Source organism: Chenopodium album, chromosome 4 (genome assembly GCF_948465745.1).
Source record: "Chenopodium album chromosome 4, dcCheAlbu1.1, whole genome shotgun sequence".
Taxonomy (NCBI): domain Eukaryota; kingdom Viridiplantae; phylum Streptophyta; class Magnoliopsida; order Caryophyllales; family Amaranthaceae; genus Chenopodium; species Chenopodium album.
In genome coordinates, this window is record NC_137837.1 from 62,557,214 (window position 1) to 62,629,302 (window position 72,089).

The 72,089-nt window shown below is 34.1% G+C and overlaps 2 protein-coding genes across 2 annotated transcripts; both read right to left on the minus strand.

Moving 5' to 3' along the window:
• Positions 1-26,423: 26,423 nt before the first annotated feature.
• On the minus strand, positions 26,424-37,040 carry LOC145629178 (3-isopropylmalate dehydratase large subunit, chloroplastic-like). The gene is made up of 15 exons (XM_081681716.1): positions 36,881-37,040; positions 36,500-36,655; positions 35,912-36,082; positions 32,132-32,284; positions 31,987-32,055; positions 31,740-31,856; positions 30,411-30,485; positions 30,243-30,320; positions 30,001-30,096; positions 29,549-29,598; positions 29,238-29,292; positions 29,002-29,133; positions 28,282-28,329; positions 28,021-28,179; positions 26,424-26,781 (listed from the first exon to the last, which is right to left on the minus strand). Exons 2-15 carry the CDS (start codon positions 36,644-36,646, stop codon positions 26,644-26,646), a joined length of 1,488 nt encoding a protein of 495 aa, XP_081537842.1. The 5' UTR covers positions 36,647-36,655; positions 36,881-37,040; the 3' UTR covers positions 26,424-26,643.
• A 2,924-nt stretch (positions 37,041-39,964) lies between these two features.
• On the minus strand, positions 39,965-41,321 carry LOC145627998 (uncharacterized). Its single transcript, XM_081680334.1, has 2 exons — positions 40,911-41,321; positions 39,965-40,672 (listed from the first exon to the last, which is right to left on the minus strand). Exons 1-2 carry the CDS (start codon positions 41,319-41,321, stop codon positions 39,965-39,967), a joined length of 1,119 nt encoding a protein of 372 aa, XP_081536460.1.
• Positions 41,322-72,089: the final 30,768 nt, after the last annotated feature.

A 72,089-nucleotide genomic window follows, 5' to 3' on the forward strand; every position in this document is an offset into this window, starting at 1 on the left:
TATTAGCGCCTGACGACAAGCATTAGCGCTGGCGCTAAGGCTTGGCGCCTGGCGATAACCTCTAGCGCCAGGCGCTAACCTTTAGCGCCTGGCGCTAATGTCCAGCGCCTGGCGCTAAAGTTGTTTTATTCTCGTCGAAACTCTGATTTGTTTTTCTATTCGTCCGGCTGATTTCCTCTATAAATAGCCTCCTAAAATCTCCGTTTTCGATCATCAATTATCATAAACTCTCTAGTTTTCTAATTCTCTTCTCTCTCTATGCTAAAGCTTATTCTCTCTCTCTCTCTCTCTATCTATCTATCTCTCTCTCTCTCTTTTCTAAACCAACCCTTTTGCATATAAAATTCTGCATTCACAAGATCTAGACACACCTAGCCAAGTTCGAAGTTGTCTTCGCCCTAAACGTGAAAGGTTTTAATTTCTAAGGGTTTGGTCCCAAATCTCTCCTTCAATTATTTAATTTAATTGTTTGTTTTATTATTTTTCTTTGAAGTTACTAACGTGTGTATTTTGTTATTAGAAAGAGATATGAGGCATCCAAGTAAGTGCATTAATTGTTTGCATTGTTTTTATGATATAGAAATCATGTTTAGGTTGTTATTATGATTCCTAGTATCATGTTAGGGTGCTGATGTTTTGAATGACAACAAAGATTCCTAGTATTATGTTTAGGGAAAAGGTTATAATATCAAATATGCTTATTATGATTCCTGCGATGCTTCCTATTTCTTTCCTAATATTCATGTTAGTATCATGTTAGGGCTAAAGCTTTGATTTTTATTGTTTAGTGACATGCTAGGGTTTGTTATTGATCTTGTTAGTATCATGCCTAGGATCTTACTATTATTATGCTTTAACATGATTATGATAATTGTGATTGTTATTATCGTGATTTTGATTATTATTTTTTATTATGATTCATATAATGTTGCTTAATATTTATTTATTACTTGATCACACCTTTTATGCATGTTTAAAGGGAATTTGTACTTGTAATCACGCTTATATAAGATAATTAATTATCTTGTTTAGGGTTAATATGATTATAATTCAAGTGATCACCAATAATAGTTTTATTTGTACATTAATATTCAACCAACATAGATAAACAGGTTTAAGGTTAATCCTCCTGATTGCATGTTGTAGACATCTACTTTTGGTCTCCTGTCCCGACAAGAAGTGCAATGACGATAAATAAAGCCATCTTCGTGTTGGATCAAAGTGAAGAATACTTATGGATAACTGGTTAAGCCACAAAACACAAAAGACTAGCCTGAATAAAAGAACAAGGCCAATACAAGGTCCAAATAACTAAACCCGATCGTAATTAGGCTTAAGCCCGTACTTAAAACCCAATAATGACGGATTTAGGAGCGCCTAGGTTAAAATTAAAGCTGCCGCTGAAAAAATGTCGCACGCATTTCATTAAGTCGCGCTGGGAAGTCGCGCGCAACTTATTTAGTTGCGCCTGACACTCCGCGCAACTTCTGAGATGCGCTTGCAAAAGATTCAGAATATCAAAAAATCGAAAAATCGAATCTTACCATGAAGCTGCGAGCAAGACAAATAGTTGCGCGCGTAATCTATGCGCGATTTATTCACTTGCGCGCTATGGCCGTGTACAACTCATCCAGTTGCGCGCGACACCTGCTGCGGCAGAATGCTCTTAACCCTAAACCTAATTATTCCCTATAAATAAGACCCTAATCCAAGGCTTAAAGACACAGAAAATAACCAAAAATGCTGGCAGAATACTTGTGAACTTGTGCTTCCTAACCCTCTTGTCCTAAACACTCACCCCTTTGATACTTTGTTACTACGGTGGAGGTTCCCCAACAAGAAGGAATTCATAAGTGTTCTAAACGGAGATCTAGTAAAGAGAAGTGGTAAATTCCCGAGCACTTAGTTAAATCACATTTATATTCTTGTTTAAAAGAACCTTAATTAATTAATTAGTGTTGTTTGATCATCTTTAAAATAATTAATTAATCAATTCCATATAGTACCTTTCGTTAAATAAATATTAGAATTGAATAAAATAATTGTTGGTTGATCACTTAAGCCAAGGCGAATATTGTTTATATTCTTGTTCTGTTCACGAATTTGATTAAATAAGAATAACGACCTTACGATGTAATTCCTACGTAAATTGATGTGTGTAAATAAAATCAATTAACATAGTTTTAGGTATCACGTTGCATATATTGTTTGGTGATGAAATTGTGCAAAGGAAGAGCTAGTAGAGGCCGCACTAGGGTTAGGATCGCGATTCCCCTCTAAAGGGAACGTTATTTTGGTACCCTCGCTCCCGAACTCATTTCTGGTTTATATAGACCAATTTGGGCATGGGTAAACTTATGATTCATGCTAAATATCCCTAGAACTCTACTTGGGAGAAAGGCATGAACGAGGTTTATGGGTTTTCCTAAAACTCATTGGCGACTCCTACTTGTTCCTTACAAAAAAGTGTGTATGATCGAATCATTTCTAATTCAAGGTCCCCCAAACAGTCAAGAATTCAAATCCTAATACACCCTAACAAGTGTAAAGTCCTAGGCTTTTAAAGGGCCAAGGGCATTTAAGGAGAGTACCCCTTACGATGGAATCACCCTCCTTACAATGGCGACTCCACTGGGGACTTAGAGGTTACATAATTAGTTCGTAGTTGTGATGCAAGGTTGCCAACACCAGGTTGCCTATGGGTTGTAATGAGAATTAACTTGGATAATCTCTAGTTAGAGAGCGAGACTTGAACGCATAATATCTTCCTTTGCACAAAAGTAAAGACCAAACAAGCAACATTGCATCATGCATAAGTATAGCACACTTAAACATTGGGGATTGGCTCATAGACTAGGGGTTGCCAACACCAGGCTTCCAGCCCAAAATCAATAACAATCATCCCACCCATATCGCCAACAAAATGTTAGGAGAGCGATGGTCATAAGTCAACTCGTTGAGTGATTTATTTGTGCGTCGTTTCTTAAGATATGGTACCTTGGACACCCAAGCCTTTTTCGACCTTAGAATGGCAATATGTGAATCTCGATTTGTGGCATGCTTATGTGATTATGTGACTACATGAATATGTGATTTGTGTCTAATCTAACTAATTTCAACTTGTTACCTTGAGATATAATTAAAAAAAATTTCACAAAAATTGTGGTTCGGCAAAAAACAAAAAAAAAATTGAAAAAAATTGTCTGCACTTCGATTTTCATAAAAAAAAATGTCGAACCTACCAAGTGGCACGCGCAACTGTCAAAGTTGCGCGCGCCCTCCACGCGCAAGTTTAGAAGTTGCGCGCAACACTGTGTCTTGCGCGCGCCCACTATTCAAAGTTGACTTTGACTTGTTACGAGCAATATCATACGAAGAAAACGATACTACCGCTTCAAGGTTAATCGTTAAGTAGGTGCTAAAAATATCTTTTTGGCTAACAACGTTGTCTAACTTTTACTTTGATTGTCTTTTTTATTTTCGTCCAAAAACATGTTTTTTTTATCGTTCTCCTTGCGTTTACGCAAAAGAAAAAATAAATAAATAAAAATAAAAAAAAACGCATGTGGAAATGCTACTCCAGAAGTTGCACTTTCCACCTTAGCGCAAGACGGAAAATTGTGCGAGATACTATTTTGATTATGATGATTCGTTTACGTACTTTATAATCGAACTAATGACATTACTTCTTATGAGGTTTGTCATTAGAAGTTCGCATCCCTTAATAGGACGTCATCAATATGTTTATTCTTAAACGTGCCTATTTTCGTGTTCATCATTTTTTTTAGTTGTAATTGGTCAACCTTGATTTAAGAGTATTTACCTCTTCTATTATTTAAAAATAAAATCCTACTCGGGATGATTGCCTCACAAAAAAAAAAAAAAAAAAAAAAAAAAAAAAAAAAAAAGAGAGAGAGAGAGAATGATTAAAAAAAATTATTCCCAAAAAAAAAAAAAAAAAAAAATAATGAATGATAAAACCGAGAAAATGATTATTTCTTGGATTTTACATTCGGAGGCCATCATTCTTTTTAAGCAAATAGGAACATATTATCCTTTAAAGATGAGCAATATGAGAATCATAATTTAAAAAAAAAAAAAAATGATATTGATCTCTATAGTAATCTAAATGATCAAGAATACTATAGTATTCGAGGTTCGGTTCGATTCGATATTCCTAAAAATTTGATGAGCATTTTCAATCCAACTTTCTTTTCTTTCTCTTCTACCTTTTTCGAAAACAATTCATTTAAAGTAAAATCCTTAGATGATTACCTTGTTGAAGTCAACACAAATCATGACATTCCATTAATGATTGTTCGTGAATTTTTTGACATTCTTCATCAACAAACTTACTTAAAGTGAATTTGTATTACAAGGATAAAAAAAAAAGTAAAACAATCATTTTGACTCTAGTTCATTGTTTGAATGCTTGGAAGAAAAGGTTTAAGTGAACGCGCTTAATTTCTCGTGACACACATTACTAGGTCATATTCCACATTCGCATACTAGTCCAATCATGGGTGACAAAGCAGCATTGGAGAAACTTAGACAGGAACTCCAAAACCTAAAGGCCCTACGAGAAGAAGAAGCCCAATTAAAGGCTCATAAAAAAGCAGAAAAGGCTAAAATAAAAACAGAGAAAGAAAAAGAAAACATTCTGCAAGAAAAAGCAAGAGCCGAAAAGCTAGAGGCCTTGGAGAAACTTGTCCTTCGAGCTAGCTCAGGGACTAAGTACTTCAATTATGAGCTTGCACCACAACCTAGTGGCAAGACTCTCCCAGAAAAGTTCTTGACTACAGATTTGCCAACCTTTAAGGTTACAGACAATCCTAGGACTCACTTAATGTGATTTATTGGAATTATGGCATTGAAAGGGGTTAAGCAAAGCCTATATGCATGTATGTTTCCTCTTTCATTGGACCCAACTGCTAGATCATGGTTTTATAACCTCGATGCAAAACAAATTTCCACTTGGAGTGACGTTGTAAAAGCGTTTTTAACCCAATATGGAGATAACATTGAGCTCACGACTACCTTGCGCGATCTTGAATTGCTTAAGCAAGGGGAAAAAGAAGGCTTCATTGACTTCTTTTCCAGGTGGCGATCAAAGGTTGCTCTACTTCCAAAAAGACCTCCGGATCATGAACTTGTCCCAAAGTTCATAGACAATATGTCTCCACCATACAAGTGCCATTTACAACACCTTGGTTTAGACAGATTTCAAAAGGTCTATACTGTGGGAACAATAATTGAAAAGGACTTGATAAATGAAACCATGAATCATATAGATGGACTAGATTTTTAGAGAGGATGTCACCTACGTCGGAAAAGAACAAAGCTCAAAGACTCAATCTCAAGAAGTTGTCAACAATTCAAGATCGATATAGCACCCTAGGTCTTGTTTTGTTTCTTTTCTTGTTTTTTATGATAGACTAAGAGATTCATGCTGTCGAATCTACTTATTTTGTACTCTCATTAATTAATGAATAAAAAATATATTTTCAAGTACGTCTATCTTGTGCTCTTTGCAATCTTTTTATTGTTATTGGCTCGAATTAAATACAATACATACATACAAACAGGCAATATCAAAAGGCATACATACTCAACACTTTAAGAATCTTGATAATCTTTGGCTTACTAGATTTATCGAACGAAAAGAGGTCCATCTTTGGACCACAAAGAAAAGATATAATGATTTCACCAACACAGGAGGCAACTTGAAACTCCACAAAGATAATCCCATGTTCTTAACCTTAGAGGAAATCCATCTTCTTGGCAGCCCTTTTGAGCCTCGTCAGTTGAGCCTTAGTTATTCAACCTACATTATTCCATACCTTGGGATGGGAATGGTGCAAAGAGATATAAATGAAAAATTGGGGGGACCAAACATAAGAGGGGGACACAAAGTTAGTTTAAGCCCAAAAGGAATGATCCAATGCAAAAGAAAGAAAAAAAAAATCGTTCTAAACCCAAAATAAAACTTGTCAAAAAAGAGAGAAAAAAAAGAACAGAGAGGACAAGGAAAAGGCACCTAATGTAGGATGTTGCCACACAGAGCAGAAATGTTTCAGTTTAATAAGCACCAAAATTAAGGGATTATGGGAGTATATTTGAGCCTGTCCATTCTTCATAACCCCAAGCCTAACCACATTACACCTTGGAAAGGCCCTCCTTGAGGTAGACCATAACCATGTACCAAAATCGTCATTCCAGGAAATATGGCCAATCCTAGGCCTTTGCACATATGGACCTACTATTGTATAGTCATGCCCATATATAAAATGCATGAAGTGTTGAGTTATGATTAAAAAATCATATAAAAAAAATCAAATGACTTGGATGATTTGATAGTCATTGACTTGATAACACCACTTTAGTAAAACAATCGGATCAAATTAGAATCGATGTTTTCCATATCTTTTGCCAAGAAAAATGAGATGACTATCACTCTAAAAAAAAACAATCATCTTATTTTCTTTTAATAATAGGGCTATTTATTACCAAGGTAATTCAAGTTCTATATACATTGCCTTGAAAGAAAAAGAGCTAATACAATAAATTGATTTGATATATCGACAGCCTCGACGTCAACTCTAGATGTCTTTTACAACGGTTGAGAATTGGTCTTCTCACTTATATGTCCACCTGCGTAGGATATCTCCATCTTCTCTAAGCGAGGAACATTGATTGAACATGATTGCTACATGAAAAAATGATTGTCATCGCTATCACACGTATTAACGTATACCTCACTGCCAAGTCATCACGATGATTCAAATATTAAGTCAATAATCCTTGCTTTTCAAAAAAACATTTCTAATTTTCTTTCTTTATTCTTTTATGGGAAAGTTGGATTCCCCTTCCTTTTTTATACAAATCCGTCTTTTTTGTTCATTTCTTTTTTAGGGGGTAAGTCGGGATGATCCCTCCCATTTGGCAACTAAAATACTTGAAAAATAGTATAATTTTTTCGCTCATTGCCTCAAACTGGGGGCTAAAAAGTCTGGACATCCCCACTTCATTCTATTTACAGATTTGAACACGCTAATTTTGCTGCGAAATCAATGTCATGCAAAGCTTATTATGAACCATCTTAATAACTTTAAAGTGACAAAGGGAAGAATACCACTTCCTATTATTTGACCAAAATAATTAATTATGTTACTTGATCAAACAATTCATGATAAACATATGCAATATTCCACAAATTAAAAATACAAACCTTGGGGCTTCAAATAAACATGAGAAACATCCCTAGCATATGTATACTTGAATTCCAAAAGCCACCTAAAGTCTACGCTTGGGGGCTTCAAATTAAAAATATAGGCCTCACCTCAACTTTCATTTTGAAATGAGACCATATTTTGGAAAGTGATTCGAATGATTTTATAATTATTCTAACACTTCATCAAACCTAAGTTTGGTAAATATTCATTTTCAAACTGCGGCACTTTTTGGAAGAACATCACTTTCAAACATCAAAGTATGACAATGATGACAAACACTAAAAAAGGAAAAGATGACAAAAATTAGATATACAAAAGTTTGCTCACATTCAAGGGCGAAGCCACGCGGGGGGGGGGGGGGAGGGGAGGGGCTGGTGGAGGCCCGGCCCCCGTGGCCCAACTGATGTTTCTTTTTTGTTAAAGGCTGGCCCCCATAATTGATTATATATACAATAATATAGTACTAATATGCAGCCTATAAACATATAGCTTAGTGGTTGTAGACATAGCGGTGTGTACACAGGTCTTGAGTTCGATTCTTGTGAAGGTTACTTGCATATCATTTTTTTTTCTTTTTATTCCTTTTTTTAATTGTATTCACTATATCTTTTTTTTGACGTAAATCACTACTATATCTTATACAAGTATTAGTATTATTTTTCCTTGAAAATCACTACTGTAATAGTGTAGCATTAGTTTGTAAGTTGTTTTGATTTCAAACTTACTTTTATTGTATTTCCTATATTTCTAATCTACTAAATTAGTAAATTACATAACTTACATTTTTTTTTATTATTCTATTATTTAATTTTGTGCAAATGAACCAGAGCAATACAAAATATAAATGGGGAGGACATAGGAGATAATAAAGTCTATACCCTATATTATTGTACACAATCCCTTTGCTTTAATTAATAAGGCAAGATCTCATAAGTTCTAATGTTGATTATTTTGATGAATTATTTTGTATTGCTTAATAAACATAGTCAATCTATTTTATAATTTCACAAATACCGCAAAAGAAAATATTGTGCAATGAGAAAATTATAGGAAATACAATATGCTTAATAAATCGCCCTCCCCACATTTATATTCTTGGCTTCGCCCCTGCTCACATTTTCATATCTTCGTTGAAATAAGTTGCGAATTACAACTTACCTTCATCGATCTTGGACAAAAAGTCACACTCGATTACGAGCTAGACTTTTCTTTCCATTTTGGGTCCAGTTTTGAAAATAATATGACTTTTGCCTACCAGAAAAAGTTGCTTTTCAAAACAAAATTTCATTGGACCCCTTTTCAAATTTTGAATTCTAATTCGAAACAATATGTTTCTAATAAAAATAGTATTCAAAATTTCCTTTTCTGAATTTTTGTTTTCTCAAATAAATAAAATTTCAGATTCTCAATAACCGTTTGGATAATAAATGTATATAAATAAATATTTCCAAAAGGAATGAATCAAGATTTGACTTCTTCTTGACTCGAACTTGTTCTCGCTTAGTTCTCCTGCGAATATTGGCTAAGGGATGGTAAACGAACCACCTACAAGACCAAGATCAAAGATTGATAAGAACAAAGAAAATATTTGATGTTCTAAATCAACTTTGAGAATAAAATCACCACAATGATCTTTACAAACGTTTAGACATTAGGTAAGATTACTAAACCTTAAACACAATTGTTTTTGGTTTGTAAACAATCAAAGAACTAACTTACTTTCTTGAACATGACTTTAACTTAAATGCAAAAGCCATGTCATTGTCCTAAATATCTAAAAAAACAAAAATAGGATACATACATAGGTCCATCCCAATATCATGATTATATGAATGGCCTAAACAATAGCAAGTCATTAGAACTACCCCAAAGTGGGGGCTCCAAGACTTGTGAAATAGCAAGAATGCGCATAACCCGACACATGGGGGCTCCTATATCAACAAAAAAATAAAATGAGATATTCATGTCATTCGAGCTACTTTCGAGAATCGCCTAAACTACAAAGGTTTACGTAGAACTCGAGCCTTACAATTTTTCAAATGCATCACAATGATTTAATAATCATTTTGTTCCTTTGAAAACTAAGTTTACAATTGAACTTGGCCATGAAACAAGTTACATATTCGAGCCATTTTCAAGTTCAACTTCAAGAACTAGTCTTAGTGCATAATTGTTGTTTCAATACCTCAATTTACTCTAGAGATTAGAGAGTATGACTAGTAAAGAGCAAAGAAACAAAATCATGATACATAAAAAAATACTTGCTCATACGAAAGTTTAGTACTCAATCATTCATCATGAAAATTGTATCAAAACACATAATTAACATAAGACAAACAATTTCATGAGTTAGAATGTAAACAAAAGACTCCTAAATTCTAAGTTAAGGAGTCTTCATTCTAAATTATTCTCCATGGGAATTTCGCAAGGAGGATAACATCTACTTTCTCGAGCTTCAAAACAGTGACAAAATTTGAACTCAAAAGAAAGAATTCAAAAGTAGCAAGAATAGACGAAAAATTTGAACAACATTTCATTTTTCCTCTTACTTGTTCTAATGAATGACCAATACTTAGCAAATTACTTTGTTAAAACTATGAATGGTCAAAAAAACGATTTAAACACACCAGTTTATTCGTTTCCAAGATCCTAGTTGTTATCATAATAAGACGAAACACAGGATTTCTAGACCCATTTCAAGCAACATGAAAGGGTCTAATTATTAAAAAAAACAAGTCATCGAAGTCACCAACATTGGGGGCTACAATATTCGATAAAATAAAATGGGGGCTCAAAAGCCCGAAATATAGTCAAACTACTCTAGTCGGGGGCTCAAAAGCTCAAAATATAGCCAAACTACTCTAGTCGATGATGTCTTCAAGAATTTCCTAAACTAACTAGTTTTGTGCAAATCTTGAGATCATAGTTTTATAAGTGAATAATAATAACCGTCGGTTATTTTTATCATTGATAAAACCAATTTTGAAACTTACGCATGAAGAAAAATAAATAAACATGAGTCGCAAGAACAAATTCATGCTATTATAAAAGTTCAAAATTTCATTTATAATTTTAATGCATAATTGTTGTTCTAAACACTTCAATTTACATTAAAATTAATAGGTATAGTCTATGTGAGCAAAACAAAAGAGAAATAAAGTTCAAGCACAAAGTCAAAATTAGAACAAAAAAAAAAAAAAAAAAAAAAAAAAAAAAAAAACACATATATGCTTGACATGCTCATACAAGATCAATACTTTATCACTTCACATGAAATTTGTTGCAATATATTGCTTAAACATGTCACAACGACAAACAAACAAATTCATGGAAATAAGCCGAATCAAAAACCACCGAATTTAAAATTTGGCATTTAATGGTTCAAAAATCGCCCAAAATTCAGCCAAAAGAGAACGAATTTTAGCAAAAACTTACATTGGATTATGGTAAAAATGAATAAAGGACGATATCTACTTCCTTTAGGTTCGAAAAACAAGAAAATCCGAGCTCTTTGGAGAAAGAAAGAAGCGAAAATCGTGAAGGAAGGAGAGAGAGAGCAAAATGAAAAATCGCGCTCCGCGATTTTCTTTTTGCTGAACTAAATGGCGTGCGCAACTGAATCAGTTGCGCGTGACAGACCAGCGCAACTCAGAATGATGCACGCGCCTGGCCAGCGCGACCTACTGAGTTGCGCGCGGATACTGGTCACTAAAATGACCGGTATCCGAATTTTGATCCGTTTGATCATTTTTTCAACGGTTTTTGCTCGTTATTAGACGTAATGGCGCGCAAATTATCAAAATCCTTTTTAATTGCTTTGCATTTGCAGTTTATTTTATTCTTTGATAGTTTTTTGCATCATTTTGCATGCACACCGTGCTCTGTGCCTTCCCCAAGCATACGTTTTAAACGTTTTTCGTAAGCGTGCCTTAAGACGTTCTGTGGTGGTGCTTTACGTAAAAGCACCCATAAACAGGTTTGTCATTTTACTGTACTGACGTTATAAGTGTCCGGGTTTTCTTCTTTTTCACGTCCGAAGCAAAAGGAAGGCGTTTTCATGCAGCGTAAAAATGCAAGTGGCGTAGCGTACAGCGTAAAATATTACGGCGTAGGTGTTGCGTAAAATTTCTCCTCAACCCAAGCTTTGCGAGATCTACCTCTAGGAACTAAAAGGTAGACTATTTACTGTAGGCGTTAGCTCACGAGTCGACAGGCGCGCCGAACCTTCAGGAACAGGCACTTCTTGAATGGAAGCAAATACGGTAGTTAGTGAGCGACGAGACAATGTCGCACCCATGTAGTCACGTGCCCCCAGTCTTGAGACACGTGTACTCATCTTGTGGACAAAACTGCTGAGAGAGTTGCTGACTTTCTTCCCTCTCGCTAGATTTGGATATATGCCTCCAGTCCTGAGACATGTATTTCTATCTTGTGGACATCCGGTTCGAATACTGGACCCGGTTCAAATGCCGGACCCTTTTCGGTTCGAATATCGAAAACCCTTTTTCATTCTTTTTACTTTGTTAAAGTCACGCTAAAGTGTCAATGACATATTGAGGGACTTTAGACCAACGATGACATGATTTAGAGGAAACCCCTTTTATTCTTTTTACAACCGATCTCTTCTCATGACTTGACATCACCCAGAATACATTTACTTGTAAAAGTATTCTACAATTGCAAAGGATCAATCTAGATTCTTTAGCGCGTTAAGACTAGGGAAAACTTTCTCTAGCCTTAATAGCTACTTGTTTCAAACACTTAGCAAACCAAGGACTGTTTCGACATCCTTAAACATTACTGAAAGATTCTCTAACCTTAGAGAACTTCGCAGAATGAGTCTCAGATTTTTCCTTGACTACTTTGATCATCGTCTATCCTAGACTCGATCAAAGTGGGGGCTAACTGTAGACATCTACTTTTGGCCTCCTGTCCTGACATGAAGTGCAACGACGATAAATAAAGCCATCTTCGTGTTAGATCAAAGTGAAGAATACTTATGGATAACTGGTTAAGCCACAAAACACAAAAGACTATCCCGAATAAAAGAACAAGGCCAATAAAAGGTCCAATTAACTAAACCCGATCATAATTAGGCTTAAGCCCGTGCTTAAAACCCAATAATGAGGGATTTAGGAGTGCCTAGGTTAAAATTAAAGCTGTCGCGGAAAATGTCGCGCGCATCTCATAAAGCCGCGTCGGGAAGTCGCGCGGAACTTATGCAGTTGCGCGCGACACTCCGCGTAACTTCAGGAGATGCGCTTGCAAAAGATTCAGAATATAAAAAAATCGGAAAATCGAATCTTACCATAGAGCTTCGCGCAAGACAAATAGTTGTGCGCGTAATCTATGCGCGATTTATTCACTTGCGCGCTATGGTCGCGCGCAACTCATCCAGTTACGCGCGACACCTGCTGCGGCAGAATGCTCTTAACCCTAAACCTAATTATTCACTATAAATAAGACCCTAATCCGAGGCTTAAAGACACAGAAAATAACCAATAATGCTGGCAGAATACTTGTGAACTTGTGCTTCCTAACCCTCTTGTCCTAAACACTCACCCCTTTGATACTTTGTTACTACGGTGGAGGTTCCCCAACAAGAAGGAATTCATAAGTGTTCTAAACGGAGATCTAGCAAAGAGAAGTGGTAAATTCCCGAGCACTTAGTTAAATCACATTCATTTTCTTGTTTATAAGAACCTTAATTAATTAATTAGTGTTGTTTGATCATCTTTAAAATAATTAATTAATCAATTCCATATAGTATCTTTCTTTAAATAAAGATTAGAATTGAATAAAATAATTGTTGGTTGATCACTTAAGCCAAGGCGAATATTGTTTATATTCTTGTTCTTTTCACGAATTTGATTAAATAAGAATAACAACCTTGCGATGTAATTCCTACGTGAATTGATGTGTGTAAATAAAATCAATTAACATAGTTTTAGGTATCACGTTGCATATATTGTTTGGTGATGAAATTGTGCAAAGGAAGAGCTAGTAGAGGCCGCACTAGGGCTAGGATCGCGATTCCCCTTTAAAGGGAACGTTATCTTGGTACCCTCGCTCCCAAACTCATTTCTGGCTTATGTAGACCAATTTGGGCATGGGTAAACTTATGATTCATGCTAAATATCCCTTGAACTCTACTTGGGAGAAAGGCATGAACGAGGTTTATGGGTTTTCGTAAAACTCATTGGCGACTCCTACTTGTTCCTTACAAAAAAGCGTGTATGATAGAATCATTTCTAATTTAAGGTCCCCCAAACAGTCAGGAATTCAAATCCTAATACACCCTAACAAGTGTAAAGTCCTAGGATTTTAAAGGGCCAAGGGCATTTAAGGAGAGTACCCCTTACGATGGGATCACCCTCCTTACACATGTTAGTCAGAAAGCGCACATGAATACGATCAGAATAAAGTAGAGGCCTATTATTAGGGTAGGTTCAATCTCTTTTAGGTTGGATTTGTACCTTCATCCCCAAACTACCAGTCATGGTTCCAGACCTATTGGAGTTGACGATCTCCTGGATCGTTAAGGGGTGTAACCTTCACCCTGTGAACGGTTTACAAGTTCCTAAAACTTGTTGGCGATTTTTTTGCTCTATCTTCTTTCCCTTTGGACGCCACCATGCTTTAGTGTATGATCACAGTGGGGTTCAAGTTTGGGGTAATGCTTGAAATATTCCCTATAGGTACAAATCCAACCTAAAAGAGATTGAACTTGCCCTAAAAATAGGCCTCTACTTTATTCTTCTCGTATTCATGTGCGCTTTCTGACTAACATACAATCAAAAGGTTAACCCTAATTAAACCTGTTTAATCTATGTTGGTTGAATATTAATGCACAAACAAATCTATTATTGGCGATCACTTGAATTATAATCATATTAACCTAAACAAGATTATTAATTATCTTATTAAGCGTGATTACAAGTACAAATTCCCTTTAACCATTCATAAAAGGCGTGATCAAGCAATAACAATAATAACATCAATTCAGCAACATGATAACAATCATCATCAACATCATAATAATCATGTTAACAATAAACCATAATATTAATAGCAAGATCCTAAGCATGATACTAACAAGATTAATAACAAATTCTAGCATGTCACTAAGCATTAAAAATCAAAGCTTTAACTCTAACATGATACTAACATGATATTAGAAAAGAAATAGTTAGCATAATATCATAAATATTAGTTAACCCTAAACATGATACTAGGAAGCAATAAAACATCCTAACATGATACTAGGAATCAAAATTTAATCAAAGCATGCTTTCTATATCAAAAGATTAATAAAGTAATTAAATTACTTACTTCGATGCCTCGTATCTCTTTCTAACAACAAAATACACGCGTTTGTAACTTCAAGGAAAATATTAAATCAAACTATTAAATTAAATAATTGAAATATGGATTTGGGACCAAACCCTCAGAAAGTATCAACCTTTCACGTCTAGGACGAAGGCAACTTCGAACTTTGCTAGGTGTGTCTAGAACTAATGAATGTGGAGTTTTGTGAGAGAGAAGGTTTAGAAAAAGAATAGAGAGAGAGAAAGCAATGATGGGAAATAATGATTGTGAATCAATAAAAACGAGGAGATACGACCCCTATTTATAGAAAAAATAGTCCGGAATCAAATCAAGTCATATTCGGAAAAAAATACTTCCTGTCGTTGAGTTAGCGCCAGGCGGCAGCTGTCAGCGCCAGGCGACAGCCTTGTCGTCTTGCGCTAAGTCAGATTTAAAACGCGCTTTTCACGCGGAATCCTCTTCTGAATAAGATTAAGCAGCTAATTCCGCGTTGATCAGATTAAAATCATGTTTGTGATAAATCACATATTTTATTCAAAATAAAACTATTTAAAATATAATTATTAATCCTAATCCCATTAGAATTGAAAGAACCTTCTAGATAATTCTAGGAGATTAAAATAAATCCTAATAACTTTAGAATTAATAATTAATAGGCCCTCCTCTAGATCATTGGGCCACATATAAAATCATTTTGGGCCAAATTTAATTTAATCCATAACTTCCTCATTATTCATCGGAATTGGGCTTATAATATATCGTTGGAAAGCTCTTTTCGAGCCTAATCCAGCTACAGTATTATTGGACTGTTATCATGGACCAAAATAAATTGGACTAGCTATTTTCATAAATAGAGTGTAAGAAGAAACATTTTCAAAAACAGAATGAGAGATATTTTAATAAAAACGTCCACATTACTAGACTTTTCACATTTTCTCTTCGTTCAACAATCAAATGACGTGAAAGATATTCATCACTAGGTTTGGTTTTGGGGAAACACATTTGGGTGTCTACAAACTCCCACCGGAACCCGTCAAAACCCCTTGACCTCCCACCAGAACCCCTTGACCCCAACAAAACTGCCGACTTCACATAATCACCCTTTCCTCCTTCCCAAAAACCACCCTAGCCACCGCATTATCTCATGTAATGCCCCCATTGTAGCGACTCCAGCACCTAGATGGCGACCCACCGAACTCCGCCTAATCGACGACTCGTAGAATTCCACCTGCGCGACAACCCCCGCCCTGACCCTATACCTAGTATGCGACCCCATTCCATGCTAACGGCAGCTGGGGTGTTTTTCGACGGCTGGGGTGTTTCCATTGAAAGATGGTTAGGTGGATTTTTCGGTGGATGGGGTGTTTTAAGGTCGGCTTCGGTGGATTTTTTTGGCGGCTAGGGGTGTCGATACTGGGGCTGGGTTAGGGTTTTGAGGTTGCCGGCAGCAGTTCATGGTTGCTGGTGGTGGGGCAAGGTTAGGGTTTAGCTTTTTTGTTTTCATTTTTTAAAATTTTTTTTTTTTAAAATTTTTGTTTTTTTAACCAATCAATGAATGACACATGTGCTTGGAGGGCCCCAATAAACAGATTCCATCCAAAAATTATGTTAGATGGTGGTGAAATCCAATTTTTGGGTTTTTTGTGGTGTTATAATAAAAGTTTGAGATTTTATGGTGTTATAATCAAATTTTTATGAAATTTGTGGTGTTATTTTCTAATTATAATTATATTCATATTCATATACGTGTAGTATTTAATTATGGCTCTGTCCAATGTTTAATTTAATTGATATTTGTTGGCTTGTCCATTATCGACCTAATAAAATGTGACCTTGTTTTCCCGAATCGCAATCAACCCGCCCGAGAAATTTAAACATTTCATGTCAAGAAATTCAAAATTTTCAACTTATTGTAACACTTCGTTTCATGCAATGTCAGGCGTTCTCTTCAACTTAGGGCGTGTTCGACGCTAGCGTTTTAGTATCTTTTAGGCAGCTTTTAGTGGTTTGACTTGGTCAAACCACTACTTAACAAAAAATGTGAGTGTTTGGCAAAGTAGTGGTTATGGTAGCTTATAGTGGTGGATGCAGCTGAAAAGTTAGTTTTATTAGTTTTTGAAGTTAAAGTTAGCTTTTGAGGTACCTATTGAAAATTTAATCTACAGATTTAAAAATAAAATATTGATTTTTATATGTAACGGCTAGTCAATCGCTAATTTACCGAACACTCTTTCTATCTTTACGGCTAACAGCATGTTGACAGCTAAAAGCTACCTATAGAACTAACAGCTATCTTCACAACTATATATAATTAGCCGAACACGCTCTTAATCAAGGAGCATTCAAGAAAAAAAACAATTAATTCAATTCAATAACAATAAAATTTAAGTTTAACAAAAGATAATTTCAATACAATAATAATAAAACTTCAATAATAATCTTCTGATCTCAAATGTAAATTTTTGTAGGGGCTTCCACCGGTGTTTTTATAGGTGGTAAGCCAAAAACATTTCAAAAAATGTATCACATCTCTATTATGGCGTTTATCCTATTAGGTTTAATTTCTTTGTTTGTCCGTGTGCCAAAGGTTAAAGATTTAGGGTTTCACAATCGTCAGAAGTATTTGGAAGACCATATGAGTTTTTTCACCCAAACAGATCGAATCTGCGATGTAACTTATTGTAAGATGATTGTAATTGTATTGGAATTTTAGAATTCCTAGGATTTGTTTGTAAGTGTCGTTCAGCTATATTTCAAAATCCTTTATCTTCTTGTAAAAAAAATAACAAAATATAAGTTTACTTTAGTACAAAAAATAAAAAAAATTCAGTAAAAAATCATCAACATTATTCATAAAATATTTATTCAATAGTTTACTCTAAAAATCCATGTGTAGATTATCTCATGAATCAATTAGATTTGTAAATGTTTTTAAAATGGTTTTTATAAAGGCAAATGCTATATGCAGCCCTGGGTTGCATATAAGCATTAATTAGATACAAGATTCCCTTATATTTTCAATAATATAAATACAGTTCTCAATTAACTAATTTTATGATTCCAAGTAAAATATTTAACCACATTAAGTTTTGGCTAAAAAGGGGAAAATTTTGGCGCCATATTCTATTAAAATTTTGCATCCCTTCAGTTTCCATTATATGGTCTCGTCAAACATAAAATTCCATTAATTGATATCAATCAACATTCCATCAAAATTTCTTCTGACAAATAAATCCTCCTATCAAAGTTACTATTAATTAGGGGCAAAAGGCACATCAAGAACCCACTAGTATGTATATATTTTTTTTATCACTTTTGACTAAATTAATTCTTTTTTTTTTTTTTTTGGGTGTACATTCATATGGAAGATACTATATTTTTTTATTTTATTTTTAAACCTGGAAGATACTATTTGTGAGACATTTGTTTAGGATCTAAGATTTTTTTTTTTTTTTTGGCTCTACTTTCGTCATATTTATCACGTAACTTTTGGATGATTAACTTTCATGATTATCAATTTAAGTTTTATATATATATATATATATATATATATATATATATATATATATATAGGAAATTATCAATTTAAGTTGTACAATAAATTTTTTTTTTTTTAATAAATTTTTTAAGGAGAGAAAATTATTAATTTTAGTTAAAGTTGGGTGGACATATTTATTGAAGGGATGGTTGGACAGCTCAATTAAAATCATTCAAACAATATTTAATAGCTTTATTATCAATCTAATACAATGTTTAATTAGATTCCATTGAAATTAGTAAATATGCATTAATTATGGGAGGGAGTAGAGGTACACTATGTGTACAAAAACATATTGTACACTAGTCTCCCATTGGTGAAAAGGGAATCTTCTTTTTGTGTGGGTCATGTTTATTTTCATTTGAATTTCAAAACATATTTTTTAAATTTTAAAGTTTGAATTTCAAATTTAACTCTAAGTCTTCAACTACTATATTTAATTAGTATACAGTCCCAAAAAAATTGTCTCTGATTTTTTCACCTCATTTTTTCATCTCTCTCCAATTTTTTTTTCTCTATCTAATTTTTTTCTATCCCATAGCAATAACATATGAAGAACATTCAAGAAATCTGAAATTTCTTCCTTAAAAAATAAATTTTGGAATTTTTTGTGTTGTCATGAATACCTTATCCCCGGTGCAATTGTCAAGGATTTCTTTCTCAGTGTTTTTTTTTACTTCGTCTTGTATACCGGCCGTTTTTTCCAGTGGGTTAGAATTATTAAGATGAAATTTATTGTAAATAGTTTTGAAGAATAAAATTATTTGAAAACAAATTTGGTTTGAACATTAATGTTGTAAAATTTGTAGTTGAAAATTGATTTAATGTTGCTGCCAGAATTGAAATTGGACACATAATTATGTTGGAATTGTAATGGATATGAAAGTTTTGCCGGAATTTTAATTGTAGACACCAAAGTTTGACCGGAATTGTCATGGACACATGTTACTAAATAAATTTCTTTTCACGTAATCGTGTTGATACTCCTTAGTCTAATAGTTTAGAATATAAGTTTCATGTGTAAATGTCTACAGGTTACCTGAGTTTGAACTCTGTGACAATAAATAACTTTTTTTTTTGTTTGATTACTTTTCAATTTTATGAAATCATATTTTATTTTAAAATATCAAAATAACAAAAACATACTTTTTTAATTTCTTTGAAGGGAACAAAGATATACTTTTAGATGTGTAACTCTTTTATATTTAATAAAGAAGTACCTATAACTAATCTTTAATAAAAGTATTTCCAATGGTCTGATATACAAACCCCTTGAGTGATGATGGATAGTCATCTTGTGTTCGAATCTTGTGGAGGTACAAAAGAAACACGTTTTGCTTTTTTATTTTTTATAAACTTTCATTTTAAGCAACATTTTTGTATTTAAAAAATCATAACTAATTGTTATCAATTTTAAATGAATCATATTTGTATATGTAAAGTCAAAACATACACCATATTTCAAAGTAAATAAATCAAATAAAAAAATAAATCAAATAACACTTTTTATTTTAAATGTTTTGCATGTAAATTATTTGTATAATGTGTCCAATCAATTATTTTTGGACATAAATTTTGTCTAGAAAATAGAATAAAATAATGAGCCAGGAAATTTAGTCTAATGGATAATCTATAAAACTAATTTGTTTTCATCCAATGTATGTGTTGATACCCCTTAGTCAAGTAATAAACAAACCCCTTGAATGACTATGGATAGTCGTCCTATGTTTGAATCTTGTGGAGGTATAAAGAAACACATTTTGATTTTTTTTTTTTTTTTTTTTTATAAATTTTCATTTTAAGTATCATTTTTTGTATTTAAAAAATCAAAAATAATTATTATCAATTTTAAAGGAATCATATTTGTATTTGTAAAGTCAAGAAACTTATTGGAACTTTGTAAGACTTTATCGAACTTATTATACCTTACTGAACTTATCGGTCCTTACTAAACTTATTTGAACTTATTATACCTTATTGGACCATATTAGTATGGGTATCCATCTGTGGGCGTCGTTTGAAGTGCGCCTACGTTAAAGCATGTTGTGAATATGTTTGGCACTCATAGGAAGTGGGAATTGACATTACGATTAGGGACAATGATTAGGGACAAATAAAGTAGGGAGCCGCCAACAAGTTTTTAAGGAACTTGTAAACCGTTCACGGATCATAAAAGGCAACCACGAATAAGGGACAACGAAGGCAACAACGATTAACCCGTGAAGGTTACACCCCATTCATAATCCATGAGATTACTAACTCCATATGGTTCGGAACCACGAAAGGAGGATCGGGGATGATGGTACGAAGTGAGTCATGGAGTCACATTCGCCCGTATTGGCCTCTACTCGATTCTTATAGTGAAAAGTGATTCCTGCGATCTCAAAGGCATACAAACAAAGATTCAATTTGCTCCAATCTATTATTAAGCTAAATTGGTTGAATATTAATGCAACATATTATTCTAAAATATTGGTGATCACTTGATTTAATAACAAGATTAAAAAGGAACCTAAACCGGTTGTCCAAATTATCTTATTAGGCGTGATTTTCAATTACATATTCCCTTTAACATGCAATATGGTGATCATAATAATAAATAAAATAAACATTAACATTGGAAGCAATTTAACAATAATAGCGTTAGTCAAATCAAATATAAAATAACCTAATCATGATACTAGCAATAAGAAAATAAAATAAGAGTAATTAAATTAATTAATAATTACTCACATTTCGCGCGTTCCTTTAAATTGCTACATCATGAATAAACTGTTAGTAACTTCAATAAAAATAATAAAGTTAATGAAAATTAAATTAAATAAAAAGTAGAATTGATTTGGTCCAAACCCTCAGTTATTTGTACCTTTCACGCCTTGGTTTAAGGACGGAACCTCGGGTTAAGTATAGACTCCTTGGAGTGCTTAGGGGAATTATTATGGAAGAATAAGGAGGCTAGAAATTAGGTTAAAGAGGGAGAAGAGAATGGTTTTTGGTGTAAGGTGAGAGAGAATGATTATTGGTACCCCGTACATCAGAAATGAGGGGGTATTTATAGAGAAAATGTGCTGAGGGAGCACACGGAACCCTGAAATGATAAAAACCCCTAAAAGTATCCCGCGACACGGAAACCGTGACACGGGAAGTCCCACCGTCAGACGGCAAACTTTCCCGCGATACGGTACATTTTTAGTGTGACGCGGGAAATTTTCAGAAAACGGGAAAGAAAACGCGTTAAGGGTTTACGCGGAAAAGACACGGAATGTCCCGTGACACGGCACAGGTACCGTGACACGGCTGTATCCACCGTGACACGGTACAGTATACCGTGTCACCGTATGGGAGACGCGGAAATTACACGGAAACAGCTCCGTGTCACGGGGAATCCCACCGTCAGACGATGTAAATTCCCGTGGCACGGTGGAAAATGCCGTGACGCGGGAGTTGTTTAGGTACGAAGAACGCAAATAGGACACGGAATAGCCCCGCGTCACAGCAAGGGCACCGTGTCACAGGGATTCCCACCGTCAGACGGTGCAATTTCCCGTGACACGGTGGAATTGCACTGTGCGCGGTGATTCCAGGTTTTTACCCGTTTTTAAAACCATCATAACTTTTGATCCGTAACTCGGAATGAGGCATATAATATATCATTAGAAAGCTTATCAAGTCTAATTTCCAACCCAATTAGAATCAAGTCAAAATAATATGTATATTTTAAGATATGTCCGTTTTAGTGGAAGGGTGTCGGTTTTAGGCCGAGTTTGGTGTTTTGCTCATATCTTTTTCGTTATTGATCGGAATTGGGCTTATGATATATGGTTGGAAAGCTTATTTAAAGGCCTATCCAACAAAATAATAATTGGATCAAAATTGTATATCCATAAAATCAGTTTCTCTCAGTGGACACGAAAAGTGAAAAATAGGTTATGGTTTAGGGAAATGAGCTAGAAATTGGATTGGTTCATGAAATATATTGGATAGAACATGGATTTAAGCACTCCAAAGATTAAATACTCAACTCGACCAATAATGGCGGTGAAAGGTGTTCATCAACGGGTTTGGTTTTGGGGAGACATTTTTAGGTGTCTACACCATCATTCGGATTAAAATTGAAATTTAATTAAATCAAAACTGAATTATTAATTCGGATTGGATCCGAACTTTAAATCGAGTCGGATTGGATTGAGTTTTTTTGAAAATTCTTACGTTCGAATTGGATGGGATTGACCTTGTTAACACATATTCTTGTTAACACATATTATTAATACAAATTCTTGCTCATACATATTATTAAACCACACAACGACATTCAATATCATTATTCTTACATTTATAGCCCCGTAAACCCTAAACCTTAAACCCTAAATACAATGATAAGAAGCAATAGTTATCATATATACTATATATTAAAAGGCGTCCCTTTTAAAAGAACAGTGCCACGTGACACTCTTCAATATATATGATAACATATCACAATGCCACGTCAGCGAAATGTAAGCTTGCGACTTCATTTAACAAAATTAATAAAATATGATTTTATCTAGATTTGAATCCTCAACCTCAAACAAATAAATGCTACACATTTACCATCTCAACCAACTTTTATTAGTGTTTTAAATTTCACATATTTAACATTATATATATATATATATATATATATATATATATATATATATATATATATATTCCTTTTAAATTAGAGGTTATTTAATTTATTTAGTTATTTTTTATAAGATTAGAAAATAAAAACATATGAATTAAAAAAAAACCGTAACATCTGAGACAACGCTCAAATCACACACTAGCTATACAACAGTTGAACATAATTTTTAAATTAAAGAAGTACAAACAAGCAATCCGGGGCATCGTCCGGGACACACACTAGTTATGTATTACTGAGCGTCATTTTAATATTTAAGGAATCATATTGTCGTTTACATCATCATGGAATTCACTTGACATCAACATCAAATATTCAAATGTAGAAAATAATACAAATTTCGTTCACCAATGTGATTATACGTCCTGATTTAGTTGGTCAATGCTTTCCTATTGTACACAACAGATCTGTGTTCGATACCTAACTATACCCATTTTTCTTATTTTTAAGTAAAATCACATATCACCATAGATTCTCCTTAATAAACAACTGCTCTATATTCATTTTATTTTTATGTATCCAATTTAAATTAGACTTTTAAATACCAATTAACGGGTTTACAAAAAAAAGGTCAAAATAAAATAATTAGCCATAGATTCACCTGAATAAAATAATTTGAGGGTTTAAAAAAAAGGTCAAAATAACAATTTAAGAAATCATTTTTTCTTTACAAGAATCATGGAATTCATTTTACATCACAATAAAATGGTACAAAATACTAAATATTTAAAAATGTACTGCTGATACCCCTGGCTCGGTTGGTCAATGCTTTCCTATTGTACAAAAGTGATCCGTGTTCGAAACCTTATTACTATACCAGAAGAAAAAAAAAATCAACCAAATATAACCCATAAATTTGCCTGAAACGGTGTTATCTGAATATTTCTATAAATATTTATATAAAAACAAAACATAATACTTATATATTCAAATATTAAATGTGCCCAACTTACAATAAATGTATACCCATGTTCATGGATATGATTCCAGAAATAAAAAAACGATTATATGAATTCTCAAATGACTAATATAAATAGTTCATTTTAGTGGATTTTTTTAATATGATGAATTTAATACATGTATGATTTCAAACCAAACTTAAATAAATGAAAACTACCTTAGTAATGGATGACATATAATTTATGTAAGTAATTAATACTTACAATTAACCTCTCTGTAGATACATATCCCCTACCTTATAAAAAGTACAAGATTACTCTTATAAATAGTGTGAAGTGTGATGTCATTTATACCCTTTAAAATGTGTATTTACACATATACCCTAATTAATTTGTACAATCTTTTGTAATAAATATTGTTGGGACAATTATACCATTTAAAATATTTAATGACTTATTTACCCTCATTAATGATAATTCTCTCTCTTCTTTTTTATAACTTTTAAAAATAGTGCGTGGACACTAATTCCCCTAAATACATTTGATTATATGTTTTCTTTCACTAAATCGACCAATAATTTAAATTGTGATGTATGGCCAAAGCGAAAAAGATTTTGGGTATGGATAGCATGACGTGCACATCGTGCGCGTTAACTACCATAATTATTAAAAAACTTACAGCTTAAACTCCGTGGTAATATATATAAAATTAACAGTTTTAAGTTACAAAATGAATAACACACTTTTTTTTTTTTTGAAATATAAACAACAGACTAGTATTAACATATCATATAAAAGAAATAATTACAATCTATAAAAGCAACTGATACATCGGTAAACTAATTCATTTACAAAGTGATGCACATAACAGAACAAGTATAGTACAAAACTTCTTGTTAATACATTTTATTAATACTTATTCTTCTTAACTAACATTATTAAACCAAACAACAACATACAATACCATTATCTTAACATTTATTGCTCAATAAAATTTTAACCCTAGACCATGTAACCTAAACCCTAAACCTAACCCTAACAACATTTATATACAATAGTAATTATCATAATATATTAATAACGTCCTATTAACATTTAAGGAATCATATTGTCTTTAATAGAATTATACAATTCATTTGACATAAATATAAATGGTACAAATTAATAAATAATACAATAACATATGTGTTGGTACCCCCTGGTGTAGTTGGTTAATGCTTTCCTATTGAATATAAGTAATCCGTGTTCAAATCCTAACTACACCGATTTTACTTATTCATATCTAACATAATACTTAGTTATTCAACTCGGAAACATTGGATGGATGTGGGGATCGATTAACATTCGATTGTTGAGAACTATTCTGAGAACTCATGACGATTTGTATGGGAACGCCTCTGCCAAAACTACGTAGGTTCAAAATTGTTCTAGACTGTTGAAATATTTGACCACCGGGTCTTTGATTTAATCCTCTGTATGGGTTGTGCTGGTAAATGCCTCAAGGGTCAACTGATCCATAGTGGACTGGACCAGCGTAAACAGAGTAGAAATTACTAGTATGGTGCTGTGGATTCACTCCATAAAACTAGCTTGCATCACCAAACATACCATTATCAAAAGTATCATCCCCTTCACCTTCATCCTCAGGTTCCTAAACATAGAACAGTAAAAAAAAAAAGGTCTTAATGTTAGAAAGAATTAGACTGCTAAAAACCAGAATAATTGTCGATCAATCTAACAAATTTCACTTTCCATTTCAATGCCACAATGTCAAACACACTACTGTATTTTATATCAGATGCTTAAATAAAATACTATGAAATAATATTTTAATTTATTATTGAAAAAATGATCTTAAATACAACAAACAGATTATATAAAATAATTTATTATTGACAGCAAATAAACCTCGCTTGATTCCGTTTAACAATTGCTTCCATTACCATGGAACCCAGAAACACTCTTACAATTAAATAAAATTTCACAAGAAACAATTATAAAATAAACAAAACAAAAGCCAACATACAAATCAATCTGTTAATCTAAAAAATTTACCCTTTCAAATCAATCTTTATAAAACTTTTAATGTTTACCCAAAATCAATTTCTTCACAATCAAACAATGAAAACCCTAAATTATCAAAATCATCCATTAAGAAATTTAAACAAAATAATTCAACAACAAACCAGCGAATACTTGTAACTAATTAACAAAATTGATATCCACACTTGAATAATTTCTTCGCAATTTGTTCCCTTATTTAAATTGGTTATGTTCTTCGCCAAAGAATTTTAGGGGAAAAGATAAAATTTTGGGGAAGAAGGATAACTTAATTGTGTATCATCCATTAATTGATGCATTAATTGTTTGGCGCCCAATTAAATTTTTGCCGCTCACCTTCCTCACAATGGCGCTCAACTTGAAAATTTTGCCGCTCTTCTTTCCCTCTTATTTTTTGCCATTCCCTCTTCTTTAGAGGGGAAAATAATTTTAAAAGCAAGTACAAAAGATAATGAAAAGTGATGAACAAAATAGCCAAAACGCTTCACAAAACTTGCTATTTTGGGTAGTTGTTAAGTGGATTGATACCATGAATCAACCCTTCATTTAATATTGCAGCTTTGGGAAGGAATATAAAGAGTTTCTTATTACAAAGTATTTACCATTTCTCAATAGAATTATAGAAGCCACCCCTTATTCGTAATTATTATTATGAAAAGGCACCAAAATTTTATCAATTTTCTCCTTCATGGTAGCCCAAATGAAATAAAAGTATATCCCATTGCCTATAAGAGTGCATAGCGGTAACTAACCTCCAAAATTATTTAAGAGTGCAAAATTATAACATAATATTAATGTCATTAGTAATGCATAGCGGTACATGACACTTATTACATTAAGGGTACATCACGATGCATATTATAGATTTTTCGACAAATGAAATCCACAACATACGGTGTAGGAATGATGAAGCAAAAGACACTACAGGAACTCCCTTGGGTCAGTAACAAAACCAGTCAACGCAGATGCAGCTGCAGTGTAAGGAGACGCGAGATAAATCTGCCCTTCTTTGTTTCCCATTCGCCCAGGGAAGTTCCTATTTGTTGTTGACACGCACACCTGCATTCAGTATACTTTTAGTCAAAGGTAGGTCGAATGGGGAAACAACGGTTCTATCTCATAGATATGCATATCATTCACTTAAATTTACTCAAAACTTCCTAAAATATCTTTAACAATACAACAGGATCCCGCGAATTATTGAGAGTTATATGCACATAATGACTTAATAAGATCCCCAAATGTAGGAGAACAGTATGCGGCTACAAGGTGTATGATAGGTTAGCACGTAGGAGAACTGTCTATCATGCAGTAATGAATAAGGATACAGCCATCAAAATCAGACAAGGACAGTGGTATTTGTCAAATAAGCACATGATTAATGACAATTACAGTTGTCATTATCAGCTAAAATTGTAATTTCTGCTAAAAAGCATGTGGTGATAATAATACAACTTGCTTAACTAGTGACCTACCGACTCATTACATTGTATATTAACCACAAGTCCACAACTAAATAAAAACATGTTAATTGATATCATCTTGAACTTTAAATCATTCACACAATATTCCATATCTATGTATGGAATTTTTTCCATAGTAAAACGACCTATGCCTCAAGGTTAATTGAATAATCACCTATACAGTGGAATCCTATGGAAACCCACCCCTATTATGCTGAATAAAAATTAATGAATAATGGTGGTTAACTGGATGTGAATCTAAGAGTTATGGCTGGTTTAAATCAAATATATAGTTACGTTTGGCCTTTAAAGTAATGCTTAGGATTGTTTTGCACTAGCTTTTAGTTTCTGCACTTAAATTCTAATTTCAAAAAGCACTGAAAATTTGAAAAAGGTATGGTTGAGCACAATGGAAAGCTATTTTTAGAAGGCAGAATGTAGATTTAAGAGAAGACTGGTAAGTGGTATCTGAAAAGAGATTGATGATACAAAATGATAGTAGGAGTATAGCTCAATCCTGTAATCCATGTACATAGGCCTGTCTTAGCTTGTTTTTGCATAGATCAAGTTATTTTTGCGAACTTAATTAATTTTTGTAGAAACTTTTTAAAATAAACCGAGAACAGAGCCTTAAGCAAGCAAGATGCAAGTATTTCCCTAGCGTACTTCCCTTGTTCACCCGCATGCCTCTCATTTTCTAGTTCCTTGTCTTACCTCCAATTTCAGCTCATGTTATTTTTAAGATCTTAGACAATAATCTTTTCTTAATGGGCTCTCAACTAGTCAGCCTGAAGTGAACAAGGATACAAGAGTTGGACAGCATTGGGTAAGTTACCTGTGCCTCATTCATTCGTGCGTAAGTGTCCCTAGGGCCACCAAGGCAAGCTCCACAACCTGGACTGCCTGGTGTATCACACCCAGCTTCTTCAAATATCTGAGCACAGGTCTTACCACCGGAACCAGGCACAGGAAGAGTGTATACATCCACCCAGACCTAAAGAGTTATCAAAGAGAATAGATCATTAGTCTATAAAATTTTAAGCTTTAAATGTTCAAATCCCTATGTGCACATAGTAAATAGAGGGCGGAAACAAACCTTCTGGGTGGCAGGTACCAGGAAAGTGGGGACTTTGACCTTCTTACCCTGTAGAAAAATCATAACACAGATAACAAAAAATGAACTTTAGAATATACTTGACTGGAAAAGCAGCCACACATTCCAAATCCAAACATTTACAACCTGATCTTATCACCCCAGGCAACAAAAACGTATACGAACAATTTCATAGCACAGGTAACTCTCTATCTTCAGGTCAAGAGACACAAAGAATAAAAATGAGGGTGCTAGTCCAAGTGGTTAAGTTCTTATGCAACATAAATTCCAAGAGATTAGGCTATGTTCTTCTCAACTTTTTTTAGAAAAATGTTGATTCTTATTAGAATCAGACCACTAAGCCCTGATCGTAAAAACTCAAACCAGAACAAATTAGGTCTTCTGTGTTCTGTTATCTCAATGTGAAATATCTCTAATTCCATATTAACAAAGATTATGAGCATTAGATATTTAAAATCTATACATTAAGATGAATCTAATAAGATAACACACTAAGAAGATGTCAGATCAGACCCAAAAAAAATTCGGACCAGAGATCATAACACTTTATTTCACATAAACAGAACATAGCCCTACACAACATGAGCAACTGAGACAAATATCCATATGAGCTCAGGGAAATGAGATCCCGCAAAATAAGTCATTAAAACGAGAATATAAGAGTTTCAAATAATCAGCAATTCAGAGGCCATGAAGACTTACAGAAGCCATAAAGACTTTGGCTGCAGCTAGAAAATCTTCTGTCTTTCCACCGGTACAAGAACCAATGTATACTCTGTCAATTTTGACATCTTTACACTCTCTCGCTAAAGCACGGTTGTCTGGAGAGTGAGGCTGCAAATAATGTAAAGGATGTCAGTTGTCATTGATTCAATCCTTTAAAAAGATGTGGTCAACAAGACAAAACATCTAAATTAACATTCAATTGTATCATTTACCTTCGCAACAAGAGGTTCTAGCTTTGAGACGTCAAACCGGTACTCAGACATAAATCTAGAATCCAAAGAAATAGAAAACATCATAGAGCTTAACGTAAACATAGGCATAAATCAGTTATACTCATTGATCACATATCAGCTGCATAAAGAAAGCTGCAATAGCATTTCTAAACAATAAGTAAATAAGAAAGAAAAAAATAAACAGAGTTTGGGGTTTCACAGCTTCAATTGGAATTTTATAACAAAATCTGAAGGCATGATCTTATCAATTACAAAGCTAAATTGCTAAAAAGTATAAGCAATAAAAGTACCTTGCTTGATCATCACTATACAGGGGATCGTAAGGAATAGAAGTCTTGCCCTGTACAAAATCCACACACTCATATGTAAGAAAGCAAATCTGTCCAAATAGCTTGATGAATCAACAAACATAAACTAATTCTCTGTAGCTTACTATTGATAGTATTAAATATATCATGATACCAGCACGTCAATTTTAAAGCAAACACATGAATGATCACTCTAGGAAATAACAGCCAAAGATTTAGCATACTACAGGAGATGAATAAAAATGTGTATTATAACCTATATGGCTAATTTAACAGCATGCAGAACAGGTTGCCAGGCAATGGAAGATACTAAAGAGTAAATGAGCTAGTCTTCTCAATATGCACCAAGCCATAGTTAAGGTCCATAAAACTCCTTGAAAACTGGGCGGAAAACTAGGCTTTGGGGAAGACCAAAAACCAAATAATGCACAAACCTCGAGATATTTGCGTGTAGTATCATCAAAAGGAACAACCCCATTCTTTCCGCCTGCTTCAACAACCATATTGCAAAGGGTCATTCTTTCCTCCATCTGGGAGCACACAGATGCAATTGCGATATCAGGAAGTTGTAAAGCATCAAACAAAAAATACATACAAGATTACAAAATTTTTAGTCAACATATTTTTTGAAAATTAACTAATTTTAAACTTTAAAGAGTAACAATAGATAGCGTACACTCAAACTTTCAACAGTGGATCCAACAAATTCCATTGATTTGTAAGTTGCACCCGCCACTGATATTTCACCAATGATCTGCAAAATCAATCAAAAGTGGGAAAGAGGAATCAATATGCGATTACGGGGATGAAATTACAGAGTCAATCAAGAACATGCTACACTTACTTGCAGGATCAAATCCTTTGCAAGCAGATAATCAGGCATTTCTCCATCCATTACAAATCTAAGAGTTGGTGGAACCTGCAACAATTATAAGTAGTCAAGTACAAAAGAAATTTAAACCGTAAAGAGGTGATGTATCAGAATGATAGCTGAACTTGAAGTTTAGAGTTTAATTTAACTTTATACACAGCTTCCAGAAAAAAAAAAAAAAAAAAAAAAAAAAAAAAAAAAAAAAAATATGTTACTTGCATATAGATAAAATATCATAACTCGGAAGAAACAAATGAACAAAGCAAGAATAAGTGTCCTATAGAGCAGACATTTGTGAAAAGAAAATAAAACTTAAAAAAAAAAAAAATTAAAAAAATAAATAAATAAATAAAAAAAACCAATTCTACTGAATTAAAAAATAGACCCAGGAAAGCCACATATGCTCTAACCCAAATCAAACATTAACTATTTCCCTCAAAAAAAAAAAAAAAAAAAAAAAAAAAATCAAACATTAACTAGTAATTCCATCCAAAGCCTGTCAAATAAAAGAACAGCTTCAGGAAGTTGAGTAAACCAAATTCTCAACAAATACAAAACGGCATTTAGCACCACACGGAAGTAATTCTTCACTTGGTCACCCCAAACCCCCACAACGGGCAGTTGCAAAAACATTGCATTAAAAAGAAAAAAAAAATTGTGAATCTCCAGCAAGGAAGACAACTCACCCAAATACATTAAGCAACTAGGCAATGGTAAAGGCATGGGCACAAGCCGCACAACATTCAATAAAGGCATGGAAGACTTCTAGCCTTATGACTGACCTCAAGTATGATTTTAGAGCCTAAGGTATCAAAGTCTGAAGCAAGAAGAAAACGTGGCTAGAAATTCAGGTAACTATAGGATATTGAAATCAGATTCATTCATAGCAATATAAGACCACTGACCAGCTTTATTTATATGGATGTATTAATGATAGTATGACAGAGACTCTACGGTAGCAAAGTGCATAGAAACTAGAAACTCCAAACATAGGAGATAATTGATGCTCCTTCACTGCATTTGTGGTCAAATTATTTATGACAAACTTGATGATGACGAATCAAGCATAAGGTGAGACTGTTTCACAACACAGAAAAATAGAGAGGGAACATCATATAGTCCAGGCTCTAGGATTCCAAGCATGTCAAGCAAAGGTAAACCAAATATAAAGCAATTCAAACAGAGTTCAAGGTAAACCAAATATAAAGCAATTCAAAAATTTACAACCAGATTAAGTTGTGAATTCATCAATAAACAGATATACTTACTTAAGGACCTATAGTAAGGACACGAGTTTCGAACCTTTAATAGTATTTTACCAGTGCCCAAAACAAAACCAGCATCAGTATTGCCTATTCCAGTGGCAAATTGACCAAATGCTCCAGCATTACATGTATGAGAGTCGGTCCCTAACAAGACCTAAAATTAATAAGTATATGAGATGTTGCACCAAAAAACATATATATAAAGAAATTAATTATGTGAGACTTGTGGCCTCAGAGCAATTAATTGGAAAATAGCTAGTAGCAAAGTTGCCAGGACAGTATACCTCTCCAGGTCTGCAATGACCCTCTTGTGCAAGAGCTACATGGCATACACCTTTGTAGTCAGGATTAACCTGTACAGGTGACAGAATCATTAAAAATATAATCATTATGATTAGGAACCATTAATACTATCAGCATACAACGTACCTTAAAGTCTGAAAGATCAGTTATATCATAAAAATATTTGATATTTTGCTCCTTCACAAAGTCTCTCAAGATATCAACATTCCGGTTGGCCCGTTCATCGCTTGTAAAAATATAGTGGTCGGGAATAATTACAACCTTTTCACGGTCCCATACCTTCAAATAACAAAGTACACGGAACAGTTCAAGGCTTGAGAGGAGAATAAAAGAGGCCATAGGTTCATGCAGACATATGCAAACAACAATATAAAAAATCACTCAAATAAAATTTTGGACTAGCAAAGGGCTGCAGTCCGATTCAAAGTGCATTGTATATTATAATATCTTTCATTACCTCCCCCTCCCCTCTCCTCTCTTCTAAAGAAATATTAACTAATTGATTATTTTTGAAATGCATAGAGATCAAAGAGAGAAACTTGAAACTGACAACATCAAGATAATTACAAGTTAGGCAGATAACAGTGCATTTGGTGTACAGAAAGCAGCATGCATGAACTCAAAATCACTTCAAATAACTCAAGATATACGCAATTGCTAGTACATGTAAAAAAATAACAAAAGTACAGGTGACCATATACTTAGGCTGGCTCAGGCAAAAATATGTGCTACTACATACAAAAATAACCCGGGATGCCTATTTGTGGATCACTCTCAATATACTAACCAGAAATATTCAACCATTCTATGTTATAGACTAACAATTCTGACTTGTATATTTTACTGATTAAGTGGAAATTTAAAGGGGAAAGCTTGGAAATTTGATTAAACAGATTAATGATTTCTTACAAAAGATAGTTGGTTTAGCCTACAAAGCTCATATTAGTGACTTGAGGTCACAACTCTCTCAAGGATCCACTCCGAAATTCTGCCCATCTTTTCTTTCCTCCTCTCTCTCTATTTATACTAAAGCTAAAGACTCTTACCTAATAATACTTAACTACCAATGTTGCCCTTCCTTAAGTTGGTCAATTACATTCTAATCTGATTTTTTTTCCAACTAAAATCGGCCTATCGCTAATCCTCCTGAAATGCTTGAGCACTTCATTCGTGTTTCTTTAAATCTCATCTCAGCTTGGTCAGGCCTGCTAGTCAGCACAGTAGGAAATATTCGTCATAGATATTAATCTACTTCAGTGGTTTCTCAACTTATCACCCTTTTGCATGCAGAAAATAATAGAACAAATCCCTCCTCTTTACCTCCATCATTTGAATATCCAGAAAAACCTCTAGCTAGAATGCTATATTTAAGAAATTAATTCATTCTACAAAAAAAATTCAAAAATGGTAGCACTCAAATTAAGAGGCATAATCCACAGCATTGAGTCAATAAAAGCATTTGGAACAACTACCATTCCAAATTACATCAAGGTATCAATGCCTCAATGAAGCATACGGACACTATTACACTTTACACCTGCCATTCTTTTATATGCTTATGCGCCGTAGTTAGTGTGTGTCGCCTAAGTACCATAATGAGCAATTAGCAAAATCCTACTTCCTCCTCCCGAAATAATTTAGTCACTTTTAATTAAAAAGCTGTCGAAAATTACTTGGGACACTTTTATAAATGAATAAACCCTCAATTTCTTTCATGCTTCTCACTCACTTTAGGACCATTGTACTTACTACTTTCTATAAAAGCACTAAAAAAAAGTGTATTAAAAGGCGCACCTAGGTGCTTAGGGTAGAGAGCCTTTTTTTTCTCTAGGCGAGTCGCATTCAAAAAGGAGCCCTTGAGGCGCACATAGGCAAATTTCTTTAACTGTTATATTGTGTGCCTCACTTCAAAGAGGTGCACCGAAGCGGCGGGTGCAGCAGACCTTCATCACCTCAGTCCACCTTGAGCTTTTTTATACATTTTTAAAAATCTTGACCTCTCACTCACATCTTCAAAAAGTAAAGACACATTTTCCACTAACTACATTAAAAATAAAATTGAAGTGCCTAAGCATTGGGTTTAATTAGGGACAAAGCGAGTATAACAACTTGTAGGAAGCAATGAATGCCACTAGTTACTCAGCACTAATGACTATCCAAGAGCATCTTGGAAGCTTTTGTTGCCTCACAATATGCACACTGCATTAGTCTATTTTGAAGCCATTTTTTGCTTCATGGGAAACCAATTTCACATTCATATTATATTGTAAGTTCTGATAACAGAGATGAGTTTTCCAATCTGCTACCAAAAAATTCAATGATACAATGAAAATCCATCAAATGTCTGAGTATATAACAGAATATTCTCAGCCAAATGTTGATATAGGAAATTAGAAGAAACGGTGATAAGCATACTACAAGCTTATATGTCAAATCATAGTTAGGGGATTTTAGTTTTAATTGCTATATATCCAAAACCCAGGTTGCCTTCTACTGTATTTTATGACAAAACCACTCAAAAGATTTCTCTAATATACACCTTCATATGAGCAATACTTTGCTCCTGCCTTTACAAGAAAAGAGTTAAAAACTCAAGAAAGGAATTTCTTGAGTTAGGGTTAGTAATATTTGTCAATATATAAAGTGATAAGCAGCCAATTACTGGAAGCTTTGGTAATGAGTAACTATCATACCAAATTTTCTAACTTCCACAATTGCATGCAATTAATGCCTATAAAATGCAAAGCCTATTTCCAAAGGCTGAGAAAATTTATTTAGTAAGGTTCAAATACAGGCTGAATAAAAGGGGGTTTAGGGTATGCAGTTCAATATCTTAAAGCAGGCAGTTTTTCCTTTGTGCCACAGATTAATAGTTTGCAACTTTGCACTGCACAAATCTTAGTGCAAAGAATGAATGTGAATGTCGAGTTGAAGACATCTGCTATCAAGCCTCTGATCAGTTCCTCCTTACGATAATCACTCTTCAATTCAGCTCAACTATCCGTGTCAGATAGCACCCCAAATGGGTTATGGGCATATGGGTATGGAAATTTAGAGACACAGTTTTGGCCCAAACAGGAAATCTAATACTTTTCTTTAAATATACGAAAATAACAAAGGAAATTTTTCTTTTACATGTGTCCCAATCATAACTTTAGAAACTTGTAATCACAGACACGTGCACATTCTAGCTTTAGAAATTTCCACATCAAACTCTTGGATCATACCCAAGTCTATCACTCATATTCAATTCCAAGCATCTAAAGTTATCCTATAACATGGGATTGCTTTAATGTAAGTAAGATGAAAATGAGATCAGTGGAACACAAAGTGAATAATTTTACAGAATCAAAAGTGATATATTCCATTGGTTTTATTTAGCCTGGAGCATGGGATAATTTTAGCCCTCTAGGATCAAATCATTGCTTTCTATTGTCCTATAATACAAACAATGTGGTGAGGGTCATAGTGTCTGACCTATGTTTCTATTGTCCTATAATACAAAAACTCTTGAGGAATTAGGACATCAAATCGCAGAACTTGACCAAGGTATGTACAAGAGAGGCAAGAGTGCATGACAGATGACTACTAACCTTATAAAGGTTTTCTGCCAGAACCCAAAGATGTAAAGGATTCCAAGTCTCCAGTTAAGTTGGTTATTGTAATTGTTATTGTTTAAAACTTGTACTTGATATATTCACACACGTCTCTAATTCTCTAGAATCAAAGAAAAATCGACTCTTTCTACTAGGCAAGGCTGATAGAAACAATTTGATAACTTGGTTGAGTCTTTACCCCATGAATGCACATTTTCACATAAAAACAGGCTTAATAATGAAAAGAAAAACCAGAAAATATCAATAAACAATCACCAAAGATTAACACTTCTACTATTAAAAGTAATACCTTGGCATTCTTTCCAAATTCCTTCTTGAAGATACCAAAGGAGCCAGGTCCACAAACATCATGGGTCATCAAAATATCAACATTAACCCACACATTATCACCTGGGGTTAGCTGAGATCTCTCAGAAGACCTAGCCAATATCTTCTCAGTCATTGTCATCCCATGTTTCACCTAAATAACCAAATTGAAACCAATAATCAACTCAATCCTCCACTCTATTAAAGAAGAGTCAAATAAAAATGAACAACAACACAAATAAACAATACATAATCAATATGGATGCTGATGAGCTTAGTTGGTTAAAGTTGAGTGGTACCCAAGACATAAAACCAAATTAAAACCAATATTCAACTCAATCCTCCACTCTATTAAAGAAGAGTCAATTAAAAATGAACAACAACACAAACAAACAATATAAAAATCAACATGGAATTATGGATGCTGACGAGCTTAGTTGGTTAAACTCAGGTCGTACCCAAGACATAAGATCAAATCCCGTCTAAATTATTCTGCGCACACACACAATGACACAATACAAAACAAACCAAACCAAATAAATAAATATGGGGTTTTTGATATGAAACCAACCGAGCCAGTTTCAGAAGGATTTCTCTGAGTCTGTTGAGGAGCCATGACTGAAACTATCTTCTTTGATTTCACCATTTCAGACCCATCTTTGAGCCAGGGCAACAAGGGCGGCGGCGCTGAGCGCAGAGAGAAAACATCCATTTTCATAGTTTCTTCCTAACAATTCAAGGGTTTTACAACACATTAGCAATCAATTTAGACCCAATTATCAAATTAAATTCTTCTAGCTTAAGAATATAAAGAACAACAATCTTTCAGTGATGAAATAAATTATACCCAATAGTTCATTAATCAATCCACCTTATAAGAACCCTGAATTGAATTAATTGTTAATACTAGATTATGAAAATGAAATTCGATGATTAAGAAAAACCATCTTACCTAAGGTTGAATAGAAGAAAAAAAGCTTCAATGGAGAAATGGAAAATGCGAAGTAGCCGCCTCAATGGAGAATGAAACAAGAAGAGGAAGGGCACGTGATAAGCTTCAATATCTTTCCAACTTAGTTTAAGCTAGGGCTGTTGACCAACCAACCCAGACCAAACACTACATAATTAATGTAATCCGTTTGTCTTTTAATGTTGTCTCCATTTCATAATAATTTTCTCATTACTGTTATGAAATATTGTATGGATATCCATTTACCTCTTTTATCATTTCGGAATATTCTAGAAATAGGGTATATTGTTATCTAAGCAAACCCTAGTTATATTATATGTATATATATATATATATATCCTCTCTATGGAATAAAATTGACTGATCTATTCTCCCTAATTTCTCCTCTTTCTATTTAATTTTATAACACGTTATCAGCATCAAAGCTCTAATCAATATGTAAATTTTATTGTTGATTTCTTAGGTTAATGATTTATTCTTTGTATACTGAATGTGCTAAATTATACTCATTATTATCTTGTTGTGTCGCATGTTGGGAAGAAATTAGAAGGAGATTAATCTTGATCATGGGTTTTGGTCTTTTAATAATGAAATCACACGTTTCAAGAATGTCATATCATTCCCAATCCTCATTAATTTTTTTGGGACTAGTACAAGCACTCTCACGGTATTAATAATTTGGTTACAAAGAACTACTTCATAATAGATTAGCCTTAATCAAGGGCTATACTTTATTTTCTTTTCATTGACGTTTTCATGAGTTACAGGCTAGCGGATAATGTTGACAACATGAAGTTGACGATAAGGCTAGATTTTATAGTGGGCAAGGTTTTTATATCAGGAAAGTTCATTCTCAACTATGCTGTTATTGTTAATTTTAAACCTTTACATAATATGTTTATATTGTTTCCCAAATTTTCGTATTTTTATTATTCCTGGAGTTCAATGAGCAATTTGGGAATAATTGGATTTGATGCAGAATAACTAATTAGTAGTTTTGTTTTGACTATGAGTTTTGTTTAGTTTGAATCTAAAAGGTATTTAAAATTATTATTGGGGTTAATTTTATGAACGTATGGTTTTCATGAACTTGTAGTACCCCTGAAATATATGTAGAGTAGCATCCAAATCCTGCTTATATTTATAAAACAAGGTAACTGGGTGATAGATAGCTAGCTTAAAAACCGCATAATTGCGCCCCTTCCATATGTGCCACAAAGCAACTGAGAAGGTAACTCTCCAAGTAGTGCTCATGTTAAGATTGTAGCTCACCCAACCCTCCCAATTAATATTGAAAAAGGTATGATAGTTGAACTCCTTATCCATCTTATTTAAGGTGAAAATCCTAGACCATAGAGTCCTAGTGTTTATGCAATCCCTAAACAAGTGTAAATGAGTTTCCAAATCAAGATTACATCTAGTACAATTTGAGTCAAAGTTATCAATTTTAGCAGCCAAGACAGAGGCAGTGGGAAGGATTTGATGCCCAATGTTCCAAACTAACATTTTGTACTTAAATGGGATGGGAATGTGCCAAAGCTTTTTCCAGTTAATACTTGGGAAAGAATGATGGGTGGAGAAGTTGGATGCAAGCTTATATGCACTCCTTATGGTGAATTGACCATTGGTCTCGATGCCCCAACATAGAGCATCTTTAACCTTAGTCACAGTGGGTAGGGGAATGCTTTCAATTAGCTTGCAAAGAAACTCCGGAATGATATGTTTTATTCTATTAGTGTTCCATTTTCCGTTGCTAATGATATGGTTAACACCCCAATGAGCCATATAATTCGGAATAGGTTTTTCAATGATTAAATAAATGGGTTTTTCCCCCATCCAATGGTGAAACCAAAGACAAATGTCTTCTCCATTTCCTATTCTATAAGATATTCCTTTCATTAGTAATTCCTTCCCTTTAAGAATGTCTCTCCATAAAGGAGAATCATTAGCACTAGGAATACTATTAAGGAACGTAGATCTTTTAAAATACCTAGCTCTAAGAATTTTAACCCACAATTTATCCGGTTCATGAATAATTCTCCAACCAAGTTTAGCCATAAACGCGAGGTTCCAATTTTTTAGATTACGCATACCAAGACCACCCAAACCCATAGGAAGGCAAACCTTTTCCCAACTTGTTCTAGGGAGATAATGGGTTCTATCCACTTTGTTCCAAAGGAATCTCCTACAACTTCTTTCTAAATCATTAATAATGGTATTAGGAAGAAGAGTAGTTTGCATGGTATAAAGAGGATAAGAATTAAGAACGGATTTAATTAAGGTGCATCTCCCGGCCATATTAAGAAGTTTAGCTTGCCAACCTTTTATTCTATTCTTGGTTTTATTTAGAAGATCAACATAATCCGAGATTTTAAGTCTATTAGGACTAATATTAACCCCTAGATACTTACCAAAGGAGGGAGCACCTTTAATATTAGCAACGTTGAGGATGGTTCTCTTAAGAGATAAGCTCATTTTAGGAGGAAAAATGACCTTAGACTTAGTGGGGCTAATGAACAAACCCAATTTGGTACCAAACTCCAAAAGGACTTCCTTAATAGCTTTAACGTTCTCAACCGAAGCTTTAGCAAAAAGGAAGACATCATCGACATAGAAAAGATGAGACACCTTAACACCATGATCAATTTTAATAGGATCCCAAAGTCCCTCCCCTACTTTGTTCTCAATCATTAAAGAGAGTCGTTCAAGACAAAGAACAAAAATGTAGGATGAGAGGGGGTCCCCTTGTCTAATCCCCCTTGAAGGAGTAAAACTATCCGTAATTTCTCCATTCCATAAAATTGAAATTGACGGGGTAGTGATACAACTTAAGATGAGATTAACAAGATTGTTCGGAAAGTTTAATCCTATTAAAGTTTCTCTAATGAAACCCCATTCCAAACTATCATAGGCCTTAGAAATATCGATTTTGAAAGCCATAAGGTGTTTTTTGCTCGCTTTTTTTAAAAAATGAGCAATTTCCTTAATAACTAAAATATTCTCATCGATAGATCTACCCTCTATGAAGCTTGATTGAACCGGATTGATTAATTCACCCAAAAGCGGCTAAATTCTATTAACAATGATTTTAGTGATGATTTTGTAAATACTGTTACACAACCCAATTGGTCTAAAATCATTCATAGTTTCCGGATGATCAATTTTAGGAATGAGACATATAAACGACTCATTAACATAAGCCGATATTTTGCCATTCCTAAAACAGTTTGTAACAAGATTAATTATAGAATCTCCCACCACATCCCAATATCTTTGGAAAAATCTAGGTTGTATCCCATCCGGTCCCGGACTCTTCATGGGAGCCATCATAAACAAAGCATTTTTAGTCTCCATGTTAGTTACTTCACTATTTAGGAACACTAAGTCATTTTCTCTCACCACTGCTCTAGGGGTAAAAGACACATTTCTGGGTTGGGATAATTGTTTGGATTCGAAAATCTTTTTGAAGTAACTGACACATAAACTCTTAAGAAGAAGTTGGTCCTTAACCCACTCCCCCGAATCATTTTTTAAACTAAGTATCTTTCCCCTACTATTTTTAACTTTGGCTAAAATGTGAAAATATTTGGTATTCCAATCCCCATACTTTCTCCAATCCACTCCTGCCTTTTGCGCCCACTTAATTCTTTCCAATTTCAAGATGTCATTAAGCTGGGTTAATAAGGTTCTTTCCAGATTAATAAGGAAGTGAGAGTACCTTACACAGAGAGCTTTTTGTATGCCTAGAAGTCTAGCAATTATGCGGTCTTTATTCTGCATGTTTTCATTAAAGACAAATTTATTCCATTTCTTAACCTCGTTAGTAAAACAGATTTTGGACTCATAAAAATTGCTTCCTTTTCGCCAAGTTTTATTAAAAAAAATCCTCAAAATTAGGGTTTTCAATCCAAGCTTCTTTGCATCGGAAAGGGTAATTTTTATTAATGCTAATACTACCAGTATCAATCATGATAGGACAATGATCAGAATAAGTTCTAGCCAAGTGATATACCTGAGTTTGCGGATGCACCTTAAGCCATTCGGCATTTGCAAGCGCTCGATCTAGTCTTTCTCTAATCAGTTCCGTTCCCTCCCTACCATTATTCCAAGTAAAGGCAGGACCATTATACCTCATATCGATGAGACCCTCGGCATCAGTCATCTCAGTGAATGCTTTCCCTTGAGAATTAGTAACTGGCCGTCCACCCACTTTTTCAGATTGGGTGGTGATTTCGTTCATGTCACCCATGAGAAGCCACGGGGTAGACGAAGGAGGTGGGTTATCACCCATCTTTTTCCACAACTCCTTCTTGTCTTTAGCAGCAGATGGAGCATGGACTCCAGTAATGAGAACTTTAGGATCGGCCGGGGAGAGTTTGAATAAAGCATGCATGACATGTGGTGCATCAACCGCCACATCCATCAGAATTGCCGGCTTCCTCCAGAACATCCATATCCCTCCCCTTAGGCCTTGGGCGGGTATGGATTTAAACTCTTCAAAACCTAGTCTTCTACATAATTTATGCGCCACTTCATCACTTGATTTTGTTTCCAAAAGGAAAAAAATATCCGGTTTGTGCATTCTCACAACTTCAATTGCGTGCGGAGCAAAATCTCTACTAGTAGCACCCCTAACATTCCACAAAATCAATTTCATATTCACACACGGATGGGGAAAATCAGGGAAAATACCTTTCCTTTGTTCAAGGAAGTTGTTCTTGGTGGGAAATAATCTCCCCCAATCCTTCCATTGGTCTAACATCCCCATTGCCCATATGTCCTCCATCGACAATGGAGATGCTATCATTCGGATATTCTGCATTAGATTCCCCGTGTTCGTGAATTGGAGATCCAATTCCACTCCTACAACATCCTTCCTTGTCTCCAATACTACCATCAGATTTTTGTTTTCCATGAGACTCAAAACTTGGCTTGCTAATTGCAGGGGAAATATTGGGGGGTTTTTTGGTGGAATTTCTGTAGGGGTGAATAGATTTTCGTAGTCGGGATGAGCGGGTGGAATAAGATGGTTCATCATTATTCGAATACCCTCCTCTATTATGTTCAATTTTCCGGTTGGAATTGGTGTGGTTCTCATAACCGGCCAAAGGTGGGGGGTGGGGAATGTGGGGAATAGATGTTGTTGTTGTGATACAGGTGAGACCCGGGATAGAATGGATGGGGTTTTGCTTCGGAAATTCTGGTATGGAGGGACGATTGTGGGTGCTGTCGGTGGTGAGAGAAGGTTGAATTGGGATGGGTGGTATGGTGAGAGGCGGGTTGCTTGGTGCGTTGTTGGTGTCTTCAGGTGGTTGGTTTGTGTTTGGGGTTGCGGCAAGGTCAGTGGCGGAGCGCGGCTCCCTACCTCCTGCTGCTGGTTGCCGTGATTCACCATCGTTTGGAGATATGTTTGTTATGGTGGAATCGGGTTGATGTTCGAGAGTTGAATTGGTGTTTTGAAAATTGGTAGAAGCAGGGGATAAAGGGAAAGGGGCTGAATTCGGATTGGTGTTCAAAGATGGAACGCCATTGGTGGTGTTGAGGTGCATTGATCTTGGGACTTGGCTGCCATTAATGTTGGGTAGTTCCAAACTCAATGTTTTTTTTGGAAAAACATTCTATTATATTTTTTGTCCATTGTTTGCTTCTTCCCTATGCACTTGTGGAGTATTTTTAATTCCTATCTCTTCGTTTTCTTCCAAGGCTAGAACATCCCATTGAATTTTTTTATTTTTGTTTTGGCGGCTATTAGTATCTCTAGGCACCCTTGCCTTATTTTTATCCGTAGAGTATCTTTCTTTTGGATTTTTCTTCTCACCCTCTGCTTTTCCTTCCTTTTTTGTATTGCTATCTTTTTTAAAAAGCCGTTTTCTTGTTGCCGCCAAAACCCATGGTCCATATGTATCACCTGCTTCTTGTTGCAGTCCTACCCTATCTTCTTTTTCTTTTTGTAGACTAACATCTGTGGTTAAAGCTTCCTGGTGTTTCGAGCATTGCCCTGCTTCAATATTTCTAGCATTGCTTCCCTCCAACATAAGCGTGCTACTAGCCTTCCCCTCTCCTTCCTTAGCTTGCTGTTGCACCTTTTTTCTTAGCTCACATTGCTCTTTTGAATGACCAATCCGTCCACATTCAAAGCAAAGACTATGGAGCTTTTCGAACTCGATTTTTTGCCAAGCTTTCCCTACCCATACCTTTGTAATTAAGGGTTTCTCCATGTCAATTTCGACGCACACTCTTGCATATCTGCATCTACTGACCTTATCTGTTGAGTAGTCGACTCTTATGGGATTTCCTACTACTTCAGCTATGTTGTACAGCGCTTCCTTATCATAGTATTCGACTGGAAGTTCCGGGAATCTTATCCAGACTGAAATGGTTTTAAAACTCTCTGATGATGGCCTGAAATTTGGCTTCCATCTCGTCATCATTAAGTAATGATCCAAGATGAACCAGGGTCCTCCAAATAAAGCCTTCTCCAGATCATCTTGAACTGAGAAACGAAACAGAAACACTCCATTTCCCATTTCAATTACCTCCACATTTCCTCAAGGACTCCACATTCTCTGGATTCTTTGATTGATGAACTCAGATCGGATACTCAGACCAAGGCATTTCCCAATTAAAGTCATGTTCCATGGCCTTCTCAATTCTGTCAATTTTGCCTTGTCAAATTTGACTGCATTCAAGTGATTTGTGATGTCCTCTTCCTCATCCTCCCATTCTTGCGAGGCAATCACAATTTTCCTTGCTTCATTAAACCATTGTGATGAAGTTGTGACTGCCTCCCTAAATGATCCCACTTGTTTCTTCTTATTGCTACCCATCATCCTGCTTTTCTCTAACATTTCCTCATCCTGACCTGCTGTCACCAAATGACTCTGCTGCTGTTCATGGGATATCTCCATCTCCTGAGCCTGCTGGCTAGTTGCTGCTTCCCCTGACTTCTCATCTAACCTTGTTACTGACCTGCTAATCAAGTCTGCTTCCTGTATGGATTTGTCCTCAATCTTTGAGGATATTTCCATATCCATTACTATACTACACACCCTAAAACGAACGGAACAGAACTAACTAGACTAAAGACCTAAGAAAGAACTCTTAACAAATGCTTAGAATAAACATTCAGGTGTAAACCTTGCCTGCTCCCTGCTAAAAGAAAGCTCCCGGAGCTCCAAACACTATTGTGTTGGAGAGGATCCCCGATGACTCAACTTCTAGAGAGAGAAAGGCTTTTTCATGCTGTGGGGAATATTTTCAAGCCTTTAAAAATCCCACTAGCTTGAACCCCACTGTGATCATACACTAAAGTACGGTGGCGTCCAAAAGGGAAGAAGATAGAGCAAAAGAGTCGCCAACAAGTTTTTAAGGAACTTGTAAACCGTTCACGAGGTGAAGGTTACACCCCTTAACGATCCAAGAGATCGTCAACTCCATAAGGTCATGAACCAAATAAGGGTTCGGGGATGATGGTACAAATCCAACCTAAAAGAGATTGAACCTGCCCTAATAATAGGCCTCTACTTTATTCTGATCGTATTCATGTGCGCTTTCTGACTAACATACAATCAATAGGTTAACCCTAAACCTGTTTAATCTATGTTGGTTGAATTTAATGCACAAATAAATCTATTATTGGCGATCACTTGAAATTATAATCACAATTAACCTAACAAGATTATTAATATCTTATTAAGCGTGATTGCAAATACCAATTCCCTTTAACATGCAATAAAAGGTGATCAAGCAATAACAATATAAAATATGATACATATCAAGCAACATAAAAATAAATAATCAACATCATTAATAAAAATAATAATTATAATAATAACAATATCATCATAAAAATAAATTATAATTGAAATAATCATAATCATGTTAAAGCATAGCAAGATCCTAGGCATGATACTAACAAGATTAATAACAAACCCTAGCATGTCACTAAGCAATAATAATCAAATCTTTAGCCCTAACATGATACTAACAATCACAAACATTAGGAAGAGAATAAAAGGCATCATAGCAATCATATTTGATATTAAAATTAACCTAGACATGATACTAGGAATCATAATAACAATCTAAACATGATATCTACATCATAAATCAATAAAACCAATAAAATCCCTTAAAGTACTTACTTGGATGCCTCGTACCTCTTTCTAATTACAAAATACACACGTTAGTAACTTCAAGGAAAATAATAACCAAAGCAATTAAATTAAATAATTGAAAGAGAGATTTGGGACCAAACCCTAAGAAATTAAAACCTTTCACGTTTAGGGCGAAGACAACTTCGAATATGGCTAGGTGTTTCTAGATCTTGTGAATGCGGAATTTTGTATTAAAAAGCAAAGAAGAAAGAATGCATGAATGAATGAATGTTAATTGAAAAGAATTGAAGAGAGTTGATGATCGATGATGAAGATAGTTGATCAAAACTTAAGAATAAAGAGAATTGGTGAACGATAGATGTAGATGATGAAAATAATCGGTGAATGAAAACGGAGTTTTTGATACGATATTTATAGAGAAAATCATCCAAAAAAGATAATTTATCAAAACAGAGTCTGAAGACCACAAAACTAACTTGGCGCCAGCCCTGGCTCATTGGCGCCAGGACCAGTGGCTAGCGCCAGGCGCCAATGCTGGCGTCTGGCGCCAATCCTAATTCCAGGCGCCAAGGCCTGGGGTTGGACGCCAAACCGGCTTTCAACGCGTTTTCGAAAATCTGATAAATTTCCCGTACTGGAAGATAAAATAATATAATTTCAGTCGAAAATGTTATTTGATCTAATTAAAACTCTGAAGAATCCTAATTGAATTAAGAATGATAAGACCTTCTAGAATGTTCTAGAAGACCAAAACCATTCCTAATTACATTAGGAATGATAAATCATATTAGGCCCTCCCCTAGATCATTGGGCCGTACTTAAAACTCAAACCGGGCCCAGTTTAGTAAATTGGCCATAACTTCCTCAATATTCATCGGAATTGGGCTTATAATATATCGTTGGAAAGGTCTTTGCAAACCCCATCCAACTACACCCCTATTGGACCCATATTATGGACCAAACAAACTGGATTGGCTGTTTTCTTAAAAATAAAGTTTTCAAAAACAGGGAGAAGAGAAAAGAAAAGAAATAAAACTTTCCGCAACACTAGACCTTTCCACACTTTCGTTTCATTCGATTATGATTCGACGTGAAAGGTACTCATCACTGGGTTTGGTTTTGGGGAGACACATTTGGGTGTCTACACATGCATTTGTTCTAATATTATACTATATATACATTATATTGATTGATGTGTGATTAAATTCAATTATAGTATTATGTACCTACTTGAAGTTAGATTATTTGTATGAATGTAAATTGAATATGATGTGCGGACCTGAAGTTCCCTATATTTATAAAGAGTATTCATGTCTTATTTTTACCTTCTCTTTCTGAAAAATGTAGATGGATTGGTATATATTCTCGTACATATGGACTTGAAGTTCCTTAATTAATTAAATATATAGCAAAAAGTGTGTTATGAGTTCAAGTAATTAATTATGACATTGTGAGAAACTATACATAATCAACGTTTTCTTATGCCCATAAATATAAGAGGTTTTGTTTTTTTAAAGATGAATGTAATTGGGCATGAGGAACATGATAAGTGTTCTATAAGTATAATTTTATATAAGCATGTTTTTGCTAAAAGGGACACGTTATTTGATACATGACATTGCCAAAAAGATTTATGGCTTAAAAGTTGCATGGATTTTAAAGGTTGTTGGATTGATTCATTCCATACCCCCATATGCAAGGATTAGGGGGAGATTGTATGTAATCCTTGCATATAAATAATAAAATATATTGATGGTCAGTTTGATACATACAATAACTTATATATCAACGATTTATTCAAAAAAAGTGGCCACATGTTAATTAAATATTTTGAAATGATATCATCCTGAAAATGGATATAAACAAATGACATTTATCATATACTAGTTGTAAATGCTCTAATTTAAAATTGATGCCCTAAAAGTACAACATCAATTGTAGACGAACCTATAGCATGCCTGAAGCGTGATAAATCAATAGGTTCTAAAGATAATTAAGTATCTTTCAAAAGGAAAGGAGTCACTATTGACAATGACAAATTTGAGGAAGTGGTAAATATCATTACATTTCTAGAATAAATCACTTTTAGTAAAGTTCATATGTTTCATGATTATATAAAAGACTCCAGAAGAGTATGAAATATCCAACAAGATTAACATGTATCAAGTTTATAGTTTAAACTCCAGTAGAGTATGAGTAATTATTGGATAAAATATTAATTGATTGTCTTGCCAATTGTATAAAGAAACACATGTTGTTGGTGTTCTAATATCACATCACATTCATGGCCATGCATATAGTAAGTTTAATAAAGTGATCATTAGTGTTGAAAACTGACCAGAATTCAAATTTAGAGAAGTGATTGGATGTGATAATTAAATTAGGTCATCCGGGTTTAATAATAATTACCCGTAATGGAAACCTGAAGTTTCATTTGATAATGTGCTGACGCTTTCTCAATGTTAAATATATAAAATGAATTGAATGGCAAAACGTAACATTGAGATTGAGTTATATTTGGATTGTGAGTTATAATAATTTGTATTGATGAAAATTTCAAGATTTAATATGCTTTGATTTTTTTTATATAAAGGAATAATGGTTGATAAAGGAGTAATGGTTGACTAGAAGTTCACCAAAATAACTTGTATATTATTGTCAACTATCAAGTGATCAAAAACTCACCAAATACACTATTTAAGTCGTTAAAGATTCAGAAGATCATCACCTACTAGAATTACGAGCAAGTGATTTATGCTTGTATAACAATTCTTTTGATTGGGGTTATTATATGTTAGCGCATATGAAATAGGAGAAGAAAGAAAAACTTACAACTGCACAACATATGTCTCCCCATTGACATTGATCTCCAGAAGAGAAAATATTATTGAAAATTTAATAATAAATACACATGAAATATACTTCATCAAAATTGTTCTCCAGAAGAGATAAATTTTGATTGTGATCCTCCCAATGAAATGAATTTTAATGCAAATTTATATACTAAGTTGGTATAGAATTAGACGCCCCTATAAAAGAAATATTTTACCAACTTAGGGGGAGAAGAAATAGCAAAAGTTGGGAAAATCGAAAAAAAAAATTTAAATAAATAATGAGTATTTATGATCCCTATAATGGTAGTTTGAAAAGTTATATATATGCCAACTTTTGTATATATATATATTATCAAGATATGTTGCACATTTATGATTTGATTTGTATTCAGTTATGACTCATGTTGCATAGCGTTGAAGATACATTTTGGTCATATTAATTATGTGTATACATTGAGATAAAATCTTGTCAATTGTATGTACTTGAATCACTACACCTGAAGTGTAGGTTGTATATGATCGGTTCCAAAATAAAGATATGTTTAATAGATATGATATTTGGCAAGATAGTGCAGTTGACACTAATAGTGTAATAGTATATAAATAACATAGTGTATGAAATACCCTAAAAGTGGTATAGATATCTGAATTATTATAATAGATGGCCTATGATGTAAGAAAAGTAATGATGGTACCAATGAGAAATGTATTCAGATATCATAGTAAAATAGCATGCGGAATGTAAGTTAAAGAAATTTTATGGTACCGGTACATAATGGAACCGATGAATAATATGCATATGCATAATGGTATGGACTAATGAGTAAGGGATCTGAAATATATGTACATTTTGATGTCGACATAATGATAATGATCATAAGTTTATCATGGACCCGATCGAAGTCTAATGAAATATAGATTTTTAAATCCACACTGTACAGTGTCTTGCATCATTTTGAGTCTTATTTTCATGTGCATGTGTGAGTCATAAGTTAATGAATATTTATTGCATATATAGGAAGTTGTTAGATGCATTACTCATTGTATATTTGTTAATATGTTATCATATTTTCTATATCTCATATTGCATGCATTAATTTCATACAATAATTGTGGTGTATGTAAATTTTCATTCAAAGTATAGTAAGGTATGTTTACAACTTTGATGAAAAATTAGAAAGAGATTAATTTTCCAATGGGCTTATAATTGTGATGAAATTATTGATGACACCGATTTAATTGCACATTATGAATTAAGAAGAGTTCCTGAAGAACTTATATACGACCTATTGTAATATCCAGCCCTACAAAGTTTATATCTTGAATTTGCAATTATTATCAAACTCTTGAAAATCTATGTACGTGACAACATTATTAACATCTCAACCTGAAGTTTGAGCATATGAGAGTTAATGAAATTAACTATTTGTATTTGCAAGAGAGCTATTGTGTCAATTATGAAACGTCTAAAGAATATCAATGGATCTCTTATGCGTGACAATGTTTTCTTATGGTCCAGAAGAACCATAATTAGCGTATATAATTACGTGTGTTATATTATAATTCATATGAGAAGAATGATATTAATAATATCAAGCTAAGTTTTGTCATCAAATTATTACTCGTATTAATGAATGTTTGATCAAATAATGATCATCAATATATATTATCAACGACTTCCAGAAGAAGTCATAACCGTATAAGTTTATCCTTTGAGTCAACTATTAAACAGAGATTTGAAATATTGATATTAGAGATAAACACATGTATGGTGAAATGAAGACACTTCACATGTTAGCGTGAAGACTTGAAGATGCAATTTCAATTTAGGAGGATCAAAGATCAACAAGTGATATTTTATCAACTTATTAAAAGATATCCAACATATTGGATTCATTGCTGCGACACTAGAAGATCTCAAGTTATGTATTCATCAGGGGGAGAAAATACGGCTGCACTCTTTTTCCCTTGACCATGGTTTTGTCCCACATCGGGTTTTCCTGGTAAGGTTTTTAATGAGGCAACATCTCGAGCGTATTACGAAAAATGTTGTACTCTTTTTCCTTCATTAGGTTTTTATCCCATAGGGTTTTTCCTAATAAGGTTTTAACGAGGCACAATCTTCGATATATAATGGACATCCAAGGGGGAGTGTTATGAAATATTGTATGGATATCCATTATCCTCCTTTATCATTTCGAAATGTTCTAGAACTAGGGTATATTGTTATCTAAGCAAACCCTAGTTATATTATATGTATATATATATCTCCTCTCTATGGAATAAAATTGACTGATCTATTCTCCCTAATTTCTCCTCTTTCTATTTAATTTTATAACAATTACTTAGATATTAACATCTGTTATTAGTTTAGATACTGTGTGTTGTGTACGGTATTGAGTCTCTTGACAAAGATTTATATTGACATATAATGAATTATTAATATATATGGAGTATTGTAGACACCCATTTGTGTCTCCCCAAAACCAAACCCGATGATGAGTGCCTTTCGCGTCGAATCATAATCGAATGAAACGAAAGTGTGGAAAGTCTAGTGTTGCGGAAAGTTTTTATTTTTTTCTTTTCTCTTCTCTCTGTTTTTGAAAATTTTATTTTAAGAAAACAGTCAATCCAGTTTGGTTGGTCCATGATATGGGTCCAATAGTAGTGTAGTTGGATGAGGCTTGCAAAGACCTTTCCAACGATATATTATAAGCCCAATTCCGATGAATATTGAGGAAATTATGGCCAATTTACCAAACTGGGCCCGGTTTGAGCTTTATATGCGGCCCAATGATCTAGGGGAGGGCCTAATACGATTTATCATTCCTAATGCAATTAGGAATGGTTTTAGTCTTCTAGATTCTTCTAGAAGATTCTTTTCATTCCTAATTCAATTAGCATTGATAAATTGACTTTTGTTGACTTTTCAGAGTTTTAATCAAAATCAAATAGCATTTTCGAAGAAATTATATTATTTTATCCTCCAGTACGGTAAACTTATCGGATTTTCGAAAACGCGTTAAATTTAAGATTGGCGTCTGACCCCAGGCCTGGCGCCTGGCGTTAGTGCTGGTGCCTGGCGCCAGCTAGCCAGGGTTGGCGCCAGCTCTGTTTTCTGAGCGTCAGACTCTGTTTTGTTAATTTATCTTTTTTGGCTGATTTCTCTATAAATAACGTATTAAAACTCCATTTTCGATAACCAGATTTCATCAATTCTTATTTCAAGTCACCAATTCTCATCATTGACGATCATCTCATCTAAAATCATTAATTCTTTAGCATTCTCTAAATCATTCATCTTTCTCTCTAAACTTTGTTTTCACATACAAAATTCCGCATTCACAAGATCTAGAAACACCTAGCCATATTCGAAGTTGCCTTCGCCCTAGACGTGAAAGGTTTAATTTCTGAGGGTTTGGTCCCAAATCTCTATTTTAATTATTTAATTGTTTTGTTTATTATTTTCCTTGAAGTTACTAACGTGTGTATTTTGTTATTAGAAAGAGGTACGAGGCATCAAAGTAAGTGCTTTATTGATTTATTGATATTATGATGTAGAATTCATGTTTATATTGTTATTATGATATTCCTAGTATCATGTTTAGGGTATTAAATATGATTCCTGTGATGCCTTTTATTCTCTTTCTAATATTTTTGATTGTTAGTATCATGTTAGGGTTAAAGATTTGATTTTTATTGCTTAGTGACATGCTAGGGTTTGTTATAAATCTTGTTAGTATCATGTCTAGGATCTTGCCATTTTCATTATGCTTTAATATTAACATGATTATTATTATAATTGTTATAATTGTTATGATGATTATTTTTATGATTGATGATTATTTATAATTATTGTGTTCATGATTATTTTAATTATAATTTGTTATAATATTTGTTCATGATTATTATTATGATTATTATTGTTGCTTGATATTTATTTTTATTGCTTGATCACCTTTTATGCATGTTAAAGGGAAATTGTACTTGTAATCACGCTTAATAAGATATTTAATAATCTTGTTAGGGTTAATGTGATTATAATTTCAAGTGATCGCCAATAATAGATTTATTTGTGCATTAAATTCAACCAACATAGATTAAACAGGTTTAGGGTTAATCCTATTGATTGCATGTTAATCAGAAAGCGCACATGAATACGATCAGAATAAAGTAGAGGCCTATTATTAGGGCAGGTTCAATCTCTTTTAGGTTGGATTTGTACCTTCATCCCCGAACCCTTATTTGGTTCAAGACCTTATGGAGTTGATGATCTCTTGGATCGTTAAGGGGTGTAACCTTCACCTCGTGAACGGTTTACAAGTTCCTTAAAAACTTGTTGGCGACTCTTTTGCTCTATCTTCTTCCCTTTTGGACGCCACCGTACTTTAGTGTATGATCACAGCGGGGTTCAAGCTAGGGGTTTAACGCTTGAAATTTATTCCCTACAAGTATAAAGATAATCTACCAAAAAAAAAAGAGTACAAATATTGTAAATGATGAGTACAAAATTAAATAAATTATGTCATACGACACTTGACTTTGGTCGGTACATAGTATAATGATATTTAAGTTTTTACATTGATGCACGAGACATTGCAAAATACTATCATTAAGGTAATCTGTGTTTGCAAAATATCCTTAGCTAGAGGGAAAGGAAAGAGGAAAATCGATGACATGTTTCATGATAATAAGAACAAAAGGATTAGGACGGTCGAGAATGAGGAAGATGAACCTAAATACAATGCTGATAGGCGTGAGATTTACCTTGACACTAAAAACAAGGTTATCCTTGTGAAGTCGGATCCAAATAACACGCCAATGGAGCAACTCAGAAGTGTGGGCATACAACTAGAAATTGTTGTGAGCTTAAGAGAGCCTTAGAGAGCTGGCAGATGAAAGGAAGCTCAACCTGAAGAAATACACCTAAGTGTAGGGAGTAATACCTACTGCCTACTCCCCTTCCATATGTAACTACTAGCCTATTATCAGCTTAAAAAAATATATTGTATAATATAGTCTATCTTTTATCTCTCCTCATGTAAAGAAAATTTTGCCAATTACAGCCATTTAAAAAAAAAATTGTAAATTGCAGTCCAAAATTTCTTATAAATTGTAAATTGCAGCCCGATTCAACTTTTTCATCAGTTTACGTGTCGAAAAATATTCGGTTAAGGTTTTAGAGGGTCATTTTAGTCATTAAGGTTCCAAATTGAGCTCGAAATTAGCAAAAAATATAACGTAAGTGCCTCGTTTTGCGTAGCAAAAATGTATCAATTTGTGGGTAACTTTTTTTTTTTTATGTAAAACGAGGCACTTACATTAAGTTTTTGCTAATTCCAAGAGCTAAAATGACACCTAAAACCTTAACCGAATATTTTTTCGACAGGTAAACCGATGAAATAGTTGAATCGGACTGGAATTTACAATTTATAAGAACTTTTGGGCTGCAATTTGCAAACTACTAATTTTAAATGACTGAAATTTGCAAATTTTTCTCAAATAAATGTCGTATTTATAAAAAAAAATAATAAGAAAATTATACCATAACCTTGGGTGTTTATGTGATTTTCTAATGTAACCTTAACTTTTGCACTACTTCTCGAGGTAACCCTAAACTTGCAAAACATCATCAAATTGGATGAAAAGGTTAACACCATTAATAGTTAAAACATATATATATATGTAAAATGAAATTTATATAAAAAAATACTCCAAGTTTGTATTAGTAAAATGAAGGAAGGGTTAGGAAGATTAAAAGGAGTTATTTATCTTCTTTATCTTTTCATTTGAACCATTTTAGTTTAAAAATAAGAGTGAGTCCCAATTTATCTTATTGATTAACAAAAGTGTATTTTAAAATAGCACAATAGTAAATATAAGCAATTGTAGTATAGATATTTTAATTATTTTTGTGGTAATTTTTAATTGAGAACCTATTGCGTGCAGACGTCCGCACAAAATAATTCATGCGGACAGGCTACTAAACAAAAGCCCAAAATGAACGTGGGTTTAAAACCCAATTTCAAAATAGAAGCTCAGAATTAGGTCACCCAAAATACTCCGTGTTACACAAGATCGATCGAGAAATTTCAAATTTTTGTTTCACAAAATCGAAGAAAAAAAAAAAGAAAACACGATCGTGTGTTTCGAAATTTAAAACAATGGAAGCAGAAAATCAAAAAGAAAAATCAATTAATTATCAAAATGAAGAAGTTGATCAGCAAAACGAATCGAATTTTCAACAATTTGATTTAAATAAAGGAAAAGACAATTCAAATTCATCTAATTCATCTACAATCACGTCGGAAAATCCTAGTAATTTTATTTTTATTACTTTATTAATCTTTCTACAATTTTTAAGTAGTTAAAATTGATCTAATTATATGTATTTTGTAATACAGAAGAAAAAAAAAATCAGAAACAAACACAAAAAATTATGACAAACAAGATGATACTGGAGAGTTTGATTATAACAATATTTGGTGATATGTTTAAATTATAGGCTGATATATATTTTGCGTCGGCGGTTGTGTATTTTGTGTTGGTTAAAATGTTTCATGTGTTTTATGAATCTATTATTATTTACTTTGTTATCAATGTTTGCTTATATGAAATTATTATTGTCTGTTATGATATTGTTGTTCGCATATATGTATTTGGCTAATATCATTTTTCCTTGGCTTATATGAACTATTGTTGGCTTATGTTGATCTAATTCTGGCTTCTATGTTGGCTATGTAGGCTGATATATATTTTGCGTTGGTTGTTGTGTATTTTGTGTTGGTTAATATGTTTCATGTGTTATATGAATCTATTGTTGTTTACTTTGTTATCTATGTTTGCTTATATGAAATTATTGTTGTCTGCTATGATTTTGCTATTGGCTTATTGTAGGGAATATTTCAAGCATTATCCCTAGCTTGAACCCCACTGTGATCATACACTTAAGCAAAAGAGTCGCCAACAAGTTTTAGGAACTTGTAAACCGTTCACGAGGTGAAGGTTACACCCCTTAACTATCCAGGAGATCATCAACTCCAATAAGTCTGGAACCATGACTGGTAGTTCGGGGATGAAGATACAAATCTAATCTAAAAGAGATTGAACCTGCCCTAATAATAGGCTTCTACTTTATTCTGATCGTATTCATGTGCGCTTTCTGACTAACATGCAATTATTAGGTTTACCATAAACATGTTTAACCTATGTTGGTTGAATATTAATGCATAAATAAATCTATTATTGGCGATCACTTGAATTATAATCATATTAACCCTAAACAAGATTATTAATTATCTTATTAAGCGTGATTACAAGTACAAATTTCCTTTAAACATGCATAAAAGGCGTGATCAAGCAATAAATAAATATGTAGCAACATAATAATAATCATCATAACAATTATAATAAAAAAAATAACCATAATTAAAATAATCATGTTAAAGCATAATAATAATAGCAAGATCCTAGGCATGATACTAACAAGATTAATAACAACCCCTAGCATGTCACTAAACATCAAAGATCAAATATTTAGCCCTAACATGATACTAACATGCTATTAGGAAAGAATATAAAAAGTATCATAGAAATCACAATTGTCATATTGATAATAGAAATTATAGTTATTACCCTAAACATGATACTAGGAAGATCAAAACATCCTAACATGACACTAGGAATCATAATAACAGCCTAAGCATGATTTCTATATCATAATATCAATAAATCAATTTAAATCACTTACTTGGATGCCTCGTACCTCTTTCTAATAACAAAATACACTCATTAGTAACTTCAAGGAAAATAATAATTAACAATTAAATTAAATAATTGAAATAAAGATTTGGGACCAAACCCTCATAAATTAAAACCTTTCACGTCTAGGGCGAAGGCAACTTCGAATTATGCTAGGTGTGTCTAGTGCTAATGTATGAGGAATTGTGTTTGTAAAATGCTAGGCTTAGAAAGAGAGATAGAGAGTAATCAAGAGATTCTTGATGAGAGTTGGTGAAAATTCGTGAGAATTGGTGAATGAAAACGGAGTTTTTAGAAGGCTATTTATAGAGAAAATCAGCCAAAAAGATAGAAAATCGAAACAGAGTTCTGACGCGCAAAAACAAGGTTAGCGCCAGACGCTGACATTAGCGCCAGGCGCTAACGCTAGCGCCAGGCGCCAAGCTTAGCGTCGGGCGCTAATGCTGGCGTTTGGCGCTAATTAAATTATTGACGCGTTTTCTAAAATCAGATAGAAATTAACCGTACAGGAGGATAAAATCGTATTTTCCTCAAAAACATTCTTTTATTCTGATTAAAACTCTAAAAAGTCAACAAAAGTCAATTTATCAATGCTAATTGAATTAGGAATGAAAAGAACCTTCTAGAAGAATCTAGAAAACTAAAACCATTCGTAATTGTATTAGGAATGATAAATCCATATTAGGCCCTCCTCTAGATCATTGGGCCGCATATAAGGCTAAAACCGGGCCCAGTTTAGAAATTTAGCCATAACTTCCTTAATATTCATCGGAATTGGGCTCATAATATATCGTTGGAAAGCTCTTTTGAAGCCCTATCGAACTACACTACTATTGGACCCATATCATGGACCAACCAAACTGGATTGGCTGTTTTCTTAAAATAAGTTTTCAAAAACAGAGAGAAAAGAAAAGAAATTAAAACTATCCGCAACACTAGATTTTCCACACTTTGACTTCATTCGATTACGATTCTACGTGAAAGGTACTCATCACCGGGTTTGGTTTTGGGGAGACACAAATGGGTGTCTACACTTATATGTATTTATTGATGGTCACATGACTTTTAATTTGGCTAATATCATTTTTTCCTTGGCTTATATTAATCCATTGTTAGCTTATGTGAATCTAATTTTGGCTTCTGTGTTGTCTACGTTGGCTATTATGATTCTAAAATTGTCTTATATAAATCTATTGTTGGCTTATGTGAATCCGAATATGAATTCTATATTACTAGTATTGGGATATATAATACTTATAACAATAATTTGTTGTTGTTTCTATTGACTATTAATATCTTATATGTTTTTGTTATTGGCTTATGTATTTCATTTATTATCTTATATGTTTTTCTTGTTTATTATATTCTTTATACATTAACTATCATGTGTTACAAATTTACTTTGTTGCAGATTTGGATTATTTCAAGTATATGGTGATAAATACATAAATTTGTCTTTGATGGGAAGAATGGTTGAAATTCATATAGGTGCATATCATTTATACAAAGCTCATTCTAGAGCAGTTAGATTTAGTGTAAGAAAAAGTACACTAAAAAGAAATAATGGTATACCATCTGATTTTTACTTTTGTTGCTCAAAGGAGGGATCTACAGATGAAAAAAGACATGATAAGGATAAAGAAATTATATTTGTTGGTGAAATGCCTTCAAAAATTGAAGGACAATAAAAAATGAAGAGGAAAAAAAAGAAGTGTCTATGAGACTAGAAATGGTTGTAAAGCCCAGATTCAAGGTAAAAGAAAATGGAGAATATTGTGTTATTCAACATAACATAGAACACAATCATGATTTTGTTCCATCGACAGAATGACATCATATGAAATCTGAAAGAAATATAAAGGAAGAAATAGAAAAAGTGATTGAAAAAATGATTGAAAGTGGTATAAAGCCAATGGATATATATCAATTTCTATCAAATGAGGCTGGATCAGAAAAGGCTTTTGGGATACACAAAGAGAGATCGATATGTTAAATTATGTGACTAGATATAAAGCAGATATGATTGAAGGTGAAGATATGCAAAGTGTTTTGGATACACTCTAAGAAATAGCAGATTCTGATTCCTCATTCTTTTATCGATTGAAATTTAGTGAATATGATCAAATTGTAAGTTATTTTTGCGTGATTCAATGATGCTGCTAGAAGATTACAAAGCCTTTGGTGATGTAGTTGTATTTGATACAACTTATAGGACAAATAAATATGGTTTAACCTGTGCACCAATAGTGTGGGTAGACAACCATTGGAGAACAACTATGTTTGGTTGTGCATTTATCACTGATGAAACAACTGCTACATTTGAATGGATTCTTGAAACATTCAAAAAGTCAATGGAAAGATCAGAGCCAAATATAATATTTACAAATCAAGATCAAGCAATGAGTAATGCAATTGAAAAGGTAACTATTAATATAATTAGTTGTTTTATATATTTCTTTTTCTCTTTATTTGAATTATATGTTTACTTATATCAATAAATTGATACCTTATATAAATCTATAGTTGGCTAAAATGTTGTCTTTATAAGAATATTTATTGGCTTATTAATAATTTAATAGCTTATAAGTATTTCCTGTTGACTTATATCAATAATTTATTGGCTTATATAATATAGATGTACAGTTGGATGATATGTTATATTATAAAAAAATTTATTTATATCAATAATTATTAGCTTATAAGTAATTTTTGTTAGCTTATATCAATAATTTGATATCTTATAAGTATTTTGTTTTGGATTATATAAATGTACAATTGATTGATATGTTATCTTTGTTACATTATAAGTATTTTCTATTGGCTTATATCAATAATTTATTGGCTTATATAGACGTACAGTTGGATGATATTATGTTATATTATAAGAATCTTAGTCTATATAAATAATTTGTTAGCCTTATATAATAATTTTTGTTAGCTTATATCAATAATTTTGTAACTATAAATATTATTTGTTAGCTTATATAAATAATTTGTTAGGTTATATAAATCATTCTATGTCCTATCAATAATTTCATATTTTACCAAATTCAAGACACGGATTATGTTTGTGGCATCTTAAAAAAAAACTTTGTTTCAAGGTTTGGTCAACCGGAAAGTAATGAAGAATTCAAAAATATGTTTGACAATTGTTTATATGGTTGTGACAATGTTAAAGAATTTGATGCATTATGGACTGAAATGATTCAGAAGTATGGTTTGGAAGAAAAATCTTGGTTTGACAGATTGTATGATCTTAGGGAGAATGGTGTCCTGTGTTTAGTAAGGACATATTTTCTGCTGGTATTTTATCATCACAAAGATCAGAGGTGACAAAAAAGCTATATCTTTCAAAGCAAACAAGAAGACTTCATTGTTTGAATTCTTTCATATTTTTGAAACAACAATCAAAAGATGGAGAAGCACTGAAAAAGAAGATAAATTCATAAATAAAACAGAGAAGAAAAAAACAAATTGCAAGTTGTTGACGCAAGCGATTGAAGTTTACACTTTGAACCTTTACAAAGACTTTATAAAAGAATATGAAACAAGTATGAGATCTTATATTCGAGATTTAACTTATGAAATAATAATTGAAGGTCAGAAAATGTTTGAAGTGTCAATAAATGAAGATTTCAAGAGCAGCCATCGAGTCATTAACTATGAGAATTTGAAAGAATTTGCATGCACTTGTTTATGTTTTAATGAACAGGAATGATATGGTATCATACATTGAGACTTTGAGAGTAATGCATATGCATAATGTTTTTACTATTCCATTAGTATACATAAAAAAGAAATAGAAAAAATCAGCAAAATCTTCAATTTGGAAAGACGGAGATGGTACCAATTTGTCTTATAAGATTTTTTGTTAGCTTATATAATTCAGGAAAATTTGTAAAATACCACCTACTATTGTACCCATTTTTTACAATACCACCAACAATTTTTTTTTTATTTTTTATTTTTTTATTTTACCACCATATTTTTTTTTTCAAATATTTAAAAATTACCACCATGAAGTCACTGTGGACTCATATAACTACCTTCTCCTCTCTAATTTCACGATTCCCTTTCATGTTCACCCCATTACTCCCGCATCCCCTCTTATTTTTTATTTTTTTTTTTTTGCAAATTTCATAGGCAATAAATTAGGGTTTAATTATGTAATTTGTTCTTCAAGTCAATTGAAAATGCAAAACCGAGTGTGTAATCATGTTATCAAGAAGGTATGTTCAATTAGGGTTATCGAGAAGGTATGTTCAATTAGAATAAGGTAGTGGGTGGGGGCCATAGTGACGTCATGGTGGTAGTTATAACGGTTTTCAAAAATAGTTGGTGGTAATTTTTAAGGATTTGAAAAAAAGATGGTGGTAAAATAAATCAAAAAAAAAAATTGTTGGTGGTACTGTAAATAATGGGTATAATAGTAGGTGGTATTTTACAAATTTTCCTATAATTCATTAGTAAGCTTATATGATATATCTTAACTTATATAATAAACTTAACTTATATGATACCTTATATAATTTATCTTAACTTATATAATGGCTTACATGATATGCTTTATTATAAGAATCTTTGTTGTCTTATATAATTTTTTAGGAAATGTTTAAGAAGTATTCGATCAAAATTCAATACTTGACACACCATGGAGACATACAATATCAATAAATCTCTACAATTTGGTGTCCATATGTCAATCAAATGAGGAAGGTAAAAAAGTACGTAATGATGCACTTGAAAAGATGTATCAGTTAGTGAAGAAGGTGTTTCAAACAGATGAGGAGAAGAAGAAATAAATTAATGAAGAAGAACAGAGAAGAAAAACAGTACCTAATATTTTAAGACCAAAAACAAAAGGAAGGCCACTTGGAAGAAACAAAAGGATTAGAGGTTATTTTGAAAAAAGAAAAGCTGCTACAAGACATGCAAATGAATTTGGAACAAAAACTCCAAATCCTCAACTTATTTAAAAGTAATTTAATTATAGAAATGAAATAAATCAATCTAAATATTTAGGCTAGTATATTTAATGTTCTAGCTGATATGTTTAAATTGTAGGCTGATATATATTTTGCGTTGGCTGTTGTCAATTTTGTATTAGCTAATATGTTTCACGTGTTATATGAATCTATTGTTGTCTACTTTGTAATCTATATGTTGGCTTATATGAATTTATTGATGGCTTACATGACTTTTAAGTTGGCTAATATCATTTTTTTTCTTGGCTTATATCAATCTATTGTTACCTTATGTGAATCTAATTTTGACTTTTGTGTTATCTACATTGGCTGTTATGATTCTATAATTGGCTTATATGAATATGTTTTTGGCTTATTTGAATCTATATTATTAGTGTTGGCTTATATATTATATAATTGGCTTATATTAATGTTAAAAACATGTAACCTAGCAATATCATATATCAATGTAGTTCACTTTTATATAAAAACGTATCATCCTAATAAATCGTATAATCTAAGTTATATTACAAATCAGCTAATTTAAAAAACATGTAACCTAACATATTGATTTATGCTAGTATATATCTTGTGTTAGCTGATATATGTTTCAATTGTAGGCTGATATATATTTTGGGTTGGCTGTTGTGTATTTTGTGTTGCCTATGTTTATTTTTGTTTGCCGATATGTTTTAATTGAAAACTTATGTATATTTTGTGTTGGCTAAAGTATTCTATTTGTTTGATGAATTACTTTAATTTTTGTATCTTAATTATAATGACTTATTATTATCATTTATATCAACTGTTAATATTTAAATCTTAATGTTTTTTTTTTATATTTTTTGATGTGTTATATTATCAAAAACCAAACTACATATCATTTGGAAAAAAATTAAAAAAAAAACATCTTATCAAAAACCAAACAACATATTGTTTGATAAAAAATTAAATTAATAGAAAACCCTAAACGACAAACTATAACTTGACGCCTCCCAATATAAAGGAAACTTTACTTTATCAATCATCATTTCACATCTTTCCTTTTTGTTCCCGTATTAAAAACCCTAAAATTATATATTTTTTTCCTTCAAAAATGGAAGACGGAAAATCAACAAATGATTCACTTGAAAACCAAATGCACGATATTAAACAATTAGAGATTCAATTGAGTTATCTCAAGGGTCCCATTGATATATGCAATGCTAAAGAAAAGCTCTGTATTGATCTAACAATGGAAGTGAACATACCAGAAAATATTGTGAAAGAGAAGAGAAAAAGTGGTGGGAAGATGATATTGCCGCTTTCTACAGCAGAAAGTGAAAGAGTTTGGGAGGAAATGCAGAAGAAAAAGAAAGAAACTGGTCAATCTTCAAAGTAGTTATCCTTCATATGATTAAAAAATACTGTTTTTTTTTAAATGTATTTTCATCTTGATTCAAGAAAAATGTAATAAATAGTTACTTTTTAATAAAATTATGTTACATTTTAATGCTTGTTTTCTGCTTAGATAAAATGAAAGATGATCTGTTTTATTTGCTGATATGCTCTATATGTTAGATGTTACATGTTTTTAGATTGGCTGATATGCAATATAACTTAGATTATATGATTTATTAGAATGATTGATATGTTTTTATATAAAAGTGAACTACATTTGTATATGGTAGTGTTAAGTTACAGGTTTTTTAAATCAATATAAGCCAATTAAGTATTATACTCCGTATAAGACATCACTAATAGTATAGAATTCATATTTACATTCACATAAGATGCATATATGTCAAAAACAAAAATCATAACAACCAACTATTGATTTCATTTAAGCCAACATAAATAATATATGCCAACTAGGCATTATAACGACCAACACTAATAATGTAAGCCAATTAAGTAAATTTGTAATGCATGATAGTTAATGTATAAAGAATATAATAAATAAACAAGAAAACATATAAGATAATAAAGGGAATACATAAGCCAATAATTTAAATATATCAAATATTAATAGTCAATAGAAACAACAACAAATTATTGTTATAAATATTATATATGCCAAAACTAATAATATAGAATTCATATTTAAATTCACATAAGCCAACAATAGATTTATATAAGACAATTTTAGAATTATAACAGCTACTATAAATAACACATAAGCCAAAATTAGATTCACATAAGCCAACAATAGATACATATAAGCCAAGTAAAAAAAAAAGATATTAGCCAACTTAAAAGTCATTTGAGCCATCAATAGATACATATAAGTCAAAATTAAAATTAAAACAACCATCTATAGATTCATATATTTAAGCCAACATCAATATCAAAGTAGACTACAATAGATTCATAAAAGCCAACAATTAAGTATTATATAAGCCAATAAGAATTATAACAGCCATTACTAATAATATAGAATTTATATTTTTTGACAGGGTAAAGTCGTATCCCCTAATCAAAAATAATTACCTAAATCACTAACTAAGGTAGATAGGGAAGTAGGGTCGAAATCCACAGGGAAACAAGTCTTTTTAATTCTAATTAATTATTATAATCTAAATTATCTAAGTAACCAATATTTTGAATGTGAATTCTATACTACGAAGAATGAGTTTAGGGAGAAAAGAATCAATAATAAGGAAACCTAGGGTCACAGGTTCACCAATAATTAATATTCCGGGATAGAACAAAGCAATTAATAATTAACAGTGCATCGATAATATGATTAACAGGCTCTCGCAATTTATTAGACCTAAGTTCCTATTAAAAATGGCCTTTAATATTAAATCAACATCTGCTCGATTCATCAATTCAATATTGCTAAACATTCACAACCAAATTACATCTGCTCGATTCATATTCTAATTGCAAAGAATTAAAACAATTCAATAGGAAATCATCATGCAATATCAACAATCAATAATAACAAGCTATCCCTTCATATTAATTATGGATCCCCTTAAACCCTAGAATTAAACTACTCACTAATCATCATAACTAATCCAATCAAATAAACAATTAAAAACATAAACAAGAAAACAATTAAAATAGCTGAAATTAGAAAGGGAAGAAATTGTACCAAACAAATCTGGAATTAATGAAGGAATTAAGTACAAGAATTAGAGAGAATTTATGAGAGAGAAAAATACTAAGTAGAGAGAGAAAGTCTAAGAGAAAGGAGGTCCGTAAATAATCCGTACCAAACGTATATATACTTCCCCTAAAACAAGAATTAACTAAACTAAATCAGACACTAGGAAAAACACGCGCCCGATCGGGCGAAGGGGCGCCCGATCGGGCCCGCCTTTTTTCTATGCCCAGTCTAAAGTGTCGCGCCCGATCGAGCTCACGCTCACCCGATCGGGCGCGCCTTTCTTGATAGCCTTCATGCGCGCAACCGCCCGATCGGGCGTATGCTTGCCCGATCGGGCCCGGTCTTCATCTTCAAGGGTTGGACTTCGATTGGGCTAGATTTCTCGGCCCAATCCATATTTCCTCTCGGGTCTCGAATACATGGTCCAATTGCCTTGTGATCCAAATAACCGAGCCCTTAATCACCGGCTCGATGGCTCTAGCCAGCCTTGGGCTCCAAAAGTGGTCGTATTCCTCCAATGCTCGTAGTCGCTTCATAAAAATCCCGGGAAAATACTCCAAAGGTGTAATTCCCTGCAAAACTTAACCAAAACTACGAAAACACTAGAAAACGCATATTAGTAATAAAAGTGGCCCCAAAAAGGCCAAATACACTACTAATTATGACCGAGGGACGGGGGTAAAATACTATATAAAATAGACATATCAAACTCCCCCAAGCCAAACCTTTGCTTGTCCCTAAGCAAAGAGCTCATTAATGAACATATAAAACATACTTCACCCCAATCAACAAATCAAAAGCCAACAATTCAAGGTAAAATTAAACAAACATGCTTCGACGTCAATCAATCTTATTCATCTAATCACCCTTCCTCCCCAACAATTGTCAAGTAGAGCAAACCACAAGAGCATATAGAATTCAAGACTAGTGCTCACACACTCGACTCTCATTTATGTGGCGAGTAAAGAATGTACTCGATCGCTCACCACCCAACCCCTTTGATGTGAACAATGCCCTCCCAACTCACACTCTTGTGTGTATAAAAACATTGAACGCTCATCCTACTAGTTGACTCGAAATATGTCAAGTCATAACTTGCATTGAAAAACAACACTTTCACATTCATATAACCTCTACGCACATGGTCGGAAAGTCTTTTAAGCTTGTAATGTAAGGCTAAGGTAAAGGTAGGATAAATTTGGGATTATGTGAGAGAAAAGCTATGCATTAAGGGAGCCAAATCCTAATAAAACCATGATCAAAAGTAATGATCATAACATCTCCAACAAAACCAACTCCAACAACAACCAAATATAATCCAAACAATAAAACAATCCCAACACTCACAAATTCACTCATAAAAACATGATAGTGTAGAACAAGAGTGAATAACAAACTTTGAACTCACAACTTGAAATATTTACATTGAAACTCAACTTTTTTTTTTCTTCTTTGAATTAACCTTCACTTAGAACATTTGAACATCAAACACTTTTTCTCTTTTTTTTCCTTGAGCTTCTTTTTTTTTCATCACACTTTTATTTTTTTAAAAAATATACAACTTTCAAATTCATAAAAACAAAAATATGATCAAGAACAAATTACTTCTCAAAGCCCACCCAAATTGTGCAAATAAAGTGCACACCACAAACTCCCTCACCTCACTTACTAATAGCTCCCCCAAGCCAAGCTTGGGACTAGTAACCAATGGGGCAAATTAGGCTTGCAATGCGGCTATGAACAATAAAAGGGCACAAGCAACAACATGGGTGACAAGAATGGAACAAATGTATCTAAATATCTCTGAAGGCTACCTAAGGAATGAACGCCTTCGTCCTCCTCATGTGCATATTATAAAGTCATGAAACACTACTCATAGTTGCAAATCAATACTCAAATTCATTGACATACCAGGAATTATGGAACTATCACACATTTCCTAACCAAATCAACTAGTCAGGCACTATATTCACAAGTAGTTGGACAAAATTGACGCAAGTTAAGGAATCCAAACAATTAGACTTCAAATCATGACCAACAAATCCACAATGTTCATCATCAAATACCAAGAATCAAAACAATTTTCTCAAGTATGGGGCACAGGGAAGCATGATTTACAATTCATTGGAATTTTTTTTTTTTTTTATTTTTCATAAATAAGAAAGCAATAAAAACTATACTAGAAAGCAGATAAAGGGAGAGAAGGAAGAGAATTTCAAAGGGAGATAAAGAACACCCCCCAAGCCAAATCAAGCAATGCCCTCATTGACTTGGGAGAGTAGCCTACTCCTCATCCTCATCCATCCTAGAGTACCCTCCACCGTGGCTAGAGCCGGCCCCTCCATGGCTAGAGCCACCACCACCATACCCCGAACCACCAGCATAGCAGTTAGGGTCTACATTCCCACCCATACCCCCATATCCGTGGACCGAAGAGTAGTCCACATAAGTACCATAAGCACCGGGGTGAGAATACCCTCCTTGGGGGTATTGGAACCAATCTGGAGTAAGGGAATCGGGAGGAATAGCCCCCCGACGAGCATAATCATCATACATGGGGTAAAGGCCCCTCCCTAGGTTCCTCTCAATGAGACCAACCCTCCCATCTAGGGTGCTTAACCTAGAGTCTAGGGTTTGCATCATGCCCTCTACCCTTCCTTGCCCCGTCTCAATACGGTCTAGTTGGCTCCTGAAAGCCGAAAAGTCATATGGGGCATTTGGGTCGACATTGTAATCGACCGAGGAAGTTGGCATTGTAGGCATGCCGTAGGTGAAAGGTGGGGGTGGCGTGTAGTGAGGTGAATGGTGAATGGGGGATTGGGGAGGTTGTGGTGAGGGGTGAGGTGGTTGAACCGCACCTTGACCATCTAACTCGAATGTATAAGAGGGCTTCCCCCTCTCAAATTTGGTCAAGGCGGGGTTGGGTAAGGTAAATGCTTGGTCTCTCCTACCCGATTGTCGGTGGACAATCCACCAAGTATCACTCCCCACCGGTTGTACCCAATTCAAACTCCCAAAATAAGGTAGGTCCATTAGGTTCGATCCCACAACTTTTCTATGGCCATCGGGGTTCCATCCTAAATGCTTCCTAGCTATATGGGTCACTAATCCCCCAAAGTAAATAGGCGCTCTAGACCTACTAGCTTCGGCCGCATTGGCCGCCCTTTGAAAATGGTTGGCTATCCTATGGGGTAAATTTAATTTGTCAGCATTAGGAATTATATAGGAAGCCAACAATTCCAATTCATCCCTCCGAACATTTGCCGGTTCATGCCTCCCAAAAATAGTGAGGCCGGCAAATCTTTGCCAAAGTTTGGGGACGGGGTGTTGAATCCACGTCCCTTTGGCATGTTGGAGGTTCACCAAATCCTCCCCTGTTAACCTCTTGTAGACCACGGCGGTGTGGTCTTGAGAAGGTTCAATAGGCTTGTCCGATTTCAAGTCAAACAATTTACCAAATTCCTTTAAAGTTAATCTCACATTATTGTTCAACAATCGAAATTGGACGTGAGTGATAAGTGCATTCATTTTGATAACATTAAAACTTGATATAAATTCCAATGTTAAATAATCATAAGTATCGTGACACATTTGAAAAAAAACCACTCATGCCTATGCCCTTAAACAATTTTTCCACATATTTGTCAAGACCTAGCCTAGCTAAAGTAGGATGATGTATGAAACGGGTAGAAATTACCTGACGATCGATGCGGTTAATCATCCGAACCCGTTGCTCCTCCGAAACGATTACAACTTCCTCCCATCCCGGAAGTTGAAGGTCCGGGTTGATTGCTGGTTGTGCCGCACTAGAGCTCTCACCCCTTTGATTTCTTGAACGCTTGGAGGCCATTGTCGTTGAAAATAGTAGAAAATTTGAGGTTTCTCTCTCTTAGGGTTTGAGAAAAATTGAGAGAAAAATTGGGGAAAATTAGGATGGAGTGTAGAGGAAGGTGAGGGAAGATGAAATATGTAAATTTTTTTGATTTTGGATGGAGGAAGTAGAGAAGATCTTAGATTGAAGTGAAAGTTTAAGGTTTGAAAATGGAGGTTTTAGAGAGAGAAAGTGAATGAAGAAGAAGAAATAAGGAGGAAATGAGGGAAGAAAGAAGAGAAAAGAAAATAAAGGGGGGTCGTCCTGATGGCGCGCCCGATCGGGCGAGCCTCGCCCGATCGGGCGTAGGTGTGATTCTCCAAAATTCAAGTTGCGCGCCCGATCGAGCGAGCTCCGCCCGATCGGGCGCGAACGCGAACGCGAACGATTTTCGCCCTTTTTTCTCGCCCGATCGGGCGAGCTTCGCCCGACATTTCTTTTTCTTTTACTCGATTTTCAAAAATTTTGCCCGATCGGGCAAGCTTCGCTCGATTGGGCGAAAATAACCCTGGAATCCACTTAGCTTGCGCGCCCGATCGGGCTGTTTCGCCCGATCGGGCGAAATTTGCTGCGATTCTTAGCTCACTTACGCGCCCGATCGGGCGAAGGTCGCCCGATCGGGCCCGAGAGTGCCTGTTTCCTCCGATTCTGTTTCTTCTTCAAAATTTCTCTAAGTCTTTATACTCTGTGAAATTCATACCTGTACAAAAACACTTAAAACCGGTGAAATATCACTCTCCTCGCCTCTCTAAGAAAATAAATAAATAAATAAATAAATAAATAAAATAATAAAATAAAAAAGAAATCTTAGACTATAAAGCATGAAATACGGGTTGCCTCCCGCAAAGCGCTGGTTTATCTAGGTCCCGCACGACCTTCTCACCACCTTGGAACTCATGTTGAGAGTGGAGTTAGGAGAGTCTCCTCCACATCTCTGATGGTAGCACCTTCATGATACACTTTCAACCTTTGGCCATTCACCTTGAATTCTTCACCTTTGTCATTCACCAACTCTACCGAACCAAATTTGTTTACCTTTGTGACAGTGAAGGGACCGGACCACCTAGACTTCAACTTTCCTGGGAAAATCTTCAATCTAGAATTAAAGAGAAGAACCTTATCGCCCGGTGCAAACTCTCTTGGTAGGATCCTCTTGTCATGCCACTTCTTGGTCTTCTCCTTGTAGATCCGCGCACTATCATATGCCGACAATCTAAACTCCTCCAACTCGTTGAGTTGAAGGAGTCTCTTCTTACCCGCGGCCTTAGAATCCATATTAAGCTCTTTGATCGCCCAAAAAGCTTTGTACTCCAATTCGACGGGAAGATGACATGCCTTACCATAAACCAATCTATAAGGTGAAGTACCGATCGGTGTTTTAAATGCAGTCCGGTATGCCCAAAGTGTGTCATCAAGCTTCATGCTCCAATCTTTTCTTGACTTGGCTACTACCTTTTCTAGAATCGCCTTGATTTCCCTATTAGAGACCTCAACTTGACCACTAGTTTGAGGGTGGTAACTAAGCCCTGTTCTGTGATGTACGCCATACTTCTTGAGGAGGTTATCCAATTGTCTTTCATGGAAGTGGGTACCCCCATCACTAATAATAGCTCGTGGAACACCAAACCTGGGAAATATGATCTTCTTGAAGAGCTTAATGACTACCTTGGAATCATTCGTTGGTGAAGCTATGGCTTCAACCCACTTGGACACATAATCGACGGCTACAAGTATGTAACAATTCCCATTGGAAGATGGGAACGGCCCCATATAATCGATACCCCAAACATCGAATATTTCAACTTCTAGGATGCCAGTTTGGGGCATCTCATGCCTCCGCGAAATGTTGCCAGTCCTCTGGCAAGAATCACAAGCCTGCACAAAAGTGTTAGCGTCTTTAAACATAGTAGGCCAAAAGAAGCCTGACTCATTAATCTTGGCCACCGTTTTAGTGGGGCCATGATGTCCACCATAGGGTGAAGTATGACAACTGGTAAGGACGCCGTGAACCTCCCATTCGGGAACACACCTGCGAAATAATCCATCTGCACACTCACGAAACAAAAAAGGGTCATCCAAAAATAATGTTTAACATCATAGAGGAATTTCTTCTTCTGTTGGTAGGACAAGTCATGAGGTAGAGTACCACCCACTATATAATTAGCAAAATCGGCGTACCAAGGGTGATGCTCTACAACTGCATACAGGTTATCGTCAGGGAAAGAATCATCTATAGGTAAAGAATCCTTACCCTCATCATACCTGATACGTGACAAGTGGTCTGCCACTACGTTCTCTGCTCCTTTTTTATCTTTTATTTCAATGTTGAAATCTTGGAGCAAGAGAACCCAACGGAGTAGCCTTGGCTATCAAATATTTTAACGTTGCATGATCAGTAAAAACAATAACTTTAGAACCAGCTAGATATGATCTAAATTTCTCTAAAGCATATATAACAGCAAGAAACTCCTTTTCTGTGGTGGCATAGTTGACTTGGGCTTCATCTAAGGTTTTGCTAGCATAATAAATAGCATGCAAAACCTTATCCTTCCTCTGTCCGAGCACGGCTCCTAGTGCAAAGTCACTTGCATCACACATGATCTCGAAAGGGAGGTTCCAATCGGGAGCACATATGATGGGTGCCGATATCAAAGCCTGCTTAATCCTGTGGAAAGCCTCAAGACACTCGTCAGTAAAAATAAATGGGGCATCCTTGAGCAAAAGCTGTGTCAGTGGTTTAGCAATTTTAGAAAAATCTTTGATAAAGCGGCGATAAAACCCCGCATGACCCAAGAAGCTTCTAACTCCCTTGACATTAACTGGGGGAGGTAATTGCTCAATCACTGATATTTTAGCTTTGTCTACCTGTATGCCCTTATCAGATATAATATGACCAAGGACTACTCCCTCTGTCACCATAAAGTGACATTTCTCCCAATTAAGCACTAAGTTGCACTCCTCACATCTTTTCAGAATTTTAGCGAGATTAATTAAACATGAATCAAAAGAAGAACCATATACGCTAAAATCATCCATAAAGACCTCCATAATAGACTCTATGAAATCAGAAAAAATGCTCATCATGCAACGCTGAAAGGTAGCAGGTGCATTACATAAACCAAAGGGCATTCTACGATAAGCAAAAGTGCCATAAGGGCATGTAAAGGTGGTCTTTTCCTGATCTTCAGGGTGAATCGGAATTTGGAAAAATCCCGAATACCCGTATAAATAGCAAAAGAATTTGTGATTAGCCAACCTCTCAAGCATTTGATCAATAAAGGGGAGAGGGAAATGATCCTTTTTAGTGGCGATATTAAGTCTACGATAGTCTATGCACATACGCCACCCTGTTACAGTTCTGGTGTGTATTAATTCATTTTTATCATTGGTTATCACAGTCATCCCACCCTTCTTCGGTACTACCTGCACAGGACTTACCCACTTGGAGTCAGAAATAGGATAGATGATACCTGCATCGAGTAATTTCATCACCTCTTTCTTGACTACTTCCTGCATGTTTGGATTTAATCTTCGTTGGGGTTGAATGCAGGGCTTATAATTTTCCTCTAGATGAATCCTGTGCATACAAAAATCAAGGCTAATACCCTTAAGATCATCAAAACTGTACCCTATAGCTTTCTTATGGGTTTTGAGAACCCCTAGAAGTTGGGAAGATTGTAGGTCAGTGAGTGCAGTACTGATGATCACGGGGTGTAGTTCCTGCTCATCTAGAAAAACATATTTTAAATGAGAAGGGAGAGGTTTTAGCTCAGGTTTCTTGACCTCTGCAGGTTTTGATTCCTGAACTAAATTTACTACCTTCATTGTCTCCTTGGGGCTTAACTCTTCTAAGGAAAGAGCTTTTTCGATATTTTGTACCTCATTACCCCAAATGCTTGCATTATCGCTGGATAAATTCCCGCAGAGAACTTCCTCCAAGGGATCCTTAGCAAGAACCTGTGGCAAGCTATCAACACAAATATTGTCCATTATATCAATTGTATCAATATAACAACAATTTTCCTCCAACATAGGCCCTTTCAAAATCTTCCCTAAATTAAAGGTAACATTATCGTCGCCTACAGAAAGGGTCAGTTTACCATTTTTCACATCAATAATAGCTCCTGCAGTGTGGAGGAAAGGCCTACCTAATATAATGGGTATTTGTGTGTCCTCTGCCATATCTAAAACAACAAAATCAACTGGAATGAAAAATTTACCAACTCTGACAGGTACGTCCTCTAAAATTCCCAAGGGATATTTTACCGAACGATCTGCCATTTGTAAAGTTATATTAGTAATTTTCAATTCCCTCATATTTAATTTATCACATATAGATGATGGCATGACACTGACACTAGCACCCAGATCACATAAAGCCTTATCAATAAAAACATTCCCAATGTGACAAGGGATAGAAAAACTACCGGGATCCTTTAATTTAGGAGGTGATTTATTTTGCAAATAAGCGCTACACTCCTCTGTGAAAGCTACAGTTTCTACTTCATTAAAGGCCCTTTTTCTAGTCAGAATGTCTTTCATGAATTTAG

Coding starts and splice junctions, on each gene's coding strand:
- LOC145627998 (XM_081680334.1), bottom strand. CDS start 41,321: ATGGATGTGGCGGTTGATGCACCACATGTCATGCATGCTTTATTCAAA. Junction 40,673..40,910: donor AGGTGCATCCGCAAACTCAG/GTATATCACTTG, acceptor GAAAACATGCAG/AATAAAGACCGCATAATTGC.
- LOC145629178 (XM_081681716.1), bottom strand. CDS start 36,646: ATGAAAATGGATGTTTTCTCTCTGCGCTCAGCGCCGCCGCCCTTGTTG. Junction 32,056..32,131: donor CTGATCTTTCAGACTTTAAG/GTACGTTGTATG, acceptor TCACCTGTACAG/GTTAATCCTGACTACAAAGG. Junction 30,486..31,739: donor CTGGTAAAATACTATTAAAG/GTTCGAAACTCG, acceptor TAATTGTTGCAG/GTTCCACCAACTCTTAGATT.